We start from the raw sequence: 56,093 nt of genomic DNA on the forward strand, positions 1-56,093 counted from the left end.
ACTGCCGCCGGCCGCGGCTGAACTCCGTCTGCCGGGACAAGGTGAGTATATATATTATTTTTATTTTTACACATTTCTGGATGAATTGCAGGGAAGGGCTTATATATTTAAGCCCTTCCCGACAATTCATCCCGCGATCGCCCGCAGCGCATTGCTTTCAATGGAGCCGGCTGTATTGCCGGCTCCATTGAATTCAATGCGTTGGACAACTCCGGCCCATTTCTATTGAAACGCGGCTAGGAGCAGTATTTTTGGGCGATTTTTCGGCCCCTGTCACGCGATTTGCGGATGCGCATCCGTCATGCGATCCGCAAATCGCGGGAAAAAACGCCCGTGTGACTAAGGCCGTAAAGGGGTTTTGTCAATACAATCTGTATTTTTATTTTTCAATTCCTCTGCCCTGCCCAGCATACGCTGTTGTAAACAACACAGGCAAAACTTTTTTTTCACAGGTAATACTTACCTATGTTCTATTTTTCAGCTTCATGATCTTGTTTAGATCTTCAGCTTGTCTTCTTTTCCCAGCATCACTTGCACTGGAGAGCTATGTCTGCCCTCACAGTGCTACTTCCGCCCATTTCTAATATATGAACACTCGTGGCGATATTCCGCACCTGCGCACTAAAACAGGCTGCCGAGGATTTGGCATTTCATGCTGGGTAGTGAATGCTACGTCACTAGTGATGTAGCGTACATTGCCTTGTAGAATGTAAAATGTAGCGATTGGACGTTACGTCACCATAAAAAGAAGAATCGGACAGCTTGCAGTGAGGTGACCCGGGGGACTGGAGGAGCAAGGAGAAGATCGGAAAGGAGAAGATGTGATTAGAAGACTGACAGGGGAGGAATAGGCAAGTATAGAACTTCTTTATTCTAATGACAGAACAACTTGTTCTTCTGCCGTGTGATCCTTTACTAGTTTTTTTCTGAGTTGTCAATGTGTTTGAATTCTATCATTCTGTCTTCCATGAAATAAGCAAATTTACTATAGAAAGTTGTCTTCTGAATCTCCTTGCTAAGTATGGAAGCACCTTTTAAATATAAACCTCTTGAATGTTCTTAATTGTACTTTATACCTGATTCTCTCATAGTAAGGACACATTCAGGACACATTCCTTTCATTCCTACATGATCTTCACCTCTAAGAACCAGTGTAATGTCTGCAGAGAGATTAACACTGTCCATTCCGCATTGAAGAGAACGGGCAAGTGGCGTGCCTCTATGTTACCTCTAAATAATAGTATTCTGCATTATGTTGTAATGACTTGTATCTGTTTTTCTATAGTTAGTTACCCTAATCTTATGTAGTATTATTCATACTGTTTGATGAGCAGTTCTGATGAATGAGTTACTCACACATCCTCAGTGGCTACAACACTCTCATTTTCCGGGTTTTTACTCATTAGACATAGCAGTTAAGGGTGTGAATACACAACAGAGTAGTAGTAAAACATTGACATCATCGTTCCACCCCACGCAGCACATCCCAGGATGTTGATATTGGTTTGACACACCATATTCAAGTTAGTAATTGGAGACACAATACGCAAAATAATTTTAATTATGACTCAGTTAATCCTGTCTGCAACACATTGCTCATGTCTGAATTGTGTTAACCACAAAAACAAGTTCTGGAAAGTCCTTACTACTACACAGTAGACTAAGGATACATTTTACATGCCATTCAGCCTCCTTGTCCAACATTCCACCATCCTGGGGTTCCATATGAAATGCCGAAAACTTCATTCAGGACAGCTCCATAGGATATCGTTACCAAACAGAGACCAAAGCTGCAGAAGGTACACTATTCCGTCCAGCGAAAATGCCAGGTTTGCAGCTTGGGTGTCTATTTCAGTAATGACAATCTATGGAGCTGTCCAGGGTTCCATCTGAATGACATTCTTAGCTGCAACAGCTCCGATAAGCAGCGCGGTTAATCGGAGCTGTAAACCCTTTAAATGCCACAGTCAATTCTTACAGCACCATTTAAATGCCCTGATCGATGTTCAAGGGTCCCGTGATAAGATCGTGGATTGCTGTGCAGTTGCCAGGGCAGTCGGGGGGCTTCTGGGGTGGCTTGATATATTGCCTCTCAGGTCATGGTATAATGTAATACTATGGCATTACATCATACTGCAGGAGTGATCAAAGTATCACAAGTTCTTGTTCCCTCTGGCAACTAAAAAAATGTAAAAAATTAGTTTTAAAAAGTTCATTAAATGTTAAAAAAAATGAAATGTAATAAAAAGGTAAAAAAAAACTTTGTCATATTTGTAATTAAAGAATCTAAATAATAAAACAAAAATACATTTTTGATATTGCTGTGGCTGTAAAAGTCTGATCTATTAAAGTAACGCATTATTTACCCTGCATGGTGAACGCCATCAGAAAAGCAAAACAAAATGCAGAATTGCACTGTTTCGGTACCCTCGTCTCCAAAAAAAAAAATGTAACAAAAAGCGATCTAAAAGTTGTACATACTCCAAAATGGTACCAATAGAAGCTACAGAACGTCTCGCAAAAAATGTGCCCTCACACAACTATGTCTATGGAAAAATGAAACAGTTATGGCTGTCAAAAGATGGCGATAAAAAATCATTAAAAATAAATATCTTCTGAAAAGCATAAAAGTAGTAAATATAAAAGTAGTAAAAGATGTAAAAAAAAATATACAAGTTTGGTATCGTAGTAATCGTACCGACCCATAGAATAAAGTTATTATGTCATGTTTGTTGCAGTTTGTGCGCCGTAAAAAAAGATGCAACGAGAGATGGCAGAATTTTATTTTTTCTCCATTTCTCTCCACTTAGACTAATTTTTTAGGTTTTTCTGTACATTATATGGTAAATTAAATAGCACCATTGAGAAATACAACTCGTCCCGCAAACAACAAGCAATCATGCAGCGACGTCGATGGATACATAAAGGAGTTATGATTTTTTAAGAAGGGAGGAGGAAAAATCAAAAATGGAGAAAAGAAAAATGGGTTAAGGAGTGAAGAAAGAAGAAATCATGTTAAAAGGAGAAGTGGCTTATGTGTGATTGGTCTCGAATACTGGAAGGGCAATGGTGAAGGTTTTCTGCCTATCAGTTCCGAGAGAAAGCAACCCCCTGTATGTCCTGCCCTTTTCTCACTGCCATAGTCACATGGTTGTATCACTAAATGGCAGAGAAGGAATTGAAAATACCAATAATGCCTCCATGGGAACATATACAGAGACTGTTTTGCCGGTATTGCTGTTAATTTATTTTTGTTTTTAATTTCAGTCTCCCTTTATGCAGAAGCAGAACTGATTATAACAAAGAGGAGGCTCATTATAGGGGGTTATCTGGAACTTTTTACTATGGACGACTTATCCTCGGGATAGGTCACCAATAGTTGATCGTGAGGGTCCACCGCTCAGGATCCCTGCTGATAAGCAAATCCCTGGGCCTGCTGTTAGTAGAAACAGCGCTGGAAGCAGATAGCACTGGCCAAATTGCAGTGGCCCAGTGTGGTACTGCAATCACAATTCCTATTGAAATCAATGGGAGCTGTGCCTGTAGTACCAAATCGGGCCGTTGCAATGTTGATAGCACTATCTGCTGACCGCAGGCTCTTGCTAATCAACTACTCTCATAGAAAGGACTTCTATTAAAGGGGATGTCCCGCGCCGAAAGGTTTTTTTTTTTTTTCAATAGCCCCCTCGTTCGGCGCGAGACAAACCCGATGCAGGGATAAAAAAAAAAAAAACGGGTAGTACTTACCCGAATCCCCGCGCTCCGGTGACTTCTTACTTACCTTGTGAAGATGGCCGCCGGGATCTTCACCCTCGGTGGACCGCAGGTCTTCTGTGCGGTCCATTGCCGATTCCAGCCTCCTGATTGGCTGGAATCGGCACACGTGACGGGGCGGAGCTACGAGGAGCCGCTCTCCGGCACGAGCGGCCCCATTCAGAAGGGAGAAGACCGGACTGCGCAAGCGCGTCTAATCGGGCGATTAGACGCTGAAGATTAGACGGCACTATGGAGACGGGGACGCCAGCAACGGAACAGGTAAGTGAATAACTTCTGTATGGCTCATATTTAATGCACAATGTACATTACAAAGTGCATTAATATGGCCATACAGAAGTGTATAACCCCACTTTGTTTCGCGGGACAACCCCTTTAACTCAAAATTCCCTAAGAGGGTATTTGAAAATGTTTTTGTTTTAAACAATAACGTATCCATAACTTGACAGTCTATTTAAATTGATAGCAAATAGCAGATGATGACTATCTCTCCGTTCTGCAAATTGATACTTACTACTTTTACACCCATCATTCACTTCCCTTTTTAATAATTCCAGTAAATGGTAACTAAAAAAATTGTAATAATGTTATCTAGAAAATGCACTTAGTGAAGTGAAAGTAATTCATGGAGGAAGTGAGAGGATCGTATTGTGATGACGCTCTAGAGGAAAGAGTTAAAAGACACAAAGGCACGCAGCCCTTGGGTACTAAAGTCCAATCTTAAATCCTTTGCCTGCAGGATACAGCTTTGTGTTCTTACAGCACATTGTACTTCTTGGAAACTTGGCAAGTGGTGCAGCGCCAGCGAGGAATTCATGAACTGTACATAGTTATGTACACTCAGTGATTAGACCAAAAGGGGATACATAGAGAAAGGAGTTTATAGAATTCATGGCTTGCTGTATAGGTGAAGCTGTTAGTCTCATTTTGACATGTTGTTACCTGCAGACACTGCATTGCTTGCTTGTGCCAGAATCCTTGGGCGGGACATTGATTAGCAAGTGGAGGGCACTTTCTCAACTCCTAACCTGCCCCCTTCGCTCCTCGTTTCCTCGTCACAGTTGGGTGGAGATTAAGAATTGCTGCTTACCTCAACTGTTTGTTCCTGTTCTCTTTGGGATCTAGGTGGACACAGTATTGTATAGCTCATAAGACAGGAAGCCAAGGTGAGACCACTTTTACGATCATACAATACTCAAATCAATGCTTTGATGTCTATGGAACTATAGAGAGGGTCACCTCTGTATTATTTATTGCTGCACTGATTTGTTGAGTATACTTTAGTGTAAAGTCATTCTAGTTTGACTTGTTTTAGAAGTAACTGCATTGTATATTCATGTATGTTTACTTTTATACCTTTTTTGTTACTTGGCTTCACTATTCACTGATTTTCCCTTAAAAGTAACATAAAAAAGAGTATTTTTAGGTACTTCACCGGGGTTAATTTACAGAGGTATTCCAATGGATAACATATATATATCTTAGATCAGTGGGGCTTAGATCCGTCAGAATGGAGGACCTCGGTCATCACTCTCTCCCACCAGCATGACCACAATTGATTAGAAGTTTGTACAGAGCAGCGGTCTTGTATGCAGTCGAGCCCTCTCACATATTGCATAGGGCAGCATAAACTTTTGATGAAAATTTCTATCTTTTATATTTTTTGTTTGATTTGGCTTGAAAAAGACCATATAAGCCGAAACGTCACCATTTGCAATTTTTGATGATGATACGTTTTATGGGCATGCTTGGATTTCTTCCTTCGAACTGCTGTTAGATGTGTATTTTATATGCAACACATATACAGTAGCACTATAGTTAGGGCATACAATTACATATGTCATTTTATTATTCCACTTTACAAGTAGTCACTGGCAATGTTGAGGCCTGAGGCTCCAATGGAAGTGCATATGTTCATATATCTATAGATTAAGTCTACAATTTTCTCTTAATGACAGGTTGGGAAATGTCTTTTGCAACTGCAAACATGATAATAAATAAACATTACATTCTGTATTGCCCAACAGTTATTTAGTTCCAAGTCAGTATGCATTTTATTTTGTCATCCGTCCTCCTTTGATCTGCTGACTAGGAATTATACAGTATAAATAGGCAGAAAATAACAACTTTGTTCTATTTTAAAAGTTTCTTTGTAGGCCAGGAAATACGGATCATTGTCTGAGTAACATTGAAACATGACATGATCATTACACATTGCCGTATACGTATGTAGAAGGTGTTGCATACCGCCAGACAATGTTATATGCCTTATTAGGGTATTTGTTTTTGATGGAGAGATTCTCACATGAGTTTTTGGCACTGAGAAACTGTAGGGAAGCTCTATGCTACACATGTCAAACACAAGGCCAATGGGCCAAATCTGGCCTGCCGCCTCATTTTATTTGGACTGTCGGCAGTGCAGCAAACTAACAGGCATTCCACCCACCTACCTTCAGCAGCAGTCTGGCGGCAGTGCAGAGTCTGTGACCGCTGTCCTCTTTCCTCGGGGTCCCGCAGCAGTGCTGAGTCTGTGACCATTGACCTCTTTCCTTAGGGTCTGCATGCACTATTCTGTATGTAGCCCAGACACCAAACGGAGAGGTCAGTGGTCAAAAACTCAGCAGCCTCTGCCATCCCCGAACTGGTGCTGAAGGTAGGTGAATGAAATATCTGTAGGGATGCTAGCCAGCCAGAGGCCAAAAAAGGGGTTGCTATTACCACTGGGGCTTATATAGGGGACACTATTACTACTGGAAACTACTACAGCCATTATGGTGGTTTCTATTACTACTTTGGCCACTATGGTGGTTACTATTACTACTGGGGCCACTATAGAAGACATTATTACTATACTGTATTATAATCAGCCCTTTGAAGGCAACCATGGCAGATGTGGCCCTCAGTGAAAATGAGTTTGACCCTGTTGTAAGCAAACTGTGAATTGCATGAACATTCACTAAATTCATTGGACATCCCTGACATGGTAGTAGGCCGAGATAGACAATCCCATTCATGGCTACTTCTAGGCTGCCTAAATAAAGAAAAGATATGCGTAGGGAGGAGACACAAATTAGATATTAAAAAAAACCTTTCTGACAGTGAGGGTGATCAATGAGTCGAACAGGTTACCACAGGAGGTGGTGAGGTCTCCTTCAATGGAAGTGTTCAAACAAAGGCTGGGCAGACATCTATCTGGGATGATCTAGGGGCTTGGACCCGATGATCCTGGGGGTCCCTTCGAACTCTACCATTCTATAATATACTGTAGCTTGTGAAGAAGAGTTGGCGGTACATCAGTAGTATGCTATGTCACATATGCACTTACACAAACTATGACCAGGTTTGATTAGAAGTCGGAATGAAGCCAAACCAAATATCCAGATACTTAAGCGATTCATACATCCTAATATTCTGTACAACACATATTGTGAAGTGTTATGTTTTACCCCTAACCCAAAAGGACCAGGACTACTTACTTTTCAATACACTCCCATGCCCCTTTTGGGATCATACCAAAGGACTAGCTGGGTGCAGCCAATATGACCAAGTGATGACCAACATCAGAAAGAATAGAGTAGTAGAAGTAAAGAAGTGGTGGAGCGACCCCAGTAGTATATGAAAATATAAATAGATATATAGAATTGGGAACTATGTTCTCCATTTGAAGGGTGGTACGCTAGGTACTGGCTCCAGAGACACAGACAAGGGGTCTCTAATTTAGAAGGTGCAACTCACCCAAAGTAACGTTATACCCAGCTGGGTAAATGTAATGACCATATAGACAAGAAAAAAATAAAAAACTACTTTGGGTATGTGGCGCGACCTCAGATATAATATAATTACATAAGATTGTTTATTGCAAAAAAAAACCCAGTATATTCTCGTTTTGAGGTTTTCGTGAACCTCTTCCTCAGTACTTGCTAAGGATACACTAAACATATATATTTATGTAAATCAATGCTGTACTAAGGGGTGACATGGGTAGATACTGGTAATGGATAAAACGTAGTCCAGATAAATGATTAAATGTAAACATGAATGAACCCAAAGAAAGAAAAAATAAAACAAAAACAGAAAAATTCTAATAGGAGTTTTCTTAAGACACCAGTATCATAATAATAATGGAAAATAGTCTTGGTTGACCGCTGGTTTTACAGGAAAAGGAGTCATTCTGTTAATAATTTGCAACAACCACATAATGTATCACATAGTACACCAACAACAGTGCCTGTAACACATATTGATTTAGGCCTCATGCCCACGGCCATGGCGGACCCCACTAGTGGAATATCACAGCAGAGTCTGTCACGGCGCCCCACAAAACCTTCATACTCACCTCCTGTATCTGCCGCATTATTCCTGTCCTTCGATCCGGCATGCTTGCGCAGTACAGGGCATGCCGCACCAGCAGTGCAGGATGACGCGGCTCCTGGTGGGCGGGGACACGTATTCACGGGATACTTCCGCTGTGCTACAGCGGAAGTATAGCATGACAGCCGTCTTCCATTGTAGTCAATTCCCGTGGCAATTAGAGCATGCCGCGGTTTCTTTCACGCTGCGGAAGTCCGTGATGAATCATAATATTTACTGTAGCAAAATAATGTTGTCAATGAACAATCTTCTATAATGATATTGTGCCTGGAGGTCGCGCCACATACCAAGATAGTTTTTAAGAAATTTTTCCTTCTCTATATGGACATCAGAAGGAAGGTATTTCTACTTAGGAAATTCTTAACTTTTCTGAAAAAGCCAACTCTACAAGCCGGGAGCATTCTCTGACAATATCCTCATTGCCTGCCTGATGGTTGCTTGAACCTACACATTTTGCAATCTAGACGCTAACAAGCCTCATCAAGCATAAGTAGTAAAACAAGGTGTAGTGCATGAGTAGTAATGGTAGAATCTATTCTCCGTTTTGCAATGTATCCCTGATGAGTCTTCTCATGACCCAACAAACATGATCATTCGAGGTAGACAAGAATATTGTCAGGGTGGCTTCCATATTCATGGGGCTGACACTTTACCAGCTTACATCTCATCTTAGGATCAGTATTATGAGAAGTCATATAAAGAGACTCCTGAGATAGGAAACTGATCATTTACTCTGACCTTCTGACTTATACTTGTGAATAGTGGTGCTATATAAGGGAGATGGAACAATACCTCCACAGTGCTATGGCACATGGATTTGCAACGTGACACAATTCAAGTCCAGGTGCAGCTCGTGAATTAGTGGTAAATTGCAACCTAGTACCCTTAACTAGTCACATACAACTGTCATAGTTTTACCATAGTTTGTGGCTGCTAACCTTATTGTACATTGTCCATTATTAAATCTACATTTTAAAATACTAGTATTTATCTGTGATAGATAATATACCGTGTTTCGCCAAAAATAAGACCCTGACTTATGTTAATTTTTGGTTGTGTCTTATACTCACCTAGCAGACGCCGTATAGGCCCCTCCCACCGATGCTCCGGCAGGCTTTCGTGTAGTCCTCAACGCCGACGGAGTATCTCTTGCTGGTGACAGGGCTTGCCTCCAGCAAGCGATTGAGCTGATTGGTTCACGAGCGCTGCCTCAGCCAATCAAAGCAGGCGCTCGATGAACCAATCACAGCCAACCCGCGTCGACGGAAAAATAAAAAAGTTATGGCTTTTGAAGAATGGAGATGAAAATCCGCCAAAAATCGTTGCGTCCTTAAGCCCAAAATAGGCCATGTCATTAAGGGGTTAATAATGGAGTGTGCTGGCTGTAATTTGCTACAATGCTATATCCTGATTTCTTTTGGCTGTCCTTTAGTTAACAGAGGGTCTCAGGATAGGACACCAATGGCAGATCAGCAGTGGGCTACCGCCGATCAGCTGACTGCATGCTGCAATGGACGGCAGAAAATATCAAAGTGTTGTCTGTTGCGCAGCGGCCCCGTTTGGCATGGCAGCTTTCTCTTACTGAATGGGAAAGACCTGCAATACCAAATTTAGCCACTTGCTACATATGAGGCATTGCCAGTTCAGACCATCCGTAACATTATGTACAGTGATCATTTGATCGCCAGGGAACCCCCGCCGATCAACTGATTACAGTACATACCACTCCTGGAAATCCACTTTAACCGTTTAATTAGTCATAGCAATCACTATTTCATTACATTATGCATTACTTTAGCGGTCTTGTTGCTTCTTTATATAAGCGCACATAGCTGTCCTAAATCCTGTAGAGTCTCTTCTCCGAGCTTCTCATAGCTGCAGGACTGCTTTTCTGACTGCTTACAAGCACAGACATGCCTGCCTAGAAATCTGAGCACACGGTGCTTACCCTCAGGAGAGTGATATTAGCAGGAATGTAGATCGGCTTGATTAACGCCATTTATGCATAATTTAGCTGTAAATTCCAGATCCAGTGAAGTCAATAGCTGTAACAAAGTTATCCTTCAGTAATCTTGTACTTAGACTAGTCATCACGCAGACAATGAGATCACGTCAGTGTCATTTCTTACTTGTAAAAATACTAAAGTAGTAACGGCTATAAGTTACTTACTACTATACATACATACCTTGTATGGGATTTAGTATATGGATGCCTTATATATGCAGCACATTGCATTGTAAGTACCATAAAAGTGCAATACATATTGTATATTGTTGAACCACAGGAGAAATTACTGCATGCTCAATCAGTCATAGAAATAAGATAACAGTTGGCCAAAAATTGTTTGCCTGTAGTTGTCCCCCTCAATCCTGGCTGGTAATACATATTTACCTACTTCAAATGTGCGATTTATGTAAATCGCAGCAATCTTTGTACATATTTGAAGCGTGCCACTGAACTTAGGACCAGACTAAGGCTGGCTTCACACGAGCGGATTTTTACTGCGGAGTCCGCACGGAGGTCCTGCAGCAAACAGCACGCTCTGAAAGGTATGTAAAATCGCTTTTTCATGCACACTGGCGGAAACAAATTGTGTATTCGCGAGCCGAGGAAAAATCGTGGCATACTCCATTTTACCACGGACTCCATGCGGACAGGCTTCATTGAAGTCAATGGAAGCCCTCTGACGCGCAGCCCATCTGCAATTGACATTGTGGATAAGGGTGCGGGTTCTCCAGTCATCGCCTAGCGACGGCGTGGGAAAAAACAAATATTTTAAAAAAAAATCTGTAGTGCTCATGACTGACGTCGTATGTTCGCGGTCATCTGTAGTACAGAAAAAGCAGGTACGCGGGGTTGCCGGTTGGGGTCACAGCCTGATTATTACGTTTAATTAGCGCTATGTAATGCAGAGAGAATGCGGAAGTAACACTTATGCATTCCACACGGAGATCATGTGACCACCGAGAGCCTCCTGACCTCAGCTGTCACTCGCACCCGAAATCAGGAGGATGAAGAGAGATTGCAGAAGTGTTACTTCCGCATTCCGCCCGGCGATCATGTGACCGCCAGCACCCTCCTGATCTCGGCTATCAGTCACAGCTGAAATCAGGAGGGTAAAGAGAGAATACGGAAGTATTACTTCCGCATTCTACCGACGATCATGTGACCGCCGACATCCTCCTGATATCTGTCAGAAATCAGGAGGGTAAAGGGAGAATGGAGCTGGGGAGAATGGAGATAAAAAAACAATTGGATTGGAAAGAGTTAATGCTTGCTACATTTGTACATAATATACACAGTATGCAGAATAATATTCTAAAACCATACAAGGGGGAACCTAAAGAAAACAGGCTGATGGGTGGGGCATTACCAGTACAGGCTTCCGTTGCTAGATGAATGTCTGCAGAACCCTCCTGAGGTTGTATACCAGCCAACATTACTGGGGAAGGTTGTGTTCGGATCCAGTGATTTTTTTTTCCAACAAGTTGTTCAGTTCTTCGCCTGCTTTGTGATGGCTGATTCATACGAACAATGATCATTTGATGTGAGAGGGATAGTGCATTCAGAAGTTGTAAAGCAGGGTCAAACAGTCAGCCAAAGTTTTTATTGGAAAGTTTTGAAAAGGTTGTGTTATGTTGGTGCAGGTCTTATTTGCCTTGCCTAATATTTTTATAGCTAAATGGGAAGGGTATGCACACACAATCAGACACCTTTCACACCTAACAAACCAAATGTCCTATCACCTAAGGATGAAAGGGGTTATACCAAACATAAATAGAACGTGCAAGCAACAAAGGGAGAACAGGGACATCAGACCTTACACCAACACCAAGCAGCCAAATACTTACCAATTGTACTAATACACCAGCAGTTGGTAACATCAATAAGTATGAGGCAATGGTTAGTATTTTAGCCAAAACATGTAAGCCCACAAGCCCACGTCAAGGGTCCTCATTGTCTTATGAATTCGTATCCTAACAAGACAACTAAACCCTAGGAAAGGGAACACTGTCTACAGTGGGGTTCTAGGTACATTAAACATATATACTGTAAGTAATAGCCATTTCCATAAAACCTTCTATAGCTCACCTATAACCAGCCAGAGATAAGAAATGATAACAGTGTGGACAGGTATCAGCACCAACAAGCCCATCATTCATATGAGTAAGATGGAAACACTGTGCCTATGCCACAACTTGTATTTCACAGGTGTGTCCGTGTCATGCTTCTGGGAAAGAACATATAACTCCATTACCTGTACATATGCACATAAAGGCAGTACATATACATACACAGGACTTTTTATCCTATAGTTAGATTTCACATATCGGATATTGCTTTACAAAGGATCTGCAGATGGAAATCATATTCCAGCTCACTACCGGATTACAACTCCACACAGAATGTCGCAGTCATGCGATATTTTATGGGGCACCACATAAAGTACAGAGCCGCAGGAACTCTGTGTACCTCCATACTATCTGCTTGCACGCTACTCAGCAAAATATCCTTCAGCCCAGAATACCCTATTTTTCTTCATCTGTAATCCTTTGCTGTCAACATTAGGGTGGCCGTATGCACATTGGCACACTTCCCACGGATTCCTATGGAGCCCTTGGTGCGCAAGTGCTCAGAAAAATAGAGCAAGTCTTATTTTTTTCATGTGTGAACAAAATACGGAAATGAGAACGAACCCATTGATATCAATGATTTCTATTCTCTGTGAATTGCGCAGGGAAATTTTGCTCGCACAAATACGGTCATCAGAAGAAGATCTTAAAGATGGGTACACTCAATAAACTGTGAATTGTGCAACTGAATGTTGAACCTTTTACCCGTTATTTAGACCAGATTCACATGGACATAAGTGCAATTCTGTCGCACAAACACGCGGCGGATTTGTATGGCCAAAATGCGCTTTCGCTAGCGTATTTTGGCAGCGGGGGGGGGGGGGGTAGCTGGGTCTATTTCTGCTTACAAATGTGTAGGCACAAATGGGTTTTGTTTACTGGGTATTGCGTGTGCAAATTTGGCACACAAAATATAGCGTGCAAATACTGCCATGTGAATCTAGCCTAAGGCCCAATGCCCATGGACAGGTTTTCGCTGCAGAGTTCACGGCCAGATGCCCGCCGCCAATTTGACAGCAATCTCCGTCCATAGACATGCTATATTAAAAGATTCTTCCCTGCTGCGAGCAGAAATCAACTGTGATTTTTCTGCTTGCAGGGGAGAATCACAGCATGTTCTATTCTGTGTGCAAAAATCGCACGGACGGCTTCCATTGCAGTTAATGGAAGCCATTCGTCTCATGGCACTTTCGCAGTGAGCACAGCAGAAATATCGCGGTAATCCGCGTTATAGCTCAGCGCGTCATGCCCTGCACTGCGCATGCACCCTGACTTGCTGGCCGAGACACTGGCGGCGGATCCGGGCAGGTGAGTATGGGTCTCTGCCTGGGCACCGGGTCTGATTCCGCTGTGAAATTTCGCAGTTGAAATCCGACCCGGCAGTGGGCATGTGGCCTAAGGGCGGGTTAAGACAACCGTATTTGTGCATGTTTTTGCGCATGTAAAATATACTTGCGCAATGCACAGAGAATAGAACCCAGTTATGTCAATGGGTTCGTTCTCATGAGTGTGCTTTGCACGCACAAAAAATAAGTTTTGCTCCCTTTTCGTGCATATTTGCGCACCAAGGGCCCCATAGAAGTCAATGGGAGATGCGCAAATCAGGAAATGTCAGGAGTTGCAGTTCTACGAACATTAGGGGGGTCACACCATGCAGATGGCTCTTCTAAACTGTGTTAGTTTCTCATTGAGTTCAGACAGGGGTGAAAAATTTGCACCAAAATTAGAGATGAGCGAACGTACTCGGTAAGGCCGATTTCGCAATCGAGCACCGCGATTTTTGAGTACTTCACTACTCGGGTGAAAAGATTCGGGGGGCGCCGTGGGTGAGCGGGGGGTTGCAGAGGGGAGTGGGGGGGAGAGGGAGAGAGAGAGAGCTCCCACCTGTTCCGTGCTGCTACCCCCCGCTCCACCACACCCCGCCCCCCGAATCTTTTCACCCGAGTAGTGAAGTACTCAAAAATCGCGGTGCTCGATTGCGAAATCGGCCTTACCGATTACGTTCGCTCATCTCTAGCCAAAATCCAATACAATGTGTGATTGGGGATTTAAAACATCATTCGTATGTCTTGTAGTGTACTTTGTTGGCAACGTCTGTGACAAAGCTGTATGTGACCTAAGACTTTTCTGGATTTGTCTACAGTTTATAACATATTTTCTATCTCCCTTTAAAGGTCTGTGAATTTTCCATAATGACTCATGTCGCTGCTGTTGGACCGGCATCATGGGAGCTCTGTGTGGCCGTGGATCAGCAGAACGAGTCAGAGAATCTGAGTGTCACAATAAGAGTGTCCGGAGATCTTCATATTGGTGGAGTAATGTTCCGACTGGTAGAACAAATTGGTAAGTATTGTTGCTTTACCACATTACTTACTACTGAATGATGTCACAGATGGTTAGAGGCCATAATTGCTAAAAAGAACATTTCTGGCCTTTCAGGATTTGCCCATTTTTTTCTTGTAGCTACAGTATATCACAATACAATTGTAAAGTTTGCGTTTCGGTGATATTCAGAGAAATGGTTAAAGCAGAAGCGTTCATTTTACCTATAGGACCTCCTTTTGCCATGACTTCGATTTGGATATTCATCTATCTATCTTTATCCATTTAGTTGGGGCCAGCCCTCGGACACTTTACGGATCGGCTATCCCCTCACGATTCTGTAGCTTCTTTCAGTTTGATCATTTGCATGTTGGTGTCGGCTTTGATAGCATCAAGCCAACGCGTTCTTTGGCGGCCAGGTCTTCTTTTGCTGCTGACCACTGCAAGCATTATCGATGTTTCTAATGAATTAGCTCGCATTATGCTGATGAAGTACCAGTTTCGTAATTTTGCCCTCCAATGAAAACTTTGGCTTGATGCGGTCTAGGACTGTTTTCTTCATGATCTTGGTGGTCCAAGGAATTTGTAGGCGTTTCCTCCAGCACCAAAGTTCAAAGGCATCAATCTTCCTCCGGTCCATTTTCTTCTGTGTCCAACTTTCGCAACCGCAAGTTGTGATTGGGAAGATGACTGAGTTGACTATTCGGCATTTCGCTTCAATGCTCATGTCTTTGTTTTTCCAGATATTAACCATACTTAACATTGCGCCACAATTCGTTGTTTTATTTCAGATCCTGATTCTCTATTGGGGTCGATTTTTCAATCTGAGGAAGATGAAGTCTTGAACTGCTTTGATTTCTTCATTGTTGATTTTTGACTTTTCCTTTACTGTTACCGGCTATTGTCATGATCTTAGTTTTCTTGATATTCAAGTGTAGGCTGCTTCTCGGCTTCCTTTTTTATCTTTTAGTATCAGTCGTTCAAGATCTTCCGGATGAAGGTTGTATCATCTGCATATCTGAGATTGTTGATGTTTCTTCCACTGATCTTGACCCTGGTGATGGATTTGTCTAATGCCTGGTTTAGACACAACGATTATCGCTTAAAAATTTTTTTGAGCGATTTCTCAGCGGTAATCGTGTGCTTTTTTACAGCGCAAGGTGATCGCTCTAAAATTGAGCGATCACCTTGCGCTCCGGGAGCGGGATGCAGCAGACAAGCGGGGCTGCTTGTCTTCTGCATCCAGCTGCTCGGAGCGCCCGGCTGTTATACAGCTGAGTGCTCCGAGCAGGGGATGCAGAAGACAAGCAGCCCCGCTTGTCTTCTGCATCCAGCTGTTCTCTGCTCGGAGCGCCCGACTGTGAATTCCTGATAACTGATCGGTGATCTTTCAGCATGCTGAAAGACAACAATCAGTGACAGCTTAACGAAAACTGCATGATATCATATTATTGCACCTTAGCTCCATTCATTTGAATTGATCTGAGTTGCACTAACAGAAATAACTAATTCTAGGGTTAACATGGGTATAATTGGGGCAGAAAAGTATAATACCGAAGGATACAGCAAAAATGCATAAAGAAATAACATAATATGGAATAAAGAACTTACAGTAGAAAAATGTACATGCTAGTAGTAACGGATGAGGAAGGTACCCAGAATTTACCAATTTAATCTATAAGGGCTCCCGCACTTGTATTTTTCTTGCGTGTGCATAAAAATTGCAAAGCACCAACTTGTGATGCGTTTTTAACATTAGAAAGTCCCATTGACAATCACGTGAAAAAAATGCGCAAGAAAAATGCAAGTGTGCAGGAGCCCTAAGGGACAGCAGCAGGAAAAATTCACATTTATCCACTTAAAGTGTCTGCTTCTTTGCATTCAGACAGCTTTTGCTTTCATGTTGCATTGCGGTCTCACCATTGTAGGCTACATGTAATTTTGTGTTTGATTTCTTTTTTGGGAGGATAGCTGATACACGAAAAGCCAATTCCACTGATCATCATGCACTATAAATAGTCAATTTTATATATTGACCCTTAGTGTTGAACAGTGGGTGTCACAACACCATAGTTATATAGTAATTCCCGTATGGCACAGGGTAGTAGAGAGTTAAAGGGGCTTTCCAGACAGCTTCCGCTGTCAGTGCTGGGATACAGCTGCTGCTCCAACACCTGTGTAGTGGCCGATGCTTGTAATTGCAGGCTGGGGTTCCATTTCAATGAGAGCTGCACCTGTAATTACGAGTGTCGGCCACTACACAGAGGTCGGAGCAGTTGCTTTCCCTCCAACATCGGTGTAGCCCAGCACTGACAGCAGTCTCTGCCTGGAAAACCTCTTTAAATATAGCCTTCTCTGCTCTCTTTGGCCCGTTGTCTGTGTGTGAAGCAAGTGGTTACATGATGAACCAGCGCTGATAGATGAAGACAGAGGCAGCACATTTCTTGATAAAAAAATAAATGATTTAACAAAAGCATTCTAAACATTATTTCCCTCCATAGGAGGGTTCGTGTGCTTAAACATTGCGTAACATCTTGACACAAACTCTCTTAAAGGGGCTGTCTCGCGCCGAAACGGGTTATTTTTTTTCCATAGGCCCCCCGTTCGGCGCAGGACAACCCCAAGGGATGTGTTAAAAAAAAAAAACATATTACTTACCCGAATCCCCGCTCTGCGACGTCTTCCTTCTTCCTTCTTCTTCCTTCACCAAGATGGCCGCCGGGATCTTCACCCACGATGCACCGCGGGTCCTTTCCCATTGTGCACCATGGGCTCTGTGCGGTCCATTGCTGATTCCAGCCTCCTGATTGGCTGGAATCGGCACACGTGATGGGGCGGAGCTACGCGATGATGCTCAGAAGGGGCGGAGCCAGAACGCAGCTCGTGTCGGAGAGAGCAGAAGGGGAGAAGACCGCACAGCTCAAGCGTGTCTAAAAAAGCAAGAAGACATCAGAATTAGACGGATCCATGGAGACGGGGACGCCAGCAACGGAGCAGGTAAGTGAATAACCTCTGTATGGCTCATATTTAATGCACGGTGTACATTACAAAGTGCATTAATATGGCCATACAGAAGTGTATAACCCCACTTGCTGCCGCGAGACAACCCCTTTAAGGTATTCTAAATATCTACTACAACCCCAAGTGTCATATTTTTTCAACCAACATCTCTCGCCGACACATACATTGCCTTGACTTTTCCTTGGCTACAGCAAGACATGTTTGCCGAACTCTCTACTTATGCCCAATACCTGTATCACCTTCATGTAGCACCATCTACTATGAAGCAGTGCTTCCTCATATGTAGACCCGACCTCTTCTGCCCCTTAGGGGCCACAACCTTTTTTCACAGAATGCATGACGCTGTTGACGCCATCTAATTACAGAGGTCTCTCTCTCCCACATTAATAATTTGCGTATTTACTTTCACGTCCCATACATCACTATCTACTGCTCCACATTAACCAGTGCATTGCTGCTCCATTGCAAATGCATAGAACATTACACATTATGTATAACGTACATTGACCTGCTAATTAACTGTACAAAGCCTTACTCAAATTATGGTGTTATAATTACACTTTGCAAGTCCTCATCACCCACCCTGGCCAGGGATTCTACATTACACTGTCCTGAGGACAGTAATACATTTACTGTGTCTAGAAACAGCTTTGGCAGTTTGCATTTGCTTCTCTCTTTGTCTACACCACATCTAATACACATACTTCTCAAAGTGTGCATTGCACCTCTGTCTCTAGGTGTTTGCGGGGAGGAAGCTCCCCTGCCCTTCACCCCAGTGGTCCAGCAGCTTCTTTATCAGAAAATTTATTTTTGGCCTCCAGGTCATCAGGGCCCTTGGTGGTCTCTGTGCTGCTTTCTTGGTCCCACCCCAGCTTGGGGAAACAGCCTCTATCACTTTAGCTGTGCTGCTGCCCTGATTCTGTGCCATACTACTGCTGTACAATACCGTCTCTCTCCTCTGCTCTGCTTCATCCTGCTATCTACGGTGACGCAACGACAATTCCTATTTATATTGCATCTGAGACGCCAAGAGAACCTCCGGCCTTTCAGGATGTTGGGTAGGGCTTTTACCCGTTCTATTGCCCAGCAATGGGCCGATCTTCACAGCACTGACGTTCTAGTTGCACCAGCACTGCATCACTGAGGTGGGCAAAGCCTCCTCTTCATGGCCCTTCACAGTACTTCCAGGTGTCATGGGGCACCAATAAGCCATTCTACCGTATCCAGAGTTTTCATAAACAGGGCCAGGGCAACAACTAAAAACTTTGTCCCAGGTGAAAGTAGGCCCAAATCTCTGCTTATATTATCACACACTTTATCACATGTTTTGCTATAGTCCTATCTTGCTACTGGTTAGATGAATATATTGTGGATCAGCCTTTATATGTAGACTCGCAGTACGCAGGTGGAGGGGCAAATTGTTTATTTATTGTAGGTATTGCTTTAGCAAAAGGAATTAGTGGCCTTGAAGTAACTTCTTCCACACAACGTAAACCTTGTCAATACCATTTTGTATTTTAAAAGTTAGTTAATCTCTTTTTGCCTCAGGCACGAAAGGAAATTAATTGTAAATCCTCTAATTATCAGGTACTATATGTTATGTATACTTTCTCCGGGTGTTTGCCAGTGTTTGCTACGTTGAACCTTCAGTGTTTTTAGTAGTTTCCATAGCTGCATGCTACAATATAAAATAATATAAAAAATGGAGAACCTGTTAAAAGTTGATGTAAGTATAGATGAATATTCAAAATGCCATAAAGTCATAGTTATGCCAAATATCATAATCTACTGTGACTACTTTACTGTCTGCTATTGAAAGCTACAGAAAAAAAATCATTAAATAATTGGATGTTACACAACAGATCTGGTATGGCTTCCCTTTGTAACAGATACCAAGATGTGAGTGCTAACAGATCCTAAGACATTGGACTAATAGATGCTTTGGATTGAAGGAACCTATACACCTTACAGAATAGCTGGCTGAACCCACTGTTTTTGGTAGAACCACATGACTATCTGACGTGTAAGAGTCCCTCCTGACTGCTCATTGATAGATGATACTGATGGAAAGAAGGATCGGAATGCTCCATCCTTGTACGCTCCCTTTAGATAAACTGCCGCCAGAGATGTCTGGCAGTAGTTTTCTCTGTTTTGTCTACTGATAAACAGACGAACCCTTGGCCAAGCCGAACATGCAAGTCAAGGGGAATAACAATCATTCAGCTGGCAACTACTGGAAGTGTAAGAAAAGATATTATTTGAAGTATTACACGTACTTTCCCCTTGGAAGCTTCCATGATATAGGGCGTAAATATATGGTCGTGTTTCAGTACCGTTATGGGGCTGTGAAAATCATGGACACACAACGTGATGAAACAAAACCATTGATTTTAATGGTTTTGTTTCCACTATCAGGATTCTCGTGTTTTAATACTACGCCTGAGAATAGATAGGACTTGCCCTTTAACCATGAGCATGAAAGATAGGGAAGGACCTATTTTCCTGCTGTTCTCGCGTGGAACAGCGGGGAGTTTAAAAGGTAAAGAAAAAAGTTTTGACCTCGTCCATGCGCAACTATGCTCCGTAGCGACAAGCATAGTTGCACTGTTTCATAGCTGATACTAGTTGTCACTGACTAAACATTTTGCTCCACTCACTTTAAGCTCTCATACTTTTATTTTCAACTGTAAGACCTAAAAACCCCAAAAGACGTCAGATGCAATTCTTTTATAAAATTGACTTGGCTTTTAAGAATAAGAATGGATAATACTTTTGGACACCAAACCCATTAAAGAATCGTTTTTTTACATTTTTTTTCTGTTTTCTGATGTTGGCTTTCTTCTCTTTTTTTTGCTTAGGTGTGGCCAGGGACTGGTCGGACTATGCACTATGGTGGGAACAAAAAAAATGCTGGCTACTAAAGACTCACTGGACTCTGGACAAATGTGGAGTACAAGCAGATGCCAAGCTTTTCTTTACCCCTCAGCACAAACTTCTGCGTCTCCGACTACCAAATATGAAAACTGTGAGACTTAAAGTCAGCTTCTCTTCTCAGGTCTTTAAAGCAGTTACAGAAGTCTGTAGAACACTGAGTAAGTAGAAATAATTATTTTTGACCTACAGTCATTTTATATAAGAGATGGCATTATTTAATGTGGATGGAGAGGCTTAATGGGATATTCCTATCTTGGGAATCCCATTCCAATGTGCTACAAATAGGAAACTGAAGCACTCACCAATGCTCCATTTTCTTGAAAAGCTATAGTGTTCTTAAAGTTGTTTACTACTTGTTCCTTGGAGAACCGACGACCTACGCTATAGAACAGAGATGGCCCGGACACTCCTAACTCCACGTGCAATGATCTGGTGGCCCAGCCACCAACTACTGCTACATCGCACTGCTGAGAAGACCAAGCTGTGCAAAGAATCTGTAGGCGTCCATGTGAACGAGCCCTAATAGTGACCCCCATAGTGGCTGTAGTAGTAAATGGTCCCAGCAGTAACAGTGTCCCCCATAGTGGCTCCAGTAGTAATAGTGAAATTATTGACAAAGATCACATTCCACACAATGTCAAAATGAATCCATCATTAGTGTTGCTTGTTGTGATCATCCGGGCGATAAAATTGAGCCAATTTTTGCTAAATCAGATGGAGTCAGCATAGCCCAAATTTTAGCAAAAAAAATCAAATTAAAATTGTTTTACAACTTTGTTGTGCTTTTTTCAATAAATGTAGCTCAGTGATAGCACTGTTCTTTTACACTGCTGGGGTCCTAAGTTCAAATCTCATCAAGGACCACATCTGCATGGACTTTGAGAAACTCAATCCAGATGTTCCCCTTGGTCAGATTTGAAGCTAAAACTTCAGCACTGTAAAGCAGCAGTGCTAACAACTGAGCCACCACATTAGTCTCTTCTGCTCTAGAAGAGTAGAAAAACAACAAGAATAAACACAAAGAGAACATGAAAACCCCATTCAGATGTTGACCTTAGTCAGATTGGGACACAGAACTCAAGTACTGCCAGGCAGCAGCACTAGAAACTGAGACACCATGTTTGGTCTTTCCTCTCTTAAGGAGAAGGAGAAGGTGGAGAAACACACAGAGAACATAAAATAGTCCATGCAGATGTTGCCCTCCAATAGATTTGAATGTGATCCTTCTTCATGTTCTTCTCCTCCTCTGGGTGGGGTTTTTATGTTTTCTTAGCATTTATCCTTGCTGTTCTTAGCAGAAAGCATAGGTGTGGTGGCTCAGTTGTTAGCACTGCTGCCTTGCAGTGCTGGAGTTCTAGGTTCAAATCTTGTCCAAGGACAACATATGGATGGAGTTTTTCAAAGTACATGTACATATTATCCTTGATGGGATTTGAACCTCAGACCCCAGTACTGAAAGGCAACCGTACCAAGAACTGAGCCTCATAGAATAAGCAACACATATACTTTTTTTTAATAGATTTTTAAAAATTCCCTAAATTGATTCCTTTATCTAAAATTCCTTCCCATGAATATTAACTTTATTCTGATGTGAAATTCTGGTTGTGAATGATTGACAATACTTCTGCATATAGGATAATAATGCCCAGATAGTTATTTAATGCTATTTACATAAACTTTTACCTAAAGTAGACTTCACCCTTGACTATCTGAGGGTCATTTTCCTCTTAGTCTATACAAACCTTGGGATGAAGCTCAGTGGAGCAAACAAGCCCTAGTGTCAGTAAGCAGATGTGGAGCCACTTTGCCACACTAATTTGTCTTTGAGCTAAATCTGGTGGCAGCATCTAGGGTATCCCTGTTTTCATCCTTTCACCCCACCAGTTGGGATCTGGTTTTTGCTGCAGGGTTCCCAAGCTGTTACTCACAGAAGTAGTCTCAGTTATGTGGCAGCTGATTCTATATGAGACCTGCAATGTAACTAAGCGACTTACCCGAGGTCAGGATAAGCGCATAAACTTCAGTATGGAAGTCAGGCAAAAGGTCATGGCTGGTAGAACAAGTGCAATATGATAAATAGTCCAAGTCGAGGCAGGCAGCTGGCAGGAAGAGTAGTCCAATAATCGCAGCTGAGGTCAGGAATGGAGAAGGAAGGATAGTCATGAACAAGCAGGAATCGGAAAACCGACACACACAAACAATGGATCAGGCTTGCACAACAGGTGGAACCAAATCAGAACCTTCTTGGAGGAAGAATGCCTATTTTAGCCAGGGTTGACAGGAGGATAGGTTGGAGACAATTTAGCAAATTGAGAACTGGCTCTTTATGAGGGTAGGAGCATGCTCGTGCCCTACAGGCGGAAGCATGCACATGCCCTACAGGTGGGAGCATGTACGTGCCCTACAGGTGGCAGCATGTACGTGCCCTACAGGTGGGAGCATGTACGTGCCCTACAGGCAGAAGCATGCACGTGCCCTACAGGTGGGAGCATGTACGTGCCCTACAGGTGAGAGCATGTACGTGCCCTACAGGTGGGAGCATGTACGTGCCCTACAGGCGGAAGCATGCACGTGCCCTACAGGCGGAAGCATGCGCGTGCCCTACAGGCGGAAGCATGCATATGCCCTACAGGCGGGAGCATGCACGTGCCCTACAGGTGGGAGCAAGTAACTGTGCACTGGAAAGGACGCCTGACGCAGAAATGTAAACTCTGACTAACCGCAGCAGTAGGCGAGCCAAGATGGCTGTTGCAGCCGTGCACCGGCAACACCTAAGTGCTCAATTTCCCCAAATTATTGGTTGCAGTAACGTGGACCAGCCAGGAAGTTGGCATCATCTTTATTCAATGCTATGGGACCCTCTGTACTATATTTGCACTCCTACCTCATCATCTTTGCTACATCCTTCAAATCGGTTATTGTGTAAGCAATCACTGTGGCATACAGACAAAGTCAGAAAATGGCTCATTGTTTTCTATAATAATGTCTATTGTTCTGAATGCCAACTTCAGCTTAGAATGAAAGCAAGCGCCCACAACATAGCAGCAGCTGGCAGAAAATACAGATAGCCTGGGGGATCAGGAGTGTCATTGAGTAATGTAGATATAACTCCAGCATTACAAAGCACGCCTGAGCTTGTTCTATTCCAAATAATGAAGCGAATGGGACGGTCTATAGAATATAAATACTCAGCTTTCATCCCGCGTTCCCTGATTGTATATCCAAACTCTCAAAAGAAAACAGGAAAGAGGCAACGATGCTGCAAAATATGCAAGTAAATCAAATGATTTCAGAGATTACAATGGAATTATGGCCCTAAGTGCATAAAAAAAAGAAAAATGGGTTGTAATAAGATCGTGAATTACTACAGTATGTTATGGACTGCATACATATTGTTCATGCTCTCCATCAGAGATAAGCATTGGAAGTATTTCTCATGATGTTGGCCCCATCCACATAAACGCACTTTCAGTGCATGCGCTAGGTGCCATGAGTTCTTTGTTTCTGTCACTGCAGAAGGCCCTTGGGGTTGCCATCTGTGAAATCCCTCAGTGGGCTCTGTATGTAATGTGCCCTTCTTCACACACCTATTACAATATCTCCCTGTGGCCTGTGGACTGGTTGGCTGACAGGAAGGTGTTCCCCATGGCTGGCCAATCAGCCATAATGGAAATGTATTTATTCTGAGCCCGCCTCTACATGGGCGCCGGTTATTCTCCTGCGTGAGGTGTTTGGTGAGGCAGCGGACTCCTATCAGCTGAGTATCTGCTGCTATTTATTCTATGGGGGGGCTTATTCATTTCTACCAAACACCGTATTATATGTATTGCTCTTTTCTTCTGTTTTAAACATCTTTCCTAGCCTTCAGCTAGAGACAGATTAGGCTCCATAGGTTTCTGATGTGTGTTCCTCACATTCTGGTGATATAATATATGTCTGTATTGGTCTACTGTAGACATTAATTATGTCTTGGTCAGGTAGGTGCCATCCGTGAGGGGCACCATACTTATGCCCTGCACGAACACAACATTCTTGATCCACATTGGTATTGAGGGAGGGATAGCTGATTTCCACAATTTAGGGCTAGTTGGTCTCATAGAAAGCAGAAAATGCCTCAAGTAACCTTTCTCAATCTTGAAAGCTGCCAATATTATATTGTCTCTCGATGACAGCTGAATCTTTGTGCCTATGGCCATCAGTACAAGTGTGTGAATGCTAGTGAGTTTAATAAACTGATTTTATGGTCTTAGATATTAGAAGACCTGAAGAACTTTCTTTGCTAAAGCCTGTGGAAGATTTTGTGAGGAAGAAAAAGAAAAAAGATACCAAGGAAACAATGCTGGAAGAAGTTATAAACTTGGACAGTCCAACAAGTAATTCCGGCTCATTAGGTAAAGACAATGAATGTTTCATGACCATAATAAACAGTCTTGTATATAAATTTGCTTCTGTCTCTTTCCTGTAACATAATCTGTTTTCTGTATCGTACTAGGCAGTATATACTAATGCTAGTTTCTCTAGGTGAGGTGGACATTTTTATCTGTTATCAGAAGGGATGCTTAATTATCCATGACTTTAATAACTCAACAAACAACTCAACTGATGGTTGATAATTATCATATTTTGCAGGTAGCCCTGGATTATACAGCAAAACTATGACACCCATGTACGATCCTGTCAATGGTACGCCTGCGTCTTCCACAATCACATGGTTCACGGATAGTCCACTGGCAGATCAAAACTGCAACATCTTAGCTCTTAGCCAGCCAATCTCCTCTTCCGAAATCCTCACTCAAATGTATCAACCTCGGACACTGATTGATAAAGCAAGACTTAACTTTGGGTAAGTCACCAGTCATCATTTCCACCTTTCACTGATTATACACTTAGGAGATATACAGCTTAGCTTGGCTTGGTTTTATATGACCTTTAGGCCTGTAGTGTACCTACAATGGAAGCTCAAGGAACAAGGACAGCAAGTATTAGAGTAAAAATACCCTTCAAATACTTACATACAAATTGTAATAACTGACTTGTAAAGGTTGACTTGGGTTAGCAGCCTTAGCAGTATGCATAAGAAATTGGTCGAACAACAAGTCAGAATATATAAAAACCATTTTACAATTTCAAACAAATGAACTAAAAGAAAAAAACTTGAAGACAAAAATTCTAATCAAATGTAAACAGAAGGAAGAATAGAGAGATATAAAATAAGACTCAAGAAGCTAAGAAATAAAGGGACAAAAAGGTGGGGGGAAAGGAAAGGAGAGAGAGTATGAACCACAGAGAAGAGAACCAAGGTCCACTGGACATTCATAGCATGTTCCTTATATTATGGAGTCGGCTGTAATTTCCCCCAGTAGAAGGCAGAGGAATGAATTAGATAAATGTTCTAGTGCTATTTTATGATCTTGTTTTCAGCATTGCTATAAGTAAAAAAAAATTTCATAACCTTAAAAAACTGTTCTACAAATCTTATTTTTATCCATTTAGTTGGGACCGGCTCACGGACACTTTATGGATCAGACTTCTCCACACGGTTCTGTTTTGTGCTGCATCTTTCAGTTTTGATAGTATCAAGCCAGTGCGTTCTTCGGTGGCCAGGTCTTCTTTTACCGCTGACCACTCCAAGCATTATCAATGTTTCTTATGAATTAGCTCGCGTTATGCTGACAAAGTATCAGAGTCTCTGTTTCATAATTTTGCCCTCCAATGAAAACTTTGGTTTGATGTGGTCTTGGTGGTCCAAGGAATTTGTAGTAGTTTCCTCCAGCAACAAAGTTTGAAGGCATCAATCTTCCTTTAATCCATTTTCTTCAGTGTTCAACTTTCGCAGCTGTAAGTTGTGAATGGGATAATGATGGCATCAACTATCCCGCATTTCGTTTCAATGCTTATGTCTTTGTTTTTCCAGATCTTATTGGTACTTAACATTGCGGTGTTGTTTTATTTCGTTCGGTCCTGATTCTCCATTGTGGTTGATTTTCAATCCGAGGAAGATGAAGTCTTGAACGGCTTTGATTTCTTCACTGTTGATTTTGATTTTTCCTGTACCACTACCAGTTGTTGTTATGATCTTATTTTTCTTGATATTCAAGTATAGGCCTGCTTCTTTCACTTAGCTTTTACTATCAGTTGTTCAAGATCTTCCTGACTTTCTGCCAGCATGGTTGTATCATCTGCAAATCTGAGATTGTTGATGTTTCTTCTACTGATCTGGACTCCGATGTTGGATTTGTCTAAATTGCATTGCTTCCAGATTGCCCCTGCATACAAGTTGAACAATGCAGGAAATAAGATGCAGCCTTGGCATACGATTTTCCTGATTCTAGACTATTCCATGATACCATTGGAGATCCTGACCATATGCTCTTGGTTCACATATTACGACTGTATGAGTTGCCCTAGATGTCTCGGGACTCCCATTTGTCTAAGGCATGGCCACAGCTAGTCATGTTCAACGCAATTGAAGGCTTTGCTGTAATCCTTCTGGTATTCCCGGGACTTTTCCATGACCCATCAGAGAATTGCAATTTGGTCTATTGTTCCTCTTCCTTTGAGAAAACCGGCTTGTGCATCAGGGTGTTTCCGTTCCACTTTCGCTGTCATGCATTTTTTTTATAATCTCCAATAGAATTTTGCTTGCATGGGATCTTAGGGATATCATCTGGTACTTTGAGCATTCTCTTGTGTCACCTTTTTTGGGAAGCGGCACAATAACTGACCTTGCCTAATCTATTGGCTACAATTTGGTTGCCCAAATCTTGCGATGCACTGCTGTTAGCATCTGGACTGGCAGGGACTTGAGCAGCACTCATGTCGGCTATCTGGATGGTGTCTGCTGATAGCCAGGTTGTTTTTTTTTTGTTGCTCTTTTGCATGGTATATTTTTGTTTGCTGTTTCGATTGTAATGCTTTTAATTTCTGTCTATAGTTCGTCTGGCTCTTTTTCAAAAGTATAAAGCAATCTGAAATGATTCTTTACTTCTCCTGCATAAGCGAGAGTCAGTATTGAACTTCAATGCTGCTGCTGTTTTTCTGTGATTGCAGAAATGTAGGTTGATTTTGGCAACAAGCAGTCGGTGGTCAGAGCCACAATCTGTGCCTTGAAACGTTTTTGCTGCTAGAACTGAACTTTTTCACTTTTGGATGCACAAAATAAAATCGATTTAAGGCCGGCTGCACACGGCCGTGACGGGCTCCGCCGCGGAATATTCCGCGGCGAAGCCCGTCACGGCGCCCCCCAGAGACCCCATACTTACCAGCGGATCCGGCGTTCTGGGTCCCGCATGACACTTCGGCGTGACGCGCCGCAGCGTCATGTGACACGCCGGCCACGTCACAAGACACGCCCACAGCGTCACATGACGCGGCCGGCCGTGTCATATGACGTGGCGGCGGTGGGCGGAGAGGCGATTTCACGCTATCTTCCGCTGTGCTACAGCGGAAGATAGCGTGAGCGGACGGCTTCCATTGACTGCAATGGAAGCCGGCCGCGCGTACACCCGCGCGTACAATAGAGCATGCCGCAGGTGAGGACGGGAGATTTCACGTTGCGGAATTCCGCGATGGAATTCCGCATCGTGAGCATTGAGCTGTTAGGTTCAATAGAACCTAATAGCTGCGGGCAACGCGGCGGATTTTCGCCGCGTATTATGCGGCGGAAATCCGTCCGTGGAAAGGAGGCCTAACTGCAGTTAACTCCATTAGGAGACGTCCAGGTCTACAAGCAACGTTTTTGTTGTGCGAATGATGTGTTTATAATCATTAATTGGTTTTCTTAGTAATATTGGAAGTCGGTCACCAGCATCATTTCATTCTCCTAAGCCAAATTTCCAGTGTTTCTTCTGTGCCAATTTGGGAATTGAAATTGCCGATGATGTAAACGATGTCCTTTATTGGGATTTCCTGCACGGTTTCTTGGACATCAGCATAAAGGGTTTTGAATTGTTCAGCTGTTGCATTAGTGGTAGGGGCATAAATTTGTATTACTGATATGTTGTGAGGTTTTAAGTTGATGCGGATGGTCATGATTCTATCGCCTATGGCTGGGAAATCACAGACAGCTTTACCAGTCTTTTTTGTTCGCTATGAAGGCAACACTATTCCTTCGGATGTTTTCACTTCTTGAGTAGGAAACTCTGAAATCGCCATTGGAAATGTATCCGTTCCCTGTCCACTGAAGTTCATTGAATCTCAGAAGGTCAATGTCTAATCATTGAACTTCGTTGTCAATGTTCATTCCATGTATGTTCCAGGTTCCAATTTTATGCATTTTAGTAAAGCGCAGCCATTCTCTTTCACCACAGTCAACATCAGCAAGCCAGCACCTGTATAGGTTATCCCTGCCTGCATTACAAATTTTTGAGTTACTTGAAACACACCCTTGCTTTTCCCTGGGGACTCTTTTCTGTGTAGAATTTTTCCGGGTTCTGTCAAAGCCTCTTACATTATACTGTACATTGCTGTTGGATTTTAACGTGAACTCCTCAGCTAAAATTCAGCAAATCTGCGATGCGTAAACTCACTCTTAGATGCTGTGCCTACCTCTAGTAACTAATTACCAAGGTCCCCGACCATTTGGTGTTATCACACAGTGATGGCACTTTGTGTGGTACTACACAACCATGATCATAAAGTACTGGCTATGCTGCTGATGCGTCAATCATGGTAAAGTCACAGAAGGGGCCAGCAATTGGTTGCTGCAGTCACTTGGCAATGGACAACACGTCCTTATACAGCCATGATAACAGAGAGTAGGAAATCCTTTAATCTTATGATGTACTCTGCTTTTTTTCCAGGTGGTTGGATTCATCGAGGTCTCTTACAGAACAAGGCATTCAAGAAGATGACCTACTTTTACTGAGATTTAAGTATTACTGCTTCTTTGATCTAAATCCAAAGGTAAGAAAATATATGAAGGGCTTGGGAAAAGAACGATCAAAGTCCACTTTTTTGCATTGCTCATCAAAGCTTGCCATTTTGTAGACTAATGTTGTAGAATGTATTGGTGAAGGCAGATACATGGAAAAAAATGGTCACAGTCGATTCCAAAAAAAACATGGTTGCTGGAGGAATGATCAGCAACACTTGCAGCAAGAATGATCAAGGTTAAGTCACATGACTACAGGAGCCAATGAGAGAGTGGAGTTTCGTTATTAAACAGGTCAAAGCTTTGTTCTGATTGGTTGCTACAGAAAACAAAGACAGTTTTTTATATGCAGTTTTGATAAATGAGGCCATTGTGTTTACACTGTATCGAGTTGATGTGGCCCATAACCCTGATGAATTAACATCTTGAAAGCCTACAGACAAGCCAAAAATACAGCAGATTTATGTACACAAGAAAGAATTGCCAAGGGAGCGTTGTTTCAAAGCCAACCTTGTCCATGAAATCAATGGGAGCCATGCTGCTCCTCCACTCCTGTTTCTCTGCTTGTCAGAACCTCACATCCAGTCCTGATCAGGAGAGGAGCAGGAAGTGCCGTAACAGCATGTATGCCAATCATTTCGTGGGAGTGAAGCCTGCGCCCACACTTCCTCCATTGTCCACTTATGACAACGTCCGGCCAGCTACACTACACCACACTACATTACACCAGAGGATAGGTCATCAGTGGAAAAAAAGGGCAGACAACCCCTTTAAGCAGAAAGACCCCAGCAGTAAGGTGTCACAAGATAAGTAGCCGCATACATTATTAATGAGTACAACATTAGTTCTGGTGTCCCACGAACAGTCATATGTAGTTTCTGTAGCTAAGATTCAAGAACAATACATAATATCACTAAAGATGAAACAGGAACTCCTGACCATGAAAGAAGCTCCACAAAGACATCATAAACCACCAGCTGAAAGAGCACAAATTAAAGGTGCAAATAGGCTTCCATAGAGCCCAAAAAAGTAAAGAAAAGCAAGTAGTGTTCCTCCAACGTCTGAGAGTTTTACACTTGATTGTTGTAAATATTCTTGTTCCTGATGTTTCTACCAGTGACGTGTATCACAACTGACAGTTATCTTGTTTCACATGTAGGATTAAATTTGCGCACACAATATGCAGAGAATACAACCCATTGATTCCAATGCGTTTGTTCACATGCGTGTATTTTCCTACTCATTTCGGTCGCAGAAAAATAGCGCAGCATACTCTATTTTCCTGCGGACCTAAAGTCCCCGTAGAAGTCAATTGGGATGCAGAAATGCGCGCCTATTACACTAGGAGATGTGTGAAGCACTGCGTAATTGTGCAGGAAAAAGAAGACACCTTCAACTCATTAGACTAATTACTGTATTTTCCTACATATAAGACGATGGGGCGTATAAGACAACCCCCGACTTTTCGTCTTATATGCCGGGAATACAGTGTGAAAAAAAAATCAATACTCACCTCCGGCGGCGCTGCTGCAGGCAGTCGCTCCCTCGTGCATGTCGGCAGAGCATTGCTTTCTCCAAGCGGAGCTTGAATGCCCTGCCTCCAGAAAGCTAATACTCTGATTGGCTAACTTAGTCTGGCGTTAGCCAATCAAAGCCATTCATGAAAAAATACAGTAAAATACGCCGTTACTCTCACAATAAAGCAACATTCGCATACACTTATGTGAAGCTGGCCTTAGTAATGTAGCCTATATTGGAATTCACTAAGATACATAGTTACTAAAATGTCCTAATACAATACAAACCATCTAGAAACAATCTGAATTGCAATTCTTGTCTTAGGCCTCATGTCCATGGGTGGATCGGATTCCGCTTTCTGTTCTGGGACATAGAGGGTGCTCTGGCTCTATGGCATTCATAAGCCCTAGTAGGGCATATGAACAGGGGACGTCAGTATAACAAGGCCCAGTAACTGGCTGACGTGCCCCCAATATGATGTACTGATTCACAGGTATTTCACAAGTGACTTCCCACCCGAAATGACTGGATCTACCAGCTAACACGTGTGCCACACACTGGCCCTGTCTATGACATTGTTTGTAAGGTAACTGTGGCCTAGGAAAGACAAGTGCAATTTTAAATAATGTAATCTGGGCCAATGAAACTTGAGGGACCACTGAAGATGCAATTTCAGAGGTGGAAAACATTCTTAAAAATGATTTGTAACTGTTTGTGGTGCTCAAAAATATCTTCTCTGCTGAAGCTGAACTTTGTGTAAATCTAATCTATTCTATTCCCATCATTCAGTATGATGCGGTCCGTATCAACCAGTTGTTTGAACAAGCACGATGGGCTATCCTCTTGGGAGAAATTGACTGCACTGAAGAAGAAATGTTAATGTTTGCAGCACTACAAGTAAGTTCTGCATTAAAAGTTTCCTTTGTTGTTGCTACCACTTCTGCACAACAACCACCTCACCTGACACCCGTATACAGGTGCATGTGTTCTGAAATTAGGGAGGGGAGAAAGCATCTGCCAGACTCCTCTAGTGGCGGCTTAACCAAAGTATTGGTCAGTTGAAGTTCAACTCCTTGATCCTTATCCAGGGGCGTAACTAAAGGCTCAGGGGCCCTGATGCAAAAGGTGAGCCGGGGCCCCCCCCTCTATCTGTATCTGTATCCGTACCCATACCTAAACCATACTGCACAGAGGCATAACTTAAAACTTCTGGGCCCCAATGCAAAACCTGTAACAGGGCCCCCAACTATAATACTTTATTCATAGTACTGGGCTCCTTATATGGAGAAGAGAGGCCTTATGGGCCCCCTAAGGCTCCTGAGCCCGGGTGCATCCGCATCCCCTGCACCCTCTATAGTTACGCCCCTGTCCTTATCTCCTCTGATATCTGCCATTGGGGGGGAATCAGGAGGCCCTCACATACTACAAGCTTGTCCGGACCCACTGAAATTGTCCTGTTATACATGTAATGATAGTACTGACTTAGATACAACACATAGTTATAATAGATACACCACTTTTATATTGGTGAAGGCCTACAAAAGGCAGGATAGCAACGCAATGAAGAGGCTCCATATGCATCTCCTTGTGGCTACCTGGTGGAAGGAACTATATCTCTTCCTTCTATTGACACTTTTCTATTAACCCCATAAGGAACAGGCACAGTAAATTTATGGCGCTTGGTCCTGGGCTTTAATCCTGGCTGATGGTACAAATACCGTGCAGGATTAAACTTCCTGCAATGTAGCAGGTGCATGTTGAATCTTCAGCTGTTAGTGACAACTGAGGACTCGGAGGAGAAGGCAGAAGCAATGTTTATCAGCTTTTTTCTTCCCCTTTAAAGGCTACATAGTGCTCAATGAGTGCTATGTAGTGCAGAGAGAAGGCAGAAGTGTTGTTTCTACTTATTTACCTAGTGATCACATGACTGCTGGGTGTCCCCTGCCACAGCAGAGCTGAAGGGTCTTAGCAAACCCAGATCAGCTCTGTTAGTAGGTATTGTCACTACAGGGGGTGTTTTCCCCTGTAACTGCGGCTCCTATGGATGCAGCTCCTATAGATACCCCAGCTACAGTGGAAAAGTGTGAAATAAAAAGAAAAAAATAGACAATGTGAACTACCCCCAGAGGTCTTATATAACGTCATGGAGGACGTAGATGTTTAAAAAAAAGTTACAGAAGTAGGTAAAGTTAAAAATTACAGAATAAAATAAAAATATATAAAGAGAAAATGAACTACCGTAGACGCCAAACAAAACCGTTGACATATCCAAAACAAAATGAGGAACCAACTCCTGTACTTTTGATTTAGTGTAAATATACAAATTTTAAAAATAAACAACTATAAATTTAGAAAAAAACTTTTTTTTAGCTTTCTACCTGCAATAAAACTTTAAAAAGTAAATAAATAAAAATAATAAAAACTGACCCTATATGTCACAGAAAAAAATGCAACAAAAATAATTTTGGTAAATGAAGAATTAAAATAGAGCCACCACATAGGTAAAATCCCTACGAAGTGTCTGGTCCTTTAAGACCAAAACACCCTCATCCTCAAGGGGTTAAAGTTCCCATCCAGTTTCCGCACAATATTCTGTCCCAGGAAAAGAGAGGGAGAGGTGTAAATTACCTGTAGTCGTTCTTCTTTGCCGCCTCTCCAGTCCTCCAGTTCTGGGCCCCATATTTGTACTGCTCCCTGATTGACCGTTGCTGATCACATGAGCAGCTCTGGTCAATTAGAGAGCCTGTACAGTGCATTGGTAGTCTAACGCTACCTATGCTCTCAGGAGATTAGGATTTATAAAGATGGCAGAAAATGGGAGCTGGAATCGGCAAATTGGAGGGACGTCAGACAACAAATGCAGGTAATAGACCTCTTACCCTCTTCTGGTCCCAGGACAGAATTTTGGCCCAAAACCAGAGAATTGCTTTAACTCCCATTCATTGCAGCTGCCACTAATGGTATCTAATGTATATATTATGTATTGAAAAGCATAACTTATAAATGTGCACGTTGATCCTAATGTAGAATATCTTCTTTATCTATAATAGTACCATATAAGCAAATTATCCTTATCAGCTGACTCAATTGAGTTAACGACAGATGGAGAAACAGATGAAATCGAAGCTGCACTTTCTAATTTAGAAGTAGCCCTGGAAGGGGGAAAATCCAACAGAATTTTGGTAAGTGTTGATTTTGACTTATGTGTAATATTCTCCGCTTATGGGATGTAGACATCATTTCTGCTTGTGGGATTATATCAGTGGTAATTACTAGGTTGGAATGGTATACCCAGAACCTCCAGACCCTCATAGCAGACATCTCGTACTGATGTATAGTAGCATAGTAGGTCAGTTAACTACTACTTAAGAAGCTTCAGGTTACCTTACCTGGCACTTATGATGTCAGACACTTATTAAACATGGAGCCATTGTACCTCAGTATAATTATGAGCGTCTTTCTTCCTTTGACTTCTCTAGTGTAGAAATCATCTTCTATGATTCAGGAAGATAATAATATGAATATCTGCACATAACAGCACCGTTGGGGGTTTGATAATCCAATGGGGAACTGTTCGATGCAGAACTTTTAATAGTCAGGTGGTAATTTTTGGAGGCAAATCTCCTTAGACTTGAGCCTTCTAATAGGGATTAGTAGTAGACCCTACAAAATCTTGATTCATTGTCACATTCTTCATCAGATTCATGAAGCAAGTAAATAATGTATTAAAGGGTTTGCATGCTCATAGGGTCTCAATAAACTGTGCTTCCACTTTGGAGTTATACAAGGTCACGGCTGGCCTTAGCTACATGTGACCCATGCAGTCACACACAGGGAACCGACCACCAGCTTGTAGGGGGGAGTACCAGGTGGATGTAGGCAGGGTGCGATCCCCCTCCCATTACGTCTGCCCAGCCAGATGATCTTCTTCCTCCATGCAGAAGCGCCTTGTGTACCTCATGAATCATCCTCCAAGCTCTGCTTCCCCCTTCTGATGGCTCCCTTCCACCACAATTGCCTAGTTATGCTACTGTATTTATGTTATGAGCTTGGTACTGGTATTGTATTTATGTACCAAGTATGGTTCTGGTGCTATATTTATGTTATGAGCTTGGTTCTGACTATGTTCATGTATTGAGCTTGGTTCTGGTATACTCTCTATGTACTGAGTTTGGTTCTGATGCTGTATGTATGTTAAGAGCTTGGTTCTGGTGCTGTATTTATGTTATGAGTTTGGTTCTGATTCACTATTTATTCACTAAGCTGTTCTGGTGTAGGTATCCTATCTTCTTGCTTTCTGCAGAATACAGGCAGTCAGTGCAGTATATATTGTTTTTTTTTCTTACAATGGAGAGGGGGGGGGGGCAAAATACATTCTGGACAGGGTGATATCTAACCTAAGGCCGACACTGTACAGGGTAAAATATTAGGGGATTTCATGCATTGTAATTTCTAATTCTTTCCCTAGTGGATTCTCTTTCCTTTAGCTTATCAACACTTTGTAGTCTGTACAAGATATGCAAACAAGAAATACCTATAAACACAGGGTCATAGTTTACAGACTACTGGCCCAAGGGGCAATTAAGAAATGTATCAAAGCTCAAATAGCTTCTTTTATTTTCTTAAGGGCCTTTAGAAGATTTGATCAGGAATGTGATTGGTTGCTACTGGCAATTCCTCTAATACTTCTTTGCTCCAGTTTTGATAATTTACCCAGGATGTACTTGCCCCATTGCTGACATTCTGGAGCCACAGATCACTTCTGCTTAATAATAGGAGTAATTCAACTGAAAAAGTAAAGCAGCCATTGGATATAACTCAATTACCCTATGTATTATATAGTGTATATCATGTCCATTAGACCAGGGGTACACAGCCTGCACCATGTGCGGCCGGACGCTGAACAGACACAGCTGATAACACATGCAATCAATCAGCTGTGTCTGCGGTTTCAAGCCCCTGCAGAGTGTAATGAGCCCTTCCTTCCAAGAGGAGGCAAGCACTCTTTGGCTAACGTAGACTTCCTGCCCGCATTCTCGCTGGAAACAGCCAAGTTGGGTGATAATTGTTCCATGTACATGCAGCCGCCAACACGGCACTGAGCAAGAAATCACCTATTGGAGTCGCTTGGTTTTAATCAGAACTAAAAACAAAGCGATTGTCAGGCTATGTAAACAGGAACCACTCAATCTTTGATTCTGCCTCTATTCACAGAATGACCAACTCTAGTTGGGCAGTAGTTTGTGGGACAGCTGTTGGGCACTTAGGCACCCAACAGTTGTTCTGTGTAAAGGGACCTTTAGTCTTAGCAAAACGACTACAAGTCAGGATTATATGTCTTGAAACATGTAAGCGTTCCTGTTTATATTCGGTGCATCCCACTGTGTTCACTTATACAAAATGTAATAGAAGTTACATTTTATTTATGAGAGTGTTGGTAATCCAACTTTATCTGCATCCAGTGTCTCTCCCTATCCTCTCACAGAGCCACCGTTACCTTGTGCCCTCCCTACTGCTCTGGTCTCAGAACCCTTGATGCCAATTGGGTCCTCTCTGCTCACAGAAATGCCTCTGACACCTTGACTAACTTCAGAGATCCTCTACCACCTCTCTTCTGGCCTCCTCTTCCCCAGAGCCCCTGACCTTTTTCTTCCTTCTATCCCAAACTAATTTATATCAAGAAGCACTTTTGCTAGCAGAATGCCCCCAATTGTTCTTAAGAAAGCCATCCGGACTGTTACTAGAGCCATCCAAATATTATTGTGGACCCTTGCACAATTTCCAATGTGGCCCTCAGACCAAAAAAGGTTGTGCACCCCTGCATTAGTCTCTACATCATAGAGAACTGCTTTATCATTACTTGAAATATCCACTGAATGTAGTTAAAGGGTATTCCCTCTATAGACTTTTATGGCATGCCGAATACATTTAGCATAAAAGCCAACATGTACATTAGACTATAGTTGTCTGAACCCACTGGTTTTGGTCAGGCTGGTTGGCTCTCTAATATGCAGGGGGCTTCTTAACTTTCTCCTGATAATGTTGGGGGAAATATGATTGGGCATACTGAATTTTTAGTGCCCGATCCTTTTATACCCCCCTGGAGATAATCAGCTACCACAGTTTTTTGGCAGCAGCTTACCTTATTACTCTCCATGGGAAAAACATGAAAACACAGCCAAACTGAGAAGTCATGTGTTTAGGTCATCCATCACCTATATATAACTGGTGTAGGCACCTTTATTATTTGATAGGTATTTACAAGATTACATAGCTATTTCCAAAACTCCCGAACACCAGAATAAAGTAAATTTTGCGGTCATATGTTCATTTATTCTCGGACAGCCTCCTTACCAGGCAAAGAGAGGGTTGGGCAGGGGTCCCAGGGGTGAGACCCACCCGTGGCATTTATAACTTATCCTGTGGATGTCCCATAATTTTCTATGGAGGCAATACCCCTTTTAGAACATTTCCCACTCACATAAAGACTTTTAATTGTGTTTTTCTATTCCACAGGAGGATATCACAGATATTCCAAAACTTGCAGATAATCTTAAACTTTTCAGGTATGTATTCCCATCATGTATTCCACCCCCCCCCCGCCCCCTCTCGTCCTCACCCATATGTTTTCAGACATGTATTTGTAGTCTCCTTATAGGCCAGTAGTTACACCATTCACTCCACAGCATCTGGCAGTTCTCTGTATACTTCAAAGTTTAGCCTCCAGTTTAATTATTAACCTAAGTCAACATTTGCACTTCCTAACCAAGCCTAGTTTCACAATGAAGTTATGCAGTCTAGCATGATATGGGCTTGTTATTCTGCAAATACTATGTCGATTAATAGTGTACAATTTATTATAAAGCTATTTTCAGCACTGTTTTAACAGAGGGGGTTTTCCAAGATTATTTAAAATTTCACAAAAGACAGATAAGTGGATAAGAAAGCAAAAAGTTTACCACTTGAGTATGTTTACATGTAGCAGAAATGTTGTGGAATTTCCACAGCACAAAATTTTGCAGCATTTCCGCATCTAAAACAAAGTCAAAATCCGTACCCGGTGATCTTTATAAATGATTACATAGCAGTACAGTGCAGTACCTCCAGTGATCTTAGGTGACTTCCCATCTGAAGTCGAATTCCCCTTTCTTCTCTGTCCAGCCCAGACCACCATGATGACGTCTCTCAGTCAAAACTTGTCTCTGCAGAATGATACACAGTAGAGATGATCGAACGTGTCCGTTACGGACACTTACGCACCCGGACACCGGCTTTCCCGAACACTTCAGTGTTCGGGCGTAAATGTTCGGGGGCCGCCGGGGGGCGGGGGTCGCCGTGGCAGCGCGGGCGGCAGCAGCGGGGAACAGGGGGGAGCCCTCTCTCTCTCCCTCTCCCCCCCACTCCCCGCCGCACCCCCCCGCGCTGCCACGGCGACCGCCGAACATTTTTCGCCCGAACACGGAAGTACTCGCAAAGTTCGGTGTTTGGGCGAAAAGGGGCGGGGCCGAACATGTTCGATCATCTCTAATACACAGATATCTTTTACTCCTTGGTTTTCCAGCATCTTCCCTGCTTTTTCCACACTTCTATACAAACTCCCCATGTACAGTGCTCCAGATTGTAACAATGCCACCCGTGATGCTCCACACAGTAATAGTATTGCTATTTTTGTGCCCCCTGTAAAAACCACATAGTGAGTGCTGCTTAGAGTGACTTCCACACAGTAAAAGCTCCCCTACTGAGTAATAATGTCTTTTTTTATGCCCCCACTTCACCCCAGTCAGTATTAATGCTCCCTTTTAGCTCCATTTACTAATAATCCCCTTTCGTCTGCAGTCAGTAATAATGCCCCTTTCATTAATTCATTAATAATACTCCCCTCTGCTTCCAGTCAGTGGGTAAAGGACAGGAGCCCTAAGGGCTTTTACCCACTAGCGTTTTTTTAACGCTGCTATATCGCTGCATTTATTTACTGCAAATGTGAATGGGACTTTCTAATGTTAAAATCGCATTGCCGAAGCGCATATTTGTGCATATGGGACATTAGAAAGTCACATTGACAATTGCAGTAAAAAAACACGGCAATATCGGAGAGTTAAAAAACTGCTAGTGAGTTAAAGCCCTAATTCTTCTGCATATTTTTGACCAATGTGGTTTAGGCTGCATTCACACAGGTCGGATTTGCCGCGGTTTTGCCGCAGCAGATCCGCCCGTGGCCACTAATCTCGGGGTTGGCCAGCCATGTGGACGAGGTTTCTCAGAAACCTCGTCCACACGGGACGGCTAATCCGCAGGGGTAAATCCGGCTGAAACCGCGGCTGCGGCCGCCGCAGCCGCGGTTTCCAAAGATTGAGCATGTCTGTTTACTTTCGTTTTTTTGTTTATTTATGTCACGGCCGTGCTCTCCTCTATGGGAGAGCCGGCCGCAACGGAAAAGCATGTGGCCGGGCCGCTTCAAAGCCGCCGAGGCTTAAACCGCGGCGGTTCTCCCGGCGGAAATCTCGCGTTTTTTTCTGCAGCCAAACCGCGAGATTTCCAACGGGAATCCGCCCTGTGTGAACCCTGCCTTACTGTGCCGATAAGTAGGAGTATATACAGTATAACTAGCATTCAATGTTATTCTCGTTTGAATGAGCGAACGATGTCAGAGTTTACTCGATTATTCTGGCAGCCTGTTTATAAAGACAGATACAGCGTTGGCTCGTTAAGACGAGAAATCGTTCAGTCGTTCACATTCGCTGTATAAGTGACTGAGAGGTACTGAACGATGGCTGTTTAAACCGAACGATAAGTGAGCGAGCCAACGATGGGTTTAGGCTTGTATAAAATGAACAACGAGCGAAAAGGTTGTTGGCTGCGTCTACACTGAACGAATATTGGTCACTTTCACGCGTTGGAACGATTTTTTTTTTAACGATAATCATTCCATCTAAAAGCGCCTGAAGGAGTTAAGAGAAGTAGCACACAGATGTCGAATCAATATAGGTGAGGTCTAGCAAACTAATATGGTGATAAGAGATCTTTAGTGTTCACACAAGTAGCTGATAATCCGCTTCTGTTTGTCTTTCAGACCTAAAAAGCTAACACTCAAAGCTTACAAGCAATATTGGTTTGTTTTTAAAGATACATCAATATCTTATTTTAAGAACAAAGAAGCCGCTCATGGAGAACCTGTCGAAAAACTAAACCTGAGAGGTAAGAAAAATGTACAAATAAAAAGAAATGTCTACAGTAGAGGAATGGAGTGATAACTAATACCCAGGGGATTAGGATCAGAGCTGTGTGCATGCAGTCTGTGCCAATCAGGAGGATGGAACAATACCTCTGCAGCGCCACCTATTGGATGGCAGCATTTCTTCAAATCAATGTACGACTTTTTAAAGTCTGTAAAACAATGATTGGGAATAGGAAACCAAGCTAGAAAACCATGCACAGACAGCTGTTTCGGCTCATTTGCCCCTTTTCTGGCTTGGCTGGTGAGAGCCTGTGACGTGGGTCAACAGTCTGTGGAGAGACAAATGGAGTCCCTTTGGTTCTGGACTGTAGAATGTGGGGAAGTCCATGCCCACTGTGCATTATGGTGACAGTCTCCTTAAAAATATCTCCGTAGTATGCCATCCAAGGGAACATTAAACAATGTTTATCATATGGAATCAGACAGATAAAAACTCAGCATCCTTTCATTTGAAGTTGAAGGCATAAGGAGGTACCATTAAATCCCGTAGGTGCCACAACTGAGCAAGGTTCCCTTCAAGAATGTATAATTTTGTGTCTACAGCACCCATGTGTCTCCATGAATATACACTACAAACTGTGTGTTCTGATCTTGCAGTTAGAGACCCTTCCATTTATCTCCCAATTCTTAGTTCGTACTACTTATTCTGGGAGAATAAAGTTTCCACTTGAGGAGAGCACCAGGTTGGCATAGTTAGTCTTATACAGGCCGTGCAGTGCTTCCTAGGAAAAAAGGTATGCAAATGAGGGATGGAAAAGTACCTCAAAACAGCCCTTCTATAGAGGAGTTTCTTTTCTATCTGGAGAAGACTCTGATTTAGCTTATATCCTTAGTCATATTGAAAGGCCTGTTGAAAAGTTGGACATTGATTCATAGAGAAGCTTCGTTCCAACAGGTGGCACTGTGGAGGTACTTTTCCATCATCTACTTGGATAATATACATTTGGAAGGTAAGTATACCAATGGGAAATTCGCCTGGACTTTTCTGCATTTTGTTGCAAATCTGCCTGTGGCAATTCTGCATGAAGGCCCACATGCCTTACACAGGCAATGGCCCATGGATTGTGCTGCAGTTTTGTTGGAGGTTTTATCCTGTGCATTAAAAAGGGTGCAAGATTTTCATGCAAGTACTGACAGTGGGTTTATATTTCTATGCAGGTTTTATCAGCTATGTGTATATTAGGTTTTGCCAGATATGTAATGGGTGGGTGTGAGAATAATGTACCCCAGGGAAATATTGTGTAAAAGGTAATGTTGGTTGAAGTTGTATTGTGTCCATGTACAACCTCTTCTGGTCACTTAATAGTATAAGTATGGATATAGTCTAGTATTACTTCCATATAGTGGGTGCTGATTGGCTGCGGGACTACACATGGGATGTGGAGACATCTGGCAACACACATGTAATATTAAAGGACACAACCGCGTGACCTTGAGGTCTTTCCAATTTGGTATTCTGGAGAGAAGTAAGAGAGCCTTCCGATGGGTGCTGCACCAATCCCTCAGATTCAGCTGGTAGGAACAGACCTACAGCCCCTACTCAATTCTCTGCAGACATTCTTCCTGGCATCGGGTACTCTGTGCGTCTGGTGAGCGCCAGCTTCTTTTCACCCAGGCGCCTCCACCTCCAACGTGCCAAGAGTACGCATTGGAAGTTTCTGCTACAACAAGTAGTCAGTGAGTGAGCTGTTATTCTGTTGAATATACCGTGAAGTAACGGTCATACATTAAAACCTCCTTTGGACTAAGGCGCGAGAATTCTACGTAAGCCTCAAGTACCTCCATGAATACGACCACTTGGTTGGCTTATTTGGGACTGCAATAATGTCTTGGCATAAGCAGAGTTGCAAACGTGCACCATCGGCCTATGGTCCTATTGCGGAACACCGGGTCTTAGTCCCTGAGCCACCTCCTTGGGAGAAGGAAGAGAACCGCTATGGTTGGTTGTGCCTGTCCAAAGTGCTACAGACAGAACCAGGCTGAGGTCAGGCCCCTACCTAATGAATCTGAAGGGTCACTATCCACAACCCAATGTACCCCCTTACACATGTCCTCTACTACGCATTTCTGCAGATTTGCGTCGCAGAATCTGCACCACAAAATCTGCAGCAATTCTGCGCTGTCTGGATGTAACCTAAGAGTTGTGCATGTGGTTTTAACGCTTTCCAATCCACTGTCTGACGTCTGAAGACATTCTGATTGAAGCCTATACAGCTCAGTTTCGGAAGACGTTCGGCAGGATATTCTTACTGTATATTACTGGCCACTCTGTTGTCGGGGGCCTCTCCAGCATGTTCCATACTGCAGTACTGGCTCTAGCCAGCAGATAGTGCCATTGTTTAATGGCAGAAAGAGAAAGCCCCCTAGGAAACCCTGAATCTAAAATTAGATTGCAAAGGGTTAATGCTATTTGCCATAGTTTTCAATGTGGTTGCAGTAATCATAACAGCACTGAAAACGGTGACAAATCACAGCAAACTCACATATGTTTTTTTATGCAGTTTTTTTTTTCAGTTTTTGACTGCACCTTAGCCGTAATGCACTTTCCACTTGGGGTATGTTCACACATGGCAGATTTATTGTCGAAATTTCAAAGATGGAAAATAATCTCCAGACAATGGAATAGGGTTGTTTCTGAAGTATGTATAGGGTGTTCTCCAAGCCCTTTTCAGAGCAATGGAGTAGTCGCAGAAATTTCTGCAACATATTTACTGTGTGAACTGCCTCTCAGCCAGAAGTCCTTTACAGGAAATTGTCTCAGTTAGCACCGTTTAAGACAGGGGTATCAAACGTATTATCCCCAAGGGCCTCATCAGCCTTCAGGTTGCCTTTAAAGGGTCGATTGTAATAATGTACAGTAATAGTAACTCCCATAATGGCTGCAGTAGTAATAAAGTCCCCCACAGTGGCCTCAGTAGTAATAGGGTCCCCCATAATGGCCCCAGTAGTAAGTGACCCCCTTAGTGGCTGCAGTAGTAATGATGTTCCCATAGTGGCCCCAATAGTAATAGTGTATCCCATAGTGTCCCCAGTATTAGTGGTGCCCCATAATGGCCCTAATAGTAATAGAGACCCCAGTAGTAATAAGGTCCCCATAATGGCTCCAGTAGTAAATGAATCCTATAGTGGCCCCAGTAGCAATAATATCCCCCATAGTGGCCCTAGTAGTTATAGGGTCTCCTGTAGTTTCCCCAGTTGTAATAGTATCCTCAATAGTAATAGGGTCCCTCATAGTGGCCCCAGTAGTAAGTGACCCCTATTGTGGCCGCAATAGCAATGGTGTCCCTAATAGTAACCCCCATAGTGGTCTCAGTAGAAATAGGGTTTCTATAGTGGCCCCAGTAGTAATAGTGACCCCAGAGTGTCCCCAGTAGTAATAGGGTCCACAATGGTGGGTCCTGTAGTAATAGTGTCCTCTATATTGGCCCCGGGAGTAATAATGACCCCCTTATTGGCTGACCCCTGAGCAGCATCTCTACAGGCGTTACACTCACCCAGCCTACAGTTCTGATCTGTGGCCGCTGACCTCTCTCGTTAGTGACTACACTGCATACAGGACGGCGAACAGAGACACTGGGAGAAGGAGGTCAGCAGACACAGACTCTGCATGCTGCCACTGAACCGTTGCTCCAGCTTGGGTGAGTGGAGTGCCTGTGAGGACACTGCCTAGCCGGTGGGCAATATAAAATGGGGTGGCGGGCTGGATTCGCCCAACAGGCCTTGTATTTGATGTGTAGTTTAAGATGTATTACTAATGGATAGCTGATCTCTTCCCAAACTGGAAACACAAAGTGTGATATGTTGTATCCACAAGAACATAGAAGAGGAGTCAGTAATATAAACAGCAACTGCAAGACTAGTCCCAACTCCCACAAGGAGACAACATTCCTGCAGCAATCCCACTGTGACTCACTGTGAAACCTACTGACCGTGACCTGTTTATCCCTCGTAGTCAGTTAAATGGATAACCATTTATATCACAGTAAGCCATTACTCATATTGACGAGTGTAAGTTGCCCCCGAAACTCATATTGGGCGGACAGTGTCCCGTCTGCATGGACAGCACACATTGCATGTGATTACGGATGAATATAGGACATGCAGTGACTTTTTACATCTGTCCATGTGAGAACTCGCTAGTGTGTAGAGCCTCAAAGGCTTTAATGGCTCACTGTGCTATACACAGACAGCACATGGGTAGAAAGTATGCCTGTGTGAATGGAAGCTAAGGGCGGCTTTATTGGGGTGTATGCAGTTTTGTGCGCTTTTGCACGAGTATTAGCGCCTTTTACTCTACTTTTTTGCGCACAAAAGGCTATTTTGCCTAATGAGGTCCAGATATAGTATTTTCCCCATGGTTTTGTGCAGTATGTCACGCATGCTGTTGCATATTGGGTGCTTCTATGGGGCACTTTGATGCGCAAATGCACATAAAATAGAGCAGGTTCTATTTTTTTGCACCCACAAAGAAAATGTAAATGAACCCATTCATTGATAACAATGGATACTATTCTTTGCGTATTACGCACGCAAATTTTGCACACACTACATCCGTCTGAAACCACCCTATGGATGTACTACTTCTGTCACAGGTTTTAATTCTGGATCACCAAAAACAGCATCCAAATGGAAACCTAGATGGAAGAATAGAATTCAGTTGCTTAGATCTTTTCTGCCATCGTGGAGGATTTTCATGTCACTCTCTTATGCAAGCCTTTCTTCTATTCAGCTAGGTGAAGATCGGGCTGAGAAATCCATCTGGCTGTATAACAGTAGAGGGTGCTATATCCAAATGTTTCTGAACCTGTTCACTTCCTGTTCATGTAGTAGTGTACAGTAGATGTACTGAGAGACCCTGCTTAGTACATCAGATCAGACAGTGAGTGAGCATGCTGCGAGGAGAGAAGCTGTCTGTAGAATAGAACGGCTTCCCTTCATAGCTCCCGGGGACAGCAGCTGCATATGAGCAGGGAGAGCAGTAAAACACACAGCAGTGGCTGAGACAGAGTGGGAGCAGAGCATTATGGAAAATAAAGTATATCTAATAGAGACCCTTCATACACTGTTATACACAATAATATCCGTTCTTTTCTGTTACTGTGCAGGTACTCTTTAACAATGTTGAATATACTTATGGCGGCCATGAAATAGATTCCATCCTCGTATGGACTTAATATTTTATAACTCTGTTTCTCAGGTTGTGAAGTGGTACCAGATGTCAGTGTGTCTCAGAGAAGATTTGGGATAAAGCTCCTAATACCGTTTGCAGAAGGAATGAATGAAATTCATGTGAGATGTGATAATGTAAGTATAGATAATATTCACTGGTTTAATATGACTGCATCATTGTATGTATTCAGTCTTAGATTAAACATTGAAATGGAATTTTTCATAAGTACTTTATGTAGAGAAAGCAAGTTGAATATAGCAGTGTCCCACTATTGATAGATTTGTAGGGTGTTATTGAGGGCGCCAAGTGGAGGTGGGCCGTTGCAGAGGAGACCACTGGGGTTCTCAAGATGGTTGTCATGGATGGCACTGTGATCTCTCCTGACAATGGCTGCAAAGGGTTGCATGCAGTGCAAATAGAACAGGCAGATGTAAGCAAAGGTAATTAATCCTAAAGGTGTTGTCACGTGACACCAGTACCTCTTTTCCAGTAGATGGTTGCTAGTCGTTAAATAAAGGAGTTCACAAACAAAAATGGTTTTCAAAACCGGAGGTACACAGTTTTCTTTACTCACTGAATCCAGCTTTGATTTTCCAAGAACACAAGTTGACTGTTCCGACACAACAGTTCTGGCAGGCTTCCTTCTGATTCATCTCCATTACACACACACTCTCACACATTCTTCTAGGAGGCACTTTCCTTCTTGATTCTAGGTGTCTTCAGTCCAGTTCTGTGTAGGCAGAAGCAAAAGCTAGCTTCAGCCTCTTGCTGGCATGCCTCCTCCACCGTCTACATCTCTGCACCTGCTTTACTTTCTTCTCCACTCTAGACTTCTCCTCCCCACTAGTCCTAACTTCCCACAAGAACACACACAACCGACAAGTTAGGTGGGGCCGACTTGATACGATACAGCGTGTTAGCACTCACATAGAACATATGTACATAGAACAGTTTACACAAGACAGACATACACCTACCATAAAGACACCCTCACTCTGGGCAACTACATTAAAAGGGTAGGTTCCCTCCTATACATTATTTGGCATTATTGAATGGAGCTTTTTGCATTATTTGCATTTTAAAATTATTATAAGTTATGTTTTAAATCCTGTATCTTCCCAGTGACTGCCATATAGAGCTTTACTAAGCCCAAATGTTAGCTAGAAACAACATTTGCATGTGCTTTTATATAACTATTTATTGATGATATATCAGAGGTTATAGTGAACACATGAGCATTCAGCACTGCCCAGGGGAGTGGCTTGATGAAAAAAAAAATAATATTACAACATCCTTAGTAAAATAATAAAAAAAGTCATACCCAACAGCTGCCTTCTGACAGTGCCTGGTACCCCGCTGCACTCTTCTTCCTTCTCTAGTGATGATGCACAGTCACTGAGTCATATAACCACTGCAGTCAATTACTGGCTGATCCTGAGTTGCATACAGCTGGTAATTGGCTGCAGGAGTCACATGTCCCTGGAAAGGTCACCATTGAAGCTGTAGAGAATCAGATGACAATGGCTTTTTATGGTTTTACATAGGCTGAGCATATTTTATTTTCTATTACCGGACTAACCCTTTAATCTACTTTTTCTGCTTTGAATCACTAGGAGTCCCAATATTCCAAGTGGATGGCTGCTTGTATACTGGCATCCAAAGGAAAGACAATGGCTGACAGCTCATATCGATCGGAAGTACAAAGTATCCTCTCATTTCTGAGGCTGAAGAACACAAACACAACAAATACAAGTCAAACAAGTACCAACATAGAAAACATAGACATCAAACCAGAGTGCTTTGTTTCGCCAAAGTATGCAAAGAAATACAAAACTAAACAGGTACATATGAGAAACAGTTAAAGGATCTAGGACAGTATACAAAAGAGGGCTGAGAGGAGACTTAATAGCTGTCCACAAATATCTGAAGGGCTGTCACAGTGCAGAGGGAAAAGCCCTATTCTCCTTTGTACAAGGAAAGACGAGAAGCAATGGGATGAAACTGAAAGGGGGGAGACACAGATTAGATATTAGAAATGAGGGTGATCAATGAGTGGAACAGGTTGCCATGGGAGGTGGTGAATTCGCCTTCAATGGAAGTGTTCAAACAAAGGCTGGACAAATATCTGTTTGGGATGAATTAGTGAATCCTGCACTGAGCAGGGGGCTGGACCTGATGACCCTGGAGGTCCCTTCCAACTCTACTATCCTAGGATTTGTCTTTAGGAAGAACAGTACACTATTCAGATACTTCTTGTGTAAGGTGTTCAGTACTCAGGCTTCTTTAAAGGGAACCTGTCAGGTATCTAACACTGCCCTGGCTGTGGGCGGCAAAGTATAGTAGCAGGCACTGTGATTTCAGTCGTCTGTCACTCCACTTGGACACCCCATACATAGCTAGTCCTGCTGTGGATCCAAGTGCATACGGTCTGCACAATGCTCTGTGAGCTCCGTACACCACAAATTCTGTTCGTTTTCTGCAATGTATCAATCTATGGTCCAGACTGCTTAGCATTGTTCTAAGAGTAACATGTATTTTGCATATTGCTACCCCATTGACCGCTCATTAATCCCGTTTTTGTTTTTTTCTACAGTTAGCTTGCCGCATTTTGGAGGCACAACAGAATATTTCACAGATGCCCCTTATGGAAGCCAAAATGAGGTTTATTCAGGCGTGGCAGTCACTTCCAGAGTTTGGCATAGCCTACTATATTGTCAGGTAAATATATTTCTATTTTATCAGTTGCCGTAGACATATTACAATTTAACCATAGGGGCGGTCACTAACCCCTTCCTGCTGCAGCCATTTTTCGTTTTCTTGTTTTCATTTTTTCCTCCCCATTTTCAGAAAATCACATCATAACTAGATGAGAGCTTTTTTTTGCGGTTCGAGTTATATTTTTCAATGGTGCCATTTACAGATGAGCGAACGTACTCAGTTCGAGTGTTTTTGGACTCGAGCACCGCTTTTTCCGAGTAACTGACTACTCGGACGAAAAGATTCAGGGGGCGCCGTGGTGGAGTGGGGGGTAGCAGTGGGGAACAGGGGGGAGCTCTCTCTCCCCCTCCACTCCCCTCTGCAACCCCCGCACCCCCCCGAATCTTTTTCGTCCGAGTAGTCAGTTACTCGGAAAAAGCGGTGCTCAAGTCCAAAAACACCCGAACCGAGTACGTTCGCTCATCTCTAGTACCATTTAATATACCATTGGAAAATTTTTAAAAATGTCTACTTTTGGGCAGGTTTGCTTGTACAAAGGTTGCATTGCAATAAGAATGACATGTTAACTTTATTCTGTGGGTCAGCTTGATTACAGCAATTTTGCGTCGTTTTTTTATGCAGTGCTACTTAAAGAAAAAAAAAACTTTTAAAAGAAAAAAAAAATCTTTATGTTGCCGTCTTTTGACCCTCGTTAAGTTTCTGTTTTTTCAGGCAATGGGGTTGTCTGGTGCCTCATTTTTTGTGAGGTGACCTGTGTTTTTTTTTATTGATTCCATTTAGAAGTTCATGCAACTTTTTGATCCCTGTTTATTCAATTTTTCTTGGAGTCAGGCTTTATTCCCACAAGCGTATATCGGCCGGCGTTTATACGTAGAAGCTCCTGAACAAGCACACAAATCTAACGTTGTGCGCCCGTTCACACGGCATGGGCCCTGGCGCATATAAGCCGAGGTCACCATGCCGTCGCCCCTTTCCTCTCCCTCCCCATTGCAGGCTCACCTCTGCTCTCATCTCTGCTCCTTCTTTGCAATGGGCGAGGGCGGAGCTAAGCACCGTCCCATCCCACCTCCTCACATTGATGGCTATGGACAAGGGGCGGAGAGAGGGCGGGAGCTTATTTCCGCCTACATCCCGCCCATTGTCCGCAGCCAGCAATGGGAGGAGGTGGGACGGAACGGTGCTTAGCTCCACCCCTGTTCTGCCCCCTCCCATTGCTAAGAACAGGCGGAGAGGAGAGCAGAGCAGAGCAGAGGTGAGCCTGCATGGGGAAGGAGAGCAGAAGGAGGGAGTTTAGCAGCCACGTCGCTAAACTCCCTCCCACCTCTGGCCGCCGTCACTGGCTCCGAAAGGAGCCCATGCAGCGGCCAATGTATTCCAGGACTATCTTTAGGGCCTGACGTAAAAATGCCCGGCGCTATATTGGCCTGGCCGGACACTTTTACATCTCAGGAATGCGGCCATGTGATCTGATGCATTGGAATCCAATGCATCAGATCACAGCATATATCGTCCGGCTGTGAAAACGGCAGACCGATATGCTCTCGTAGGAAACAGCCCCTAGGGTGACCAAAATATAAGGGCAATTCTGACATTTCATACTGTTCTATTTTCTAACAATGATTACAGTGTGGAATTAATAATAAGATTTTAACAAACTGAACTTTTTAAAAAAATGTAATGACTGGAAAAGGTTTTTTTCTTTAACTTTTTGTATTTTTTATTCTTTACACTAATTGAAAAAAAACTTTATTTTACTCATTTTAACTTATTGTTAGGTCCCACAGGGCACTTGAATTTGCAATTGTCTGATCACTTATACAGTATAATGCAATGCTTTAGTATTGCATTATACTGTATTATGACAATATTCTATTAAGATGATCCACAGGCTGCCATAAGGAATGGCACCTCGTGATCCCCGAACGCCAACTGGACATTTAAATGCCATTGTCAGTGGCAGGTAAAGAAGTAACAACCACAACTGTCTTGAACACTGATTGCGGTTCGGCATCAGTTGTCAAAGACAGCCGATACCCGCTGTGTATGCAATGGGTTTGGCTTCTGAGCCTGCTCCATATATAGACACCTGAGGTGCACCATTTATGTACGGCACGTGTTGGAAAAGGGGTAAAGGGATTTTCGTAGACTAGAAAAAAACATATGGGCAGGAAATTAGCTAAAACAAAAAATAGGCACTATTCACCCATTGAATGTCCCCCGGTTCAGTGGAACTGCCCCAGACCCTGACATTCTAGTCACAGAAGCTCCTACAGTATCATGGCAGTATCACCTTGCTGATCGCAGGAATCTGAATGATTTCTCGGCCCATGTAAAAGAGCCCTTAGAAACAAATGTACTTCTTTAATCATGTGCAACCATTTTTGGCATAATTAAAGTTAAGCGCCACCCTTATTTGCTTCAGTACTTCTGCGGCAATTACCGGATAATCTTTTTCCTATTATCGGTTTAGTTGTGAAGTTTATGATTAGTTAATTCATTTTATAACGTAAGTCAGTTTTTCTGCTACATGAATTGAGCAGATAACTTGCATGTGAGCAACGACTCGATTCAATTAACTGGAAGAGTTGGTAATTGCAAGGTACAAGCACTCTGCAATTTCTGGCTCTGTTGGTAAGGGATAGCTTTATATCTTGGCACCACCCTTTTAAATAAACATCTTCATATACAGGTAATTGTAAGAATAACCGTTATCTTCACTTTGATAGAACTTTTTGAAATAATTTTTCCAGATTTAGAGATGCCAAGAAGGAGGAACTGCTTGGCGTTTCCTACAATAGACTGATCAGGATAGACATTGCCACTGGAGACCCTGTTACAACTTGGAGATTTTCGAATATGAAACAATGGAATGTCAACTGGGAAATACAACAGGTACAAAAACGTCTTCATCTAGGGTCACCTATTGTTTTAAGGAACAACTTTTTCCATTCCAGCTGTTTCGGCTCCTGTTTACCAATTTGTAGAAGTTACTAACATAGTATGCAAGTTGAATAAAGACAAATGCCCAGTTCAGCCTGTTTCCACCCCTCCTTGTGGATCCAGAGGAAGGCAAAAAAAGCCCATTGAGACAAATGCCAATTTACCCCATTTTGGGGGAAAAACATCCTTCCTGACTCCATAGTGGCAGTCAGAATAATCCCTGGATCAACATTTGAAAAGTTCCTACCTGACTTTAAGACCGGCAGCCGGAGGATACCCGGATCAACAACCCTTTTGGTTATTTAATGTCTATATCCTCTAATGTCGTAGCGCTCTAAAAAGACATCTAGCCCCCACTTAAATTCCTCTATCGATTTTGCCATCACTATGTCCTCAGGCAGAGAGTTCCACAGTCTCACTGCTCTAACTGTAAAGAACCCCCTTCTATGTTGGTGATGAAACTTTCTTTCCTTTAAACGTAGAGAATGCCCTCTTGTTACCGTCATAGTTTTCGGGAAAATAAAGACATCATTTTAAAGCCCTATTGACAAAATTATACTTTCTATTCCAGTTCACTGGAGCTTCATTTACAGTGTATTATATCATCAGTATGAGGAACTTGAATGTTATTTCATGTATCAGTCTTATCCTTCTGAACAGTGCGTGAAATGGAGTTATGAAGTGTAAAAAGGCTTGTCTCCATTTTTTACCCATACGAGAATTAAACCGGTCTTTCCACAATTGGCATTTATCATCAATACACAGCTTTGAAACAACCAAGCTGACTATTCTACATTGCTTCTATAGCAGCTTGGCTGTTTCCATAATCCTAGCCCCCTCTGGCTGCAGCATGCACACAAGCATTCCCATCTCAGCTATGATTGTCTTGGGTGGGAAAACCCCTTTGGACCAAAACTATATTTTTCATTACAGGCTATAGATTAATTTTTATCACCAGTTTGACTTTTTGAAGTGAAAGTAATAGTAGGGCAACTAGGACGCCAACTAACGTCAAGAACAGCCAGGTCCCAAGGTCCGAAGGTTTCCATAAAGAGTGGCTTTAGTAGCCACCTTCTCGCTAAAATTATGGAAACCCTACAATGGTTTTCCCTTTTTACGATCCAAAATTCTTCAACCCAAATCAGCTTATTGCTTATCCTGTATTATCTGATTTTTCTATGTCTTCTAGGTTGCTATAGAGTTTGACCCTAACATTTCTGTGGCATTTACATGTCAGAATGCAAGCTGCAAAGTTGTCCACGAATACATAGGAGGCTACATCTTTCTTTCCACTCGTTCCAAAGACCAGAATGAAACTTTGGATGAAGATCTATTCCACAAACTCACCGGTGGCCAAGAATGATTCTTAAACATATCTACAAGTGTGTGTCTGTGCAGGAGTGAATGTGCGAGGGAGTATGTGTGTAATTATGTGGCTTTTGAGAAGAGTAATCATATTATGTATTTTAAACTTGCTACATGAAAGACTATTAAAAAGCTCTGTGTGGCTACCAGAGACTTCTCAGGATTATGACACGGCATCATGGTTTCTGCTTGTCTAGCTATGACCTTTAAAAACATGAAAGGACATTAGTATTGCAGTACTATGTTGTACATATGAACAGCAATAGTTATCAAATCTCAACTAGTGTTTTATTGCATCTTTCAATCATTGGTCCTCCTGACATTACTTTTCTTTGAAGTTCAATAAACGCTGCTTTTTTTTCTACTTTGGGATGTTCAACTTTATGTTCTACAGCGATGCATGACTTTTTTTTTTTCTTTTAAAACCTTGAAGACCACAAACCCAAGATTTCTCCAGCAGAGGACAACTCTAAGAAACCGTGGCTAAAGAGTTGTGTATTTCTTGGGTTAAGGCCAAGATATATCTAATCCCGGTTGTAACAGAGCATTACATAGTATCAGATGTATAATGAAGATATCAAACATCTAGATGTATTAACCCCTTAGTGACCACTCTATTATGTGACTTAAGGACCAAGCGATTCTCATTGTCGCACTGCAAGAGTCATCACTTGTTAACATAGCGGTGTGGGGGCTTGTTCTTTGTGGGATGAGTTGTATGCTTTAATGGCACCACTCTGGGGAACATATAATGTGCTGTATAACTTTTATTATGTTTTTTGGGATGGGAGCTGGAACCGCCACCCCAGAAATTTCACCATTGTTTTTTTGTTTTTCTTCATCCAGTAAAAATAACATGATCATTTTTTTATGTGGACTAACATGATTACTGCAATATCAATAATTGTAGATTTTTTTAATTAGAATTTTTTTTTTACTACTTTTGCAATAAAAATGTTTTTGAAGAAAACAATTGAATCTGCACCACTGCATTTGGAGACCCATAGCATTTTTATTTTTTCTGGCAATGGAGCTATGTGTGGTCTTGTTTACGTACATGTGACTTTTGGATCACTTTTTATTGCATTTTTTGGGAGGTAAATGAAAGAAAAATAGCAATTCTGGCATTACTTTTTAAAATTATTTTTACACCGTTCACCATGTGAAATAAATAATAAAAATTTTTCATTGTTTAGGTTATATTACAAATGCAGCAATACCTATTATGCATTGCTTTTTAATTTTTTTTTTGGTATGTTATCCATTTAAATTGGTTGTTGTTGGAGAAAAATGTATATTTTTTTAATTAAACCTTTTTTGTCAATATCTATTAGTCCCTAAGGGGGACCTGAAGATGCGATTGTTCGATCACTAGGATAGTTCACTGCATTACTTATGTAGTGCATTCTGCTATACCTATGATATCAGGCACAGAGGGCTTTGTCAGGCCTCTAGCTACCATGGGAACCTATTGGTACCTTGCGATTGCATTGCGGTGTGCCAATGGCTAACAGAAGGAGCACTGTCATCTGCTTACATGCTGGTGTTGCTATTGATTGTGTAATGTAAGGGGCTAAACTGCCACAATCAATAGCAACTCTCTATCTCGTTTCTTAAAAATGTTTGTGGTCCTTGAATACCGCATGCAGTTTTTTAATGTGTTTTTCTTAATCGTGGTTCAAAAGTACAACAGGAAACATTAACACACCCTAAGGCCACTCTCACACATGCTTTCAGAAAATGCAGCTCAAATCATGGCATTTTTGTGCAGCATATTTAAACGCATTGTACAGCGCTTTTCAATGCACCCCATCATTGTAATGGGTGTAGAGGTGCGTAAAAAATGTGAAAAATGCAAAAGTAGAAGAGACAGCTCTCGAAAATCGCTCAGGTCTCAGTAGCCCCATTAAAATCAATGGGAACATTGTACCATGGTTAGTACGGTGCTCAGGACACCACACTAATAGTGGTAAACAGTGGGGTGAAGGTGGCCTAAGGGGCTACAAACACATTTTCATGTAGTGCAAGAAATGAGTCATGTTTGGAAAGATTACGCCAAGGGGCCAGATCATGTACGTAAATTCGTTTTTCAGCTGTATGCAGCACGATTTAGGTATGGGTACAGGGGGGGTGGGGCCCCGGGGGGTGGGGCCCCGAGCTGAACTTTTGCATCTGGGCCCCTGAACCTTTATTTATGCCCCTGCATTGCAGTACTTCTGTACTCCAATGCCTTATTGCTTACAATAGCAAATACAGGACTTGGCAGGCCTGAACATCAGTGTCTGGCATCCGGGTGCAATTGTAACCCATCGGCTCTCCGAGAATACATTTCAGTGTGCCAATGACATCACAGAGGGAGCATGCTCCCTCTGTGATTCCTTCACATGTCTTTATGTATGTTCAGAGGTTAACAGTGCGGATCGGGGGGGGGGCGTGGCTAGCCGATGAAGGAGTAGGAAGCACTGCAGCGCAGCTCCCGCTACCGACCCGCTTAAAACCATCCAGTGGATGACCCAGACCCGGCTTTGTGGCATCATGGTGAAGGGGAAGCAGAGAGGAACACCCCGAGCGACACCGGAGGACCCCGGGGTGGGTATTTCTGCATACCTGAGGCGGCCACCGAGAGAGGAGTTCCGCGCGGCTATATCCAAGAAGGCGCCGACGGAGATTTCGGCCTCCCGCCCGAACAGAGACCAGCCGCCAGCGGAGAAGATGCCAAGAAGAGGCAGCGGCAACCCCCCGGACATGGTCCCCGGAGGCATGCGATCCCAGGACAGTGGAGCGGAGACACAAGAGAGAAAAGAGGTGAAAGACTGCAGCAGTGGCGCAGAGGGAGCGAGAGGGGAGGAGGGAGACCCCAGACAGGAGGGTGCGCTGAGTGCCGAGGGGGTTAACAGAGCAGGGGGAAAGGGAGCCAGCTCAGAGACTGAGACTTGGGGCGAGGAGGAAGATCCCTCACCCCCCCATGCAGAAACGGCCGGACAGACAGGGACCCATTAGCCCTGAGCACCACATGAGGAGCCCACTCCAGGAGCCCCAGAAGCAGCTCCCCCCCTACTAAGGCCTCATCAGCTCAAAAAGACACAAAGGCAGACAATAGGGACTATGAGCCCAGCAGGGAAACAGCACTAAGCCCAGGACACCAGACAACAAGGAGGGCAAGGGGAGAGACCTCAAACCAGGGGACCCCCCTGGAGAGCAGCCATCCCCCTCCCCCACAAGAACTCACAGCAACCAGTGAAATAAACGAGGAGGGCCCACAGAGGGCTACATGCAGCCCCAGTGCCAGTACACCTGCGGCTCTAAGGCCCGCACCACAGCACCTCACCCCTTTGCCTCAAAGAAGCGCAGACATGAGAAGGACCAGAACAGCTGACCCATGGACCCTAGAAAAACACACAGATTCAGACCCTACCCCAGCAAATCGAGCCAGCTACCACACAGTCCCGACAACTCTGACAGACACGAAGGGCAACCAACCGCCACAAGACCTACCAACCTAAACTCACCTCCCAGGCCCTGCGCAGCTTCCGAAGATGAAGATGACTGGGATTGGAAGAAACACTTAAGATCCATGCCAACCCAGAGTTACATCGACTCCCTGTTCCAACAACTCGAATCAGCACGTAAAAGAGACGTCGCGGCTCTTCAAAGTGAAATACGACAAGTAGGACAAAGAGGTAGTGGAGGAAGTCCAGGAGAAAACAGCCGAGACCCTC

At 42.9% G+C, this 56,093-nt stretch overlaps 1 protein-coding gene across 1 annotated transcript; it reads left to right on the forward strand.

The window, feature by feature from the left end:
• Positions 1-4,814: 4,814 nt before the first annotated feature.
• FERMT1 (FERM domain containing kindlin 1) lies at positions 4,815-52,738 on the forward strand. The gene is made up of 15 exons (XM_066595680.1): positions 4,815-4,940; positions 14,454-14,622; positions 20,481-20,714; positions 24,807-24,947; positions 25,186-25,399; positions 29,358-29,460; positions 31,736-31,843; positions 33,997-34,128; positions 37,463-37,512; positions 40,017-40,141; positions 45,379-45,485; positions 46,965-47,192; positions 47,945-48,069; positions 50,820-50,961; positions 52,199-52,738. Exons 2-15 carry the CDS (start codon positions 14,472-14,474, stop codon positions 52,370-52,372), a joined length of 2,034 nt encoding a protein of 677 aa, XP_066451777.1. The 5' UTR covers positions 4,815-4,940; positions 14,454-14,471; the 3' UTR covers positions 52,373-52,738.
• Positions 52,739-56,093: the final 3,355 nt, after the last annotated feature.

The sequence above is a fragment of the Eleutherodactylus coqui genome, chromosome 3 (assembly GCF_035609145.1).
Source record: "Eleutherodactylus coqui strain aEleCoq1 chromosome 3, aEleCoq1.hap1, whole genome shotgun sequence".
NCBI lineage: Eukaryota > Metazoa > Chordata > Amphibia > Anura > Eleutherodactylidae > Eleutherodactylus > Eleutherodactylus coqui.

Excerpts from the sequence above, each read along its gene's own strand:
- FERMT1 (XM_066595680.1), top strand. The coding sequence starts at position 14,472 with ATGACTCATGTCGCTGCTGTTGGACCGGCATCATGGGAGCTCTGTGTG. Across the intron at positions 25,400-29,357 it reads AAAGCAAGACTTAACTTTGG|GTGGTTGGATTCATCGAGGT; the intron begins GTAAGTCACCAG and ends CTTTTTTTCCAG. Across the intron at positions 29,461-31,735 it reads TCTTTGATCTAAATCCAAAG|TATGATGCGGTCCGTATCAA; the intron begins GTAAGAAAATAT and ends CCCATCATTCAG.